Source organism: Pyrgilauda ruficollis, unplaced genomic scaffold, assembly GCF_017590135.1.
Source record: "Pyrgilauda ruficollis isolate IOZ18807 unplaced genomic scaffold, ASM1759013v1 scaffold12, whole genome shotgun sequence".
In the NCBI taxonomy this organism is placed as follows: domain Eukaryota; kingdom Metazoa; phylum Chordata; class Aves; order Passeriformes; family Passeridae; genus Pyrgilauda; species Pyrgilauda ruficollis.
The window spans coordinates 2,947,885-3,019,973 of NW_024510321.1; the positions used below are offsets into that span (position 1 = coordinate 2,947,885).

Here is a 72,089-nt window from a genome sequence, read left to right on the forward strand (position 1 = left end):
GGAATGTCATGATTTATATCCATGTAATGGTTAAAGGTGCAATCAGGGAGCATAGTGGAGGCATTAGTTCTTCAGTTAAATATAGATATAGATAGATATAAATACAGATATAGATATAAATAGAGATAATATAAATATATAAATATATACACAGCCCTACTTTTTGTTTCCAGAGAGGAAGGAAACAAGAAATGCCTGCAGCTGATGGAAATCCAGAGACTGGCTTCCATGGTCAAGGGAAATCCTGCTGGGATACAGAGGCCATCAGTGAGTGGGAAGTAAATCTCACCTTGAGCTGCAGTCAGAGAGCAGCTGTCAAGTAAAAAAAGGGAGTGTTAAGGAAATTAACTGGAGAAGACAGCAATGGTCACCTAGCCAGGTGTGCTAATGGGATCCACTCTCCATGGAATGCATGATCCAGGACCTTTCCCATACAGTCCCTACAGTCCTCTTTCACCAATCATTTTATTTTAGTGAGAGCCATAAAAAGTTCAGTGTGATATTTCAGCACTGAGACCCCTTTTTTAGTCCTTGAGCACATTTTCCCCCTTACATCACAGGTAATTTTTAGCTCCCAGTCAGTTTTGGTAGGTCAGAAAGTGGCCTCCTACCCAAGCTCTTTCTTCCCTCACCTTCACTGCATTCATCATCCCAGTTAGGCCTGGCCAACTCACTCATTTCCTACCACTAATCTATTTTACCAAAGGCTTTATGAGTTCCCTCCATGTTGAAGAATGCAGTTGTTTATTCTCCTTTTGGACATCAGGCATTTATCTTGAGCAGTTGTTTGTCCATAATCTGTCCTCCACAGCCATGCACACGCCATCCTCGCTGCGCCTTTGATGCTGGGCTGTGTTGTAATGCCCAAAGGAGAAATAAATTACACTGGGGATGATGAATTACAGCTGTTTTCAGAATTCCTCCTCTCCAGGCATTGTTTCAGTGCAGAGCTCTTGAGGGATGTCAGCATTTCCCCCGGGACCCCCAGCGATCATCGCGTCCAACTCCAACACCACAAAAGCAACTCAAGCAGCCCTCTTTGTGTCCATATGGCAAAACCCTTTTATCTCTGCAACAGAAAGGTCTCATCCACGTTGCCTGTGGGCCCTTGTCCACACTGGCTTTCCAAACCATGTGTAAAAGTTGCTATGAGGAGCATGGGCTGGTGCAAACCAGCGTTATGCCAGTGTGTTAACAGTTTTCTGTCCAGGAAAAGCAGAATATCTGAGTTGGTGCTCTAGCACTGCTTAGTTAATTGGAGCTTTGGAATTGTTTCAATAATTAGTGATCTAGTACTCTTTAATTACTGTACAGCCTTTTGTCCTCATTCACAGAGAATCAGGATTAAATATTTTGATGACAGAAGCATTGTCTAGGTGAGTAGAATATTTTAGGAGGGATAGGAAGCATAAGGGGGTTGTGGGGGATAGGAAGGGTCTTGGGGAAAGATTCCAGGACTGTATAAGCAAATGAGGATATTTGGGTGGACTTGATGAGATCCAGTGTGAGTCATTGAGCACAGAAATGACAACGAAATCATCTTTCAGGGAGGCCTTAAAGCACAAACTGAATTCCAGACATAAATATATATATATATATATATATATATAATTTTATTTAATTTAATGTTTAAAATGTTTATTAGATTTAAAATTGCTCTCATGAAACACAGACACTTAATCCATATTTATTGCTGTTTCACAAGGTGATGTCTGATGGAGAGGGCAATGGGCTGAGTAACACCCCAGTTCAGCACACCCTGGGCACACACATTCGTGAGAAATGCCACCTGATCAATTTATTGGGCAGCTGAGGTTCAGAAATGCTGCCTGATAAATTTATAGGGCAGCTGAGGTGCAGGGAAGTTCTAATGCACACAGACACTGCTCTGAGAGTGATTTTTTAAACAAGTTTGAGGGACAGACTGTCGAAGGCACATGGAACACGAGAGTGTCTGACTCGATGCAGTTACAAGATCAAGGCATTTTTAGTTCAAACAAGTAAAAGGGGAAGGGATAAACAGAACACAGGGACACAGGTCTGGCAGACAAGGGATGAACAGGGTGGGGATGAAGAACAAAAGTGTCTAAACCAGCAGTGATGGGCCAGTAAGGAACTAACTACAGGCAGAGCTTTGGAGGGAGCTAATTGGGAAGGTGCAACTGATTAAAAGAGTTAAAAAGAAGGTGAACTTGAGGATTTGGGGTACTCAAGGGAGCTATGCAGGACAAGTGGTTGGACTTGGGGATCTTAGAGATCTTTTCCAACCTTAATGATTCCGGGAATCTGTGACTTGGAGGCAAGGAGAGATCACCCAGCAGGTATGAGGGTCTGGGGGTTCCAGCAGCTGGGCAGGAGAAATCCCAGGTTCTGGGGGTTGCTGGATGTGTCAGGCATTATATAATGTTCTTAACAGGACCTGCTGCATATGGCAGAGTTACTGGTTCCATTTAAAGCCTTTCTGCACCATCTGGGGAGGTGATGGATTCAGGACTGCTTTGGCATATGTTCTACTCAGAGAGTAAAGCAGTGCCTAAGGCTCAGGGAGTGGGGAGATGAATAACAACTAACGCCCCACTTTTTCATCAGCAGCATCTGACAACACCCAGTGTACTTTTGCTAATTGTTTGAGTTGAATTCTGGCCTTGGAACTGTGTTTTAAGTATCACACAGACTTGGGTCACTGTGAAAATAATTGGAATGTTTTCTTTGCAAAAAAAGAGCAGCTTAGAGCACCTTCCAGCCCCTAAAGGAGCTACAAGTGAGCTGGAGAGGGACTTCTGACAAGGGCATGGAGTGTTGGGACAAGGGGAAATGGCTTCAAACTGACAGAGGGGAGGTTAGGATTAGATATTTAGGAAGAAATTCTTCCCTGTGAGGGTGGTGAGGCAGTGGCACAGCTGTGCACCTGAATTCCTACAGACAGAATCTCATAAAAATGAATTTATGTATTAAATATAAAATCTAGATATTAAATCTTTATATTAGGGGAACATATTATTGGCAAACTAGATGGAATAGATGAATCAAACATTCTTATCATTAAAACCCCACAAAAGATTTCAGCTTTTCTGAGACAAGAAGATACAAAAAGAAAACCATCTCCCCTGGTACAGGCAATGATACAATTTTCAGGAATAACATTTTACAGCTGGGTGCTGTATGAAGAATTAGGATGGTTAGACTCTTAATTATCCAAAACACTGCTCATCAAATCAAGGTCAAAGGGCTCCTTTAGGCAGCAAAACTTGCTACCTGCTTTAATATGTTTAATGATCGATGATTAATTTTGAGCATTCATAAAGCTCCATTGAAGTCATTAACTGTTCATTTGCAGCTCGTAATGAAATGTTTTGTTGGTTCAGACCAAGGTGCTCAGTTAGTTGTAATTTCACACTGTTATTTCTCAATATCGATTTGATTACATTGAAAATTCTAAGGAGAGGAGCAAAACATCAATAATTCAAATTATTTAAGCACCACACAGTACTGAGAGAAAAGTCTTGAGAAATAATGTCTTATTTATTTACTTCTAAAAGCAGAGTAGCTTGATCTTGCTCCAAATTCTGGAGAACCTTCAGTGTATAACTCAATCTCCCATTTCAGTATTGAAGTAACCATTGCACTAGAAAGCAGTTTATTGAAATCCACAGTTTTCATAACCCTTAAGAATTATGGGTGTGATTTTTCTACAAGCAAATAAATTGTAAGCTTTAGGAAAATTAGTCTGTGGAACATTATAAACAGTCCTAACTCCACTGAAATTAAAGGAAAAGTTTAGTATTTATGACATCAGAATCTCGCCCACTGTGCTTACTGGAAAAGCTCACTTTAAGTAAAGAGGAAAAAGTACAAGATAAACAGCTTACATTCTGTCTCTGAGTCCTTACTCAACATGGAAAAAGCAGTAAAAACATTAATGCATAGTATTTCAATATGCTTATTAATTTAATTTCTGTGCTTTTTGTTTAAAGGGAAAAAGCAAATGTTATTCACTGTGAATTAAAAAAGGTGGAAAAGCAAATCAGGAGCTTATGTGCAATGTGTAAAAGGAATGTGCATTAAAAGATCTAAAGACTATTTTAACTAATTTTTAAAAAAATTTCTACAAGTAGACTGAGAGCTTTTTCAACATCTCCTCTGTCTGTAGTAGCCATTACATAATATTCCTGTAATGTCTTTAGATGATATGAGCCCTCTTGCAAACAAGGACAAAACTCCTTTAATCACTTTTCTGCTGCTCTTACACCCTGTTGCCCCTCTTCCTTCTATTTATCTCAATTACAACAACATTAAATTCTCACTGGCATTTCCCAGTTTCTCAAATAGTGACTAATATAAAGCAAAATGCATTTTTTTGTCTATAAATCCTGACTTCCCCACGTGTAAACAGGGTGGTTACTCATTTACTTTTCTAATTATCTCATAAATCACACCTTGCCCCAGACTAGAAATTCATCACCTTAAAATGCTACAACCTGCTCTGTAGCAGATGCCATCCTAATCTTGCAGTATGGAGATTCTTACAAGTTCTGCAATTTCATTTTTTCTTAATGAAAAGATGTTTTTTTAAAAAAAGAATGTCTAGAAATTAATATTCTGTATCTAAGTGGGTTGTCAGTATGTACATTTGTGCTTTTCCTGAGTGTGTATTCATGCACTCAAGACTAACAAATTTTTATCTCAGTTGTATGCTCAGGGAATAGCATCAAGGCACCTTTCTCTTCCCTCCTTTCTTCTTTCTGACATCACATTTGCTGGTGTAAAAAAGAAAGGCACAATGTTGCCGTCATATTTTCTGAAAAACCTCTTTGTCCAGGATTCTTCTCCTGGGAAGCTGAGAGGCCTCAGAGAAAAAGGAAAACAATAATTATCTGATTTGCTTCTCCTGTGTTTTGCTGCTTTAGAATGTGTTTGGGCATTGTTTACCACCAGGTGATTGTTTCATTGGCTTCATGTGAATTGTTTTGACTCAATGGCCAATTACAGCCAAGCTATGTCAAGGCTCTGGAAAGAGACACGAGTTTTCATTAGTATCTTTTAGCCTTCTGTAGGTATCTTTTCTGTATTCTTTAGTATAGTTTAGTTTAGTATTCTTTAATATAATCTAGATCATAAAATAATAAATTAGCCTTCTTAGAACATGGAGTCAGATTAATCATTCTTTCCTGCCATGGGGCACCTCACAAATACAAGAGCACACACTCTGCCATACCTGTTCTTCTCAACATCAGAATTTCTGGAAAAAAAATCCAAACCAACTTGTGGCCTCAAAGCAATGGGTGGATGCAGGAATATACACACAAAAACGTATCTGAGACAACAGGATTTCAGCCAATAACAGGAAGATCAACATAAAGAGCAGAAAAAGGCTGAGTGCTTCCACGTGTGGATGTGGCTCAGTTGTCTCTGGCTGGAGTAGTTTAGCTGCAGTTTCTCTCTGTTTGCAGTGCCACATTTCCAGCCAAACCAACAAGAGCCCCTGAGAAGACTGCAGCTGAAGAACACGTGTACCTGGATGCACAGCAAAGTTATTTTTGCCTGAGAATCATGATTTCCCTTGCTGGGAATTCACAGAATGACCAGGTTGGAAGAGACCTTAAAGATCATCGAGTCCAACCCAGCCCCAACACCTCAACTGAACCCTGGCACCCAGTGCCACACCCAGGCTTTGTTAAACACACCCAGGGATGGGGACTGCACCACCTCCCCGGGCAGCCATTCCACAACTTTATCACTGCAGGTCCCCAGCTGGGTAATAATTAGCATTAACTCCATCATTCCAGAAGGCTGATCAATCACTTTATTACACTATACTTATTAAGAAACACATCGCCCTTACCAACAGTCACGACACAGGGGTACCCAATTGGTCCTTCAATCTAATGGGTTTGTGTTCCCAGCCCCTCTCCAGCCTCGTTGCCCCCTCTGGATGTGCTTGAGGAGGGAAGTTGCAGAGGTGCTCTCATCCAGCAGGAAAACCAACATCAGCACATTAAACAGGGATGGCAGAGCCAGGGATGGCAGGCCTGGCCTGAAACAAGTACAGGAACGTCTGGAAGAAAGGACAGGGCTCTTGGACTCACTAGGTACTTCCAAATCTGAAGATCCTTGGCCAGTCTAGGACCATTGAATCCCTGCTGGCAAACCCCACTTGGCAAGGGGCGTGTGTGCACCAGTGAGTGCTGCAGCCCTGCCCTCCCAGCCCTGGGCACTCAGCTGTCTGTGCTCAGGGCCAGCTCTGGTCCAGTGGAGCTGAGAGCTTGGATCAGACTGCTCTGGAAACTGCTCCGTTGGAGGAAATGCTAAATGAGAAGGAAAAGCACCTGAGGAACCTCATGTGGGGCTGTACCCTGGGAGAGCTGCTCTGGTCCTTGCACTTGGTCCTGCTTGAGCTGTGTTGTTTAGGGTGCAGATCCCCATCCCTTCTTCCCCCTTTCCCCCATTTCATGGCCAGCACTTTAATTCAGCACTTCCACTGGTGTCTTTGGAACTTGTGGAAAATGAGTTCCTTGCTGTTAAAGTGGATGGTAAGTGCTTGCTGGCAAAGGAGATGAGAACCTTGCAGTATCTATCTGTTGATGTCACAGCAGTGGGATTACCTGTTACTGTGTGGGGTTGATGGATTTTGTCTATGTAGGCGCTTGGGATATTCCCAAACATGACAAACTTTGAACTTTCAGATCACTGAAAGGGATGAGCCTTCCAACCAGGCAGAGAGGCAAACCTGACTGTTAACTAGAGCAGCAAAGATACATGAAAGGCATCCTGATAGATCCTTTCTCCATGTTTGCCATGGAGAAGTAAAAGCCCAGGACTTGGTACAAAGAGGGATATTCATGCTGATGAACTGATGAAGTGCGCAGGAGAGCTGGTGCACTGACCAGCTCCATGCTCAGCATTTTCAAGATCACCAATCCCAAACCAAATGTTTCATCCAGAGGTTTAGCTGGCTCCAAGGGAACTTTTCCACACATATCTTCAGAGTCAGATCTCTTTCTACACCGAAAACTAAACTGCACCAGAGCCCAAGGCTTGACATTTCCTTCTGCTGCCTCTTGTGAAACTGTTTGCACAGTTCCTGGTGTGGTTTTGCCCCATGTCAGCCACCACAGTCCCAGACAATGCTTGGTCACATTTTAGAGCATAATATGGGCCAGGAATGATTCCAGTGGGCAACTGGGCTGCCCACACTCTTGTTTAGAGATAAAAGTTTAACCACAGGGACGTGAGATGTGTGTTGCCAGCTGGACTCAGGAATAAATAATGTGTGCCACCCATTTGGTTACTAATAGACTTATAATTATTTATTCATCAGCTGAAACCCTGTTCAGATGCCTCCTTTGTAAGCCTGATGCTGATGCAAAGTGTTGCAATTAATCTTTTCACCCTCAAGTGTGTGATGAGCAATATCACGTTTTTAAAAAATCTGGATGCTGCAAAGCAGTTGAGCAACAGTTCTCTACTCATGGTCATGGTTCTGCCCCATGGTAAACAACATAATTCAATCTGACTGAGGCCAGAAGACAGTAAACCAATATCCTAATGAGGATTTTCAATGGCAAACTTTAATAACAGTGTTTGAATTACTGTGTTCAAGTTCCTTAAACCCTTAGTGGTTTCCCAGCTCCTCTATTCTTTAATAGTAGCAAACAGCTATGAGGAACTCTGCCCTTGAAATATTTTCAGATGGGTTTTGGTGTTTTAGGGTAAGTTGTTCACCTGCAGCAGTGGCAAGTACTGATTGGGATCTCCTTCCTGCCCTGAGAAATCCAAGGAAAAGGATTGCAGTACTGAACTGTGCAACTCCAGGGTAGGATGCTGAACACTTATGGTTCTGGGGTAACAGAGCTGACAGCTTTGCACTGAACATGTGCTGATGCACAAAGGTGGGAATGGAAAGGAAAGAGAAAATTGCTTTGACACCTGAAACACAAACTCAAAATGCCTGTTTTGGTGTTAAAGGCCATGCCAAGGTCCTCAAGCACAAAGCACAGGGTACTGTCAGTACTGCCAGGTTCATGCTGTTCTTGAAGAGCTCACAGTGACTGAAGCAAAGAGAACATTGCGAGTTTAAAGGAGCTGAGGACACAGTGGCACATTGTTCTCTCCCTGGAGAATAACAGGAGATAACTCCTTGGAAGTGGTGAACCAAATTAGTCCTTTTCAAAGGGCCAGAACTTGCTCCAAGCACTGAAAAAGGATTGGACAAATTAGTTCTGCACTTGAGAGTTAAATGAAAAGGCACAGGAAAACTTCAGGATAACAGCCAACCTTCCTTATAGACAGCCCTGCACGTACAAATGTTGGATTTGATAGAGACAAAGCTTGGGAATGGAGCCTTATCCCAAACAATGGAAGGAGTGGTGAAGTTCACCAGAGCAGAAAAATCACTTCCAGAAGTTATAAACAGTCTGTCAGAGAAGCTGTGGTCCTGTTCCACATGAAGAGCCAAAGCCCCAGAGGATCTGGGCAAATCTGAAGCACACTGTTCATAGCTCTCTGTCCTTTCCAGCTTCCTCAAATTATCCCAGAGCTTGATTAGATTGTCCATGAGGCTATTTGGAAAAAGCAGAGGCTGACCAATCTTCTCAACATGAAGTTTCCATATAAAGTTTCTATATAAAGCACCGTGAAAGAGAAAAGTTATTTTACAAAAAAGTGAATTTGGAAATATTTGCAGTAAGCATAGGTCTGCACATAAATTTATATACAATAAGTGCATGGTTTTCTTTCAGATATCTAACTAACTTTTTTACAATATCTTGATGAATGTACAGGTTTTCTCATACATATGCCATCCTTCACATGCCATTTATAGCTTCACAGTTCTTACAATTTTACAGATCATGTGCTTGCCAGTTCTGATGCACAGATTAATGGAAAATCAAGCACTTAGAAAAGAGACAAATCAGGCACTAAGCATATAAACTCTGCCAAGGAAGAAGTCAGCCTTGGAGGAAAATTAGTTTGTTTACTTTTCCCCAAGTACCACAACTCTTCCATCGAATCATGACAGCTTAAGTACCTTGTTTCTGATTATATGCTTAGACAAGGAGTGCTTCTGCAATTAATGAAGTACTTCTGTCAGGCACTAAATAAATTTAAACTCTGTCAATGGCATGTGTTGCTGGAAAGCTCCCAATCCAAATCTCTCCCTGGGACACAGATGCCTGCATTTCTCCAAACTTCTCCCTTGAATCTCCAAGCTGATGCTCCCACTCTCACCCTGAAATCGCAGCATAGCCCTGAGCTCTGCTAAGTGCACAAAGCCCCCTTTGTTGAGCTAAGGGATTTTATGGGTCATTCCAGGTGCTAACTGAGCTGTTTAACACCATCCACAAAGAGACACCTGCACGGCTGTGATGATGACAAACAAAACCCAGCTCGGTGTTAATAAAGAACAGCGTTTCCTTTAACCACTGGAAGGAGCAATCCCTTGGAGCAGCTGGGGAGGAGAATTTATTTATCAGAGGATCTTTAGGGCACTGGCTCGTGGCTCTCCATTTCCAGGTACTGACACAGCTCACAAGTGATGATCAGCTGTGCCAGGGGTGATGTTACAGGCACGGCTGAGCTGCTCCAACAGCTTGTTGCTGCAAAAAAGGAGTGATTTGTTATCACTCTATTCCTGGCAGCAGATCCCTCACTTGCCTTGAGCTCTGGAACCTGAACTCTCAGGAAGTGAAAGGATTTGATTCACTAAGCCAGGGAAAATGTATTCCTATTTTTGCTGGTTGTTTTAGAAAGCTGAATCAGGTGCAGAATTAGAGGCAGGTGAGAACCTGTGAGAGAATTAAGGCTGGAGGAGGAGCAGGACCTCCCCCATTGCAGCACAGCAAGTTCTTGAGGGGCTTTTTGGTTGGACATCAATGTTTACAGAAGTCAAAAAGATGTACATCTAGATAATGAACATTTTACTGTGCTTTTCATCCAGTGCTGCCAGTCCCATGCAGGATAAAAGATCTGTGCCATCCACTCTCACACAAATCCCAGCCTGCAGGGAGCTACCCCGGGCAAACACGAGGAAATCACTAAAGATGAGAACAGATTCCAGTTACAATCTGGGTTACAAACTGAGCCTTAGAGCCATCACACAAACTGCACAGAGGTGTAGCTCTGAAAATCCCAAATCCACAAACATTCCCTCACATGCCTTACCAGCAGTAGAGTCCTTTGAAGTAGTTATCGCCAGATTCCAAAATTTATTTTTTCTTCAACATTCCGAAGATTAAAAAAAAAAAATTAAATTCTTTTCTAGTTTTATAAAGGTTACTACTTCTCAGAAAATTTAATATTTCCAGGGCTGAAAAGTTACCTAAAAATTATATGGCATTAAAGCACATTTTATCACTACCTTACAATAACTCAGATTATATCAGATCTGGAAAAACTTAAATATTGACTTAAATCGTGCAGGCTTAATTTTGTTTTGTTCTGTGTCTGTAACTAATCAGATAGAGCAATACTTCTTTTCTCTTGGGAAAAGAGGAAGGTTTTTAAAAGAAATAATGGCAGAGCTACAGAGCCAAGAGGAATTTAAATGCTGCTGACATCTCCAGCTCCTAGAAGTGGAAAACTCTTCCAAAACTGTCAAATCTATTAATTCTCCATGTCACACTACAGAAATGCCTGTGAAATCCTGGATTTTACCCAGAAGGGGAAAATTTTTTAGGTGAAAGAAAGAAGAAGAAACTCTTCTTAGCTCTGTTAAGAAAACAGAGTTTTTATCTTTTAGTAAGTTTTTTTTTTTTTTTTTTTTTGTTTTTAAACTTGGAGTATAAATCTGACTAAAATCACAATCTTCAAGCTTATTTAATGTTATATATTTATGATTTCTATACAACATTCTGCTAAAGGGTTATTGCCTGTTCATATTTCTGTTTCTTAAACATGAGATCTCTCCTCATCTAGAATACAAAAACTTGTGAAAAGGAAAGGAGATGACCAAATAAAAAGCCCTACACATGCATTGCATGCGTACACATGCATTAAACATGCATTACACATGCATTAAACAATATTCCAAATTTGTTTACTTTAAATTCTATCAGAATAGATAATAAATGAACTAATATTACCATCCCAAAAAGTGTGTAGGACATTTCCCCTTTTTAGGAAGAGTTCCAAACCCATCTCAGGTGTCACACTGTAATGGATGGGTGGATCAGTGTCACCACTTTGGTGGCAATGACCTGCAAAACCCAAACGTTTCTTCTCTTTTTAGATGTGTGTCTTGAGTGAATATATTTTCTATCCTACAGAGACAGTATTTAGGGGATGCAGATCTCTCATTTTCATAATTTTATTTCTTTACTCATTTTCTATGACTTTCTCTGCAAAAAAATTAGTGATGCCAACCAATCTCATGGAGCAATTTCCTGCTTGGTGCTTTTATGGAAAAACAGTGTGCTGATGTGTAGACTGGAGAAACAGTTATTGCATCTTGACAATCAATCACCCAAATTAAAAATAAGGCAACTTCATTATTGTCTGAGAAAATAAGAAGTAATTAAAAATGAAGTATTTAGATAACAATTGTAATAGTATCAAGAGCCTCTTATTTTCTCTCTACTGAGTTCTATCATAAAAGACAGAAACAGAGCAGATCGATTTTTTTCCAAAACAATTTCAATCTAGTTTTATAATTAAATCAAAGATAGATTTCCCCATTAGCACAACTATTGCAGTATCAGAGTAATTATGAATAATCAGCCAAGGGTATTTTTTACTGATTTTCCTTGTGCATCATTAATTATCTGAAGTGACAGGCCTAACATAATTTCTATCATGAATAAACAAGTAGAGGAAACACAGAGGAAGTCAAGTACAAATAACAAGGAGATGGCCTCTCTTTGAAAATCAGAGCAATCCTGCAAAATGTTAATGGCTGTTCTATTTAAATGAAGCTGCAAGACATTAAAGCTTGTGATGTGTTGCATATCATTAATTCTCAGTAAAAGTGTAGATGGAATTCATACTTAATTCAATGCAATTTTCTGCCAGTTAATGGCCCTGAGAATCAAACATTCACAAATGTAAATGGGAGTTTTCCAAACCAATACTTTATGGGCTTTAAGAACTGGCTTTTACTGTGAGTAGAAAACTATACCAGAGCAATTTTCCCTTTTCTTGAGTGTGACCTGATTTTTATATTTGTAATATGATGCTCTCTTCTGATGATTTATTGTATTACATGTGAAGTTTAAAATATTTTTCAATTTTATACATTTTATTTAATGGATAAATAAATATGAAAATTGCTACTGTGGCTGAATTTCCTTTTTAAGTTCTTGTTCCTTTTTGGCTGTTATTCCATTTCAATGCCAGAAATACCATTTAAGAATGCCCTCATGATAATTCCATGGTTTTGAAAAAATTAGGCAATATTTCCTTTTTTATATTTTTGAGACACCAAAAGAACAATTTCTCTCACCTTGTATAGTGAGATGCTGATTGATATTTTTAAAAATACTTTCTTTACTATCTGTTGGAGTAGAGATTGATGCATCTTTACAGCTTTCAGCAGCTTGTACTCAGTCCTGGTGCTGATGATGCTGGACATTAATCGGCGGTGCCAAATTCTGGTGGAAAAAAAAAACGGTCCTGGCTGCTTTGAAAAGTCAAGGTTTTGTGTCCTCTGCTGTGTCTCAAAAACCTGCAGCAATGATGAAAAGTGCAAGAAAATGAAGCAACGACCACAACAATTCCTGAAAGTTTTTCAGAGCAGTTTCACTTGTGTCTGTGTGAAGGGAAGGGCGCTTTGAAATCTCCTTTTCCTGGTCCAAACCAGAGCACTCAGTTCAACAACTGGAAACTTCACTCCCAAAGCTCTGAGGTGACTTCTCCCACAATCCCAGTTATCCCAGTGTGCTGATGGCTGCATTACTGACTGCTGCCAACCCAGCTGAGCAGCTCCTGCATCCATCTGAAATGCTGGAACATTTCCAGGGGCTCTGTTTGCTCAGGAAATACCTTTGCCTACCAACTCAGGCAGCTCTGATAGCACCAGGACAGGGGTACAGTAAAGGAGACTAAAGAATAAGCTGGGGAGTCTCTGCAAGGCTTTGCCATAAGAAAAATCAGATGTTAAACTCATATAATGCTCTGTAAATCTGTAATGAATTTAGCTGCACTGCATTTGGAAGAACCACAACTTCCTTTACCATCTACATCTTATTTCTATGAAATGGAAATTCTCTTTTGTGAATACAGGAGGGAGCTTGAAACACACCAGAACAACAAAATCCACAAAACTGGACATGGCTGAGCCCTTGCCTCTGCCTGGCAACTCTTAAATGTAGAATTATCTTTCTTTATGCTTCTCCAAGGTTAAAAGATTCAATGCTTTACAAATTCTGAAGAGGTGATATTGTTAACGAGGTGATATTGTTAACAAGGTGATGATGATTTAAATTCTTTATGTATGATGCATATATGAAAATGTTGTCTAATCACTGTTAGAATTCCCATTTATGAGCATCCTGTGCGTGCCTTCCAAGAGGTATAAATAAGTATCATTGAAGATCATGACAGATTTATTAATATTTGCCTGTGAAGTGGATAATTCCATCAGATACATAATTGCTCAGGACAAAATTCACTTGTTCACATGATAAAGGTCCTGCAAATCATCTGCACAAGTGGAAGGTGAAATGAATCTCCTTAAGAAAATTCAGTTTAAACTGGTTTGCTCTACAAAGTGCTCTTCCTTTTAATTTTGAATAATGACTTTCTGTAAACATTAGTGTCCTCTGTAATGTTGAGTTCTTATTCCTACGTATTTTGACCACAACATTGTTTAGGGTCAACTTATTTCATAATCCTAAAATTTATTATAGGTGTATTGCTGCATAAATATTTTGCATTGATAATGAAGAACTAATATTCTATTAATATTTTTCATCATTCTTAACTAATGAAACTCATTCACAGAATTTTCTCTGTATTGCAAGCTTACTTCTGAAGCTCACTGATTTTAGTATATATTTGAAAATATTTGAAAACATGAATCCTTTGAGATTTTGAATGTTATTCGTTTATAATTTCTCATGAGTTCTACAGTAAAACAGTTCTGAAAGAAGCCAAAATCTTTCTACTACACAATCCTTCAGCCATACTGAAAAATTACTTGTACAATGGGCTTGAGAAATCTTTAATAACAGCTACAGTCAAGAATTGCCTGTTTTTCTTCACTGACTGAAAAAAGAAACCTACAACTAGCTCAGCTGCAGCTTTTTACACTGTATGTACAGATCTAAATGTAGAGCAGTCAGCACACATCTCACATTTACACAGGAACCTTTAGAAAAGATTGATATTGCAGGCAAGCTGTAAGTGCTAAGCACACAAAGAGCTTTGGAAAATAAGCATTTGAAGTGTGCAGGATCTGCCAGCTCTGTGTGACATTGTTTTAGTTCCATTGCCATGAATGATAAATGACATTTCTTTCAAAATTCAGTATCTGCAAAAGCAAAGACCTGATGCAGATATCATTGTGTGGAAATGCCACAACACTGAAGTATTTGTAGTGGCTTAAAGCCCTGTAACAACAACAATATATTTCTGGGTTCCTGCCAGTTGTTATGGATTTAACCTTGCATTATCAATTACCTGGTTTTTCATGGACTGATTTTATTATAAAAGGAAACTCATCCGTGGACAAACTGTTTTGGAGGATGCCTAAAATATTAATCTTATCTATTTATTACCAATAATACAATCCTATATTCACTGTCTAATACACAATTAACAGAATAAAATTTTAAAAAGTTGAATTTCAAAAAGTGTTTGCTAAGAAATTTGACAACAACTTTCACCCACCAGTTAGAGATTTACCCGTTTTTATGACATGAATGTGCCACCTTTGTTCAGTGTCACATGGGACCAAAAAGTCTCCTTTGCCTGCTTTCAGAACTCTTTTAGACGCAAAAAATTGAGCAGACTGTTTCCTGTACAAGACAACCAATGAGAAAATAATAATTACACACACACACAAACAAACAAACAAAAAAAAAAAAAAAAAAAAAAAAAAAAAAAAAAAGGGAAAAAAACACCCCCCAAAAAAAAAAAAAAAAAAAAAAAAAAAAAAAAAAAAAAAAAAAAAAAAAAAAAAAAAAAAAAAAAAAAAAAAAAGGGGAAAAAAAACCCCCCCAAAAAAACCAACAAAGAAACCACAGGGAGAAGAGGCCGAAAATCTTAAATTCCTTATACCTTTTTGTCACTAGGTCAGGATTTGCCTCTTAGTGGAACACTCACTAAGACCTGTTCAGAGAGTGCTTTAATTCCAGCTTCCTTGCCTCTGGCATATAATTACATCAAAGTAATTCTAAACTTACAACCAAATGTAAGTAGACACGATGAAACAGTGTTACCCCCAACCATTATTTTATTTTCCCCCATAGAAACAAATAAACTTTCTTCCCTGTCTGAAAAAGTTTTGGAATAATATAGAAATATTTACTAAAAAAAAAAAAAAAAATCCCAGATTTCATAGTAAACAAGAAATGTAATCTAGATAATTACAAACTAAGGTACAGTATGCATTAGATTTTGCATATTAACACTTATTTGTATTGGGCTAAAAGTCTAATGATCTCATTTTACTTTTTAAGTAGTGAGGCCTTCTGCCTTGCTATGGGTGAGATACCATTGATGCACTCCCTCTCAAGATCCAGGAGACATTTTCAGCCTTCTGTCAAGTCCTTCATTATTTTTATCTATTAGCTATAAAAACATTCTTGTATAATATAATTAATTAGTCCCCACATTCTTCCTGTTTCTTTGATTTCCCAGCTCTAAGCCAGCCTCAAAATCTAAAAACTGAAATATTCAAATTCCAAGACTAAACCAAAAATGTGCTAAATGTGTACAATTTTTTAAAAGTGATGAAACAGCAACAACACTCAAACAAACAAAGAAAATCCTCCTAATGCTTGAAACACACATGCAGGGCTTTCCAGATTCTGGTGCTGAAAGCAAAATTGTTCATAATTTTCCAGATTGCAAAGTAAAGCAGTAAGTTTTCTCCTTTAGGAAGTATATTTTAAAAAAATTAAATATTTTTTGCAAAAAAAGTCACACCAAATATACAACATATATATTCACACACATATTAAATATATTATATATATATATAATTCTCCACTGACAGATCTTTGTTTTCCTAAATTTCTTATTTCTAATTGAATAACTTTCTTCTCTAGTGTCTGAAACACTCTTGTGCTGATGTTCCAGAAACACCCATGCAGCCATTTAAAATAAATCCTTAGTGCAGCACAATCATCCTCGACAGAGCCACATGAAAATAAAACTTGATTTCTCTCTGTGAGAAGACACAATGTGTCACTAGAAATCCTGCTATGCCATGCTGCTCTTTAATAATTTATTGGAGGCTCTGGGCCCTGGCTAAGCTGACAAATTTAATATGGAAGTGCTGTTCAAGTGTTGAATAAACATGAGCTAAACTATTTTTCCAAACAAACAAAACTGCTGCAAAAGAGTGCCACGGGGCAGATTAGGTTCTTTTCACTAATTTTTTGACAGCAGCACTATTTTTGGTGCTAGTTTCTTTAGTAAATTAGATAAAATACTATTTAAAATATGCCTACATTTACCAAATCACCCCTAGATTTCTTTTGTTCTACAGCTCCTCATTTAACCTGCAGAGGTGGATGAAACACTGGACTAATGGATCATCAAATTTCAGACTGCTGGAACTTGTGACAAGCAAAATCTAAAAGCAGAAGTTAGGAAAAAAAAAAAAAAAAGACCACCATATCTAATTTTTTACACCTTTTGTCATCTCAGTGTGTATCTCTCTTTCCAGGCTTTTAGATTACGAGGAAAACCAGTGTTTGGGTTTTTTGATAATGCTTTGAATGATCTTTCAGTGATCATTCACTCTCACAATCTATTTATCTTTTAGCCACTCATTGATATAAACATAACTCAAAGTATTGCTGCTTAGTTTCCTTAAAAAAACTTTGGTAAAGCTTTGATGAGGGAGTTTTTGAAATCCAAGCTGGCAGACTGTTCCTTTCTGTGTATTTCCAGATGTGTGAGACTGGGTATTCCTTTATCAGAGCCATGTTGGCTCTTACCAAGAATATAATACTCAAGTACCCACTTAAAATATTAATTATTGGAGTTTCTCTTATGTTATTAAGGCTTGCAGACCTCCCCTTCAGATCTCTGCCAGAATTCCTGGTGTCTTAGGTTGGAAATGGATGAGGATCCCTGCTCCAGCAGAAGCACAGCTGGCACTGCAGGAGGGCTGAGCCCCCATGGGATGGGACTGTGCCACCACCCTGACCCACAGGGCTCAGCTCCTGCTCTCACTCTGGAAGCGTTGTTTTGTATCACTGAATTTTCAAAAAATGTATTTTCTTCCCTAATAAAGAACTGTTATTCCTGCTCCCATGTCTTTGCCCGAGAACCCCTTAATTTCAAAATTGCAATAATTCAGAGGGAGAAGGTTTACATTTTCCATTTCAGGGGAGGCTCCTGCCTTCCTCAGCAGACACCTGGCTTTGCAAACCAAGACACCTTGTTAAAAATTTGGATGTTTAGCACTTCCCAGTCCCCTGCAGCCCTTGTAGCAAGCAGTACAAAACACCTGCTTGCGGTGTGCCAGCTCATTCCCCTGCTCCTCCAGAAAGATGGGATAAGTACTACCTATTCCTGAAAATTTCCTGCTTATTTTCTCTCTTCATGGACTCTTTCACCTCCACCTTAAACACAAGACAATGCAAAGAAAGGCTGGGAATGGGAACCTCTTCACTGCCTTCTGTGATAAACACAAATGCAAAGAGTTCCTCTAGATTTTTTTTTTTTTTTATTATGGTCTTTTATCTCCTAAATACTAATTTAGAGAATTCCTCTAGATTTTTTTTTTTTAATGGTCTTTTATCTCCTAATTTAATGCTGGAATCAGACTCCCTCCTCTGGCACCTACTTTTGGTAAGTCTGAAGAAATATTTCTCATTTCTGTTTGTAAAAATGCAATTACATGGCCAACACTGCAGCTCCTCATTGGCTCACCTGTTACAAAAGACACTCTGGAAAAAAGCAGTTTAATACAAAATACTGTCATGATATAAGGCTCCCAAATATACACAGCATAAAAATCCCAAAGATAAACATTTGGCTTTTTTTTTTTTTTTTCTGAATACTTTTATTTCCCATCTGCTCAATGAATGTGATGCACAGATCTGCAGTCACAGCTTAGAGACAACTCCAGGGAAATGTTACTTAAAAAGGCCCCTGAGAATATCCTGTGCATTCTTTGGATAAATATGAACCAAAGTGTGTGGATTTTCAAGCATAAATAGCTCCTGAAGTGACAGGGAATGTAAGAATTTCACTTGGAAGCAAAGGCACAGAATGGAAAAAGTAGCTTTTTTTTATTATTTATCTTTTTTTTTTTTTTTCTGTTTTTATGTATCAGACTTGAACCACAGAGATTATGTGGATGGGTTCTTTGAAAAATGAGATCTTGGAGGTGACAGCAGTACTAGCAAGGAGTTTTAATGAAATTAGTACTTTTATACTGAAATGAAAATGTTCATGCAGGAAATACAACTAACATTTTAACAATATTAACAAAATAACACTTCCAATTAATTCTGCTGCTTTGAAATTTTTCAGAACGTTTCCATTCATGAGTTAAAGGCAGAATCAGAAGGATCCATCCTAAGTAGAACACAGTGGGGCAGACATGAAATTTCAGGGGGATGGAAACACCAGAACCTCTTAGAAACAGAAATACCACAGCCTACCACTCGTAAAACAGCAACATTGCACTATTGATTTAATAGCAATAATTAATGCTGAAAGTTGTCTCAGCTGGTAGAAACGCTGTTCTTGAGCACAATTCTCTGCTGATGGAGTGGAATAGAAACACAATATCGGTAAAAAAAATAGCAATAACATTTTTTTTTATTATACTAACGGGGATGATTTTTAAAGGCTGTTAGAACGGGAACAGTAGTGGGCGAGTTTGGGGTTTTTTCACAGTCTTAAGCCGTGCCAGGGGAGGTTTAGGTTGGACATCAGGAGGAATTTCTTCCCACAAAGGGTTGGTCACACACTGGAAGGGGCTGCCCAGGGAGGCGGTGGAGCCGCCGTGCCTGGAGGTTCTTGAGGGAAGATTGAAGTGCCATGGGCTGTCCCCACGGTGGTGGTCGTTGATAGGTTGGATTCAGTGACCTCAGAGCTTTTTCCCAACCTAAAAAATTCCGTCATTCCGCGATTTTGTGATTCTGGGAGTCCAGCACTGGCCCCGGCCCTCAGTTCTGGCCCCGCCCCTCAGCACAGACCCCGCCCCTCAGCAATAGCCACGCCCCTCAGCAATAGCCACGCCCCCTCTCCGCCCCCCGCAGCAACGCCTCGCTTCTCCCGCCCCGCCCCCGTCGCTAGGGGGCGTTCCCCTCCCGTCACGCGCCAGGTCGCTCAGTCGAGCCACGCTCCCGCATCGCTCCGCCGTGTCCCGGCGCTGCGCTCGGCGCTCGGTTGCTCGGGCCTGCGGGAGAGGCGTGAGGGCGATGCTCGGGGCCGCGGCCGCCTGAGGGCCGGCTCCGCTCGGGTCCCGGCGCGGTGGTGCCGGTGCGGCCGCCATGGGGCTGGGCTCCAGCTCCGAGGGCCCCGGCGGCGGCGCCGAGGGCTTCCACGTGCACGGGGTGAGGCGGCCGCGGGGAGACGCAGGGAGGGAGGTCGGGAGGGCCGCGAGGGGCGGCGGGCGCCGGGGCGGCTCCGGCGGGGTCGCGCTGCCGTTCCCCGCCCGTGCTGGCCGGGTGGGCCCGGCTCGCAGCTGGCGGCTCTTCCCGGAGCTGCCACGCCGGCAGGGGCGGGGCGGGGCGGCCGCGCCGCTCCCGGTACCTGCGGGTGCCCGACCCGGCGAGCTCGGGGCCGCGACCTGGCGGGACTTGGGTGCCGAAGAGCCTGGGGGAGCCCGTGCGGCTGCTCTCGGGGAGCTTCAAGTAGTTCGAGAGTAGAACAGCGCTTCTTCCTTCCCTGTTCCCCTCCTTTTCTCCCGGCTCCCCTCCATCTCTCCTCTCTGCTCTTCTCTTCTCTCTCCCTATTCGCCTCTTCCCTCCTTTCCCTGCTCCCTTCCCTGTGGATCTCCACACACCCTGTTAGGGCGTTAATTCCCCCTCCAGAGGTGTTTCCCCCGTGGCTGCCTCTCCCAGATGCAAGTCTGCTGTAACTCTCTCTTTAGCAGGTTGTCTGCACGTACAGTGGTGTAAATGCATATCTGAAAGTTTAAGAATGGGCAGACAGCAGCTGTTTGCATGAGTTATCGTTTCTTTTAGTGGTATTTTCCCTCCCTGGAATAAGAATGGGAGCGTTGCTGCCACGTGCTGTTTCCACTTCATCTGCATTCTGTGTTTCTCAGCATCAGTGTAAGCTGCCTGTTTGCTTTTGATGCAGTTCAGGGCTGTGATCAAAGTTAATGCTTTGATTCCAGCTGTGGTTACAGTGCTCAGTCTTGACTGCTTAAAAATAAAGCATGATTTTTGTTCTTATTTTTTGCTTTAGAAGCTTTTACTGAAGTAACTATGCTATTAAATATATTTTATAACTTTTATAGACAGTTCTGCCAGCGAAAGCCTCAATACCAGTACAACTTTATCTATTAAAAAATAGAGTAAAAAGTAAAAATATGTGTCTAGCATTTTGGTAACACCAGACCAAATATAAGACGTAGCAGTTTTAACTTTCCTAGCAATGAACTTCCCAGTTTAGATGATGCCTGGGTTTTAATTTTGTGCTTAAATTGTGAGGTGGCCCTCAGGAGTCAGATATATCTCAGGTTAAGGGCTGCTGAGGTAACAAAAAGTGAAGTCAAGAGCAAACTCAGTAGGTTTGCAGTGATTCCTTAACACCATCTTGCTTTGTCAGTGCACCTTGAAGTGGGTGGATTTAATGTAATTTCAAACTTGGTGGGGTTTTTCCTGGTATGAATGTGTTTTATGAGTATTCTCTCTAGTGATGGCATCTCTTCTATGACAGCTTTGGTTCTAATGAAACTGAGATGTCCTAACTCTTCTTAGGAATCTTTTGTAAGTGGTGGCAGTTTTCTTGACCACAACTTGTGGGCAGGTGTGTGCTTGTGTAAATATTCCTGTTCCAATGGGCTGGAAATGTGGGAACCCAGCTGTCACTTGTGTTCATGGAAAAATGGCTCTGGTGCCAGTGGAGACTCTCACTGTGCTCAGGTTGTTAGAACCATAGGAGAAAATCCTGCAGCAGCACGTTGAAAACCAAGCCTTTCTCCAAAGTGTTCAGTATTTAATAATTGCAGGCTGTGCACTCTGAATCGCAACATTTGTGTCTTGTATGGGGTTCAAAACCTGCTTTTTACAGCTTGATTTGGATATCTGTTCATAGTTACATAAAAGTAAGAGCCTGATTATGCACTGCTGCTTGAGAGTGGTCATTTGGTGCCTTATCTCTGGCTCACCTCAAAAGTAAATATTGAATCAAGTGTAAAGATTAACACTTTCACTTATGTAACTGGAGGTCAGTGTAGAATAACAATAAAATCTGTGTTCTGCAGGTTCAGGAGAACTCCCCAGCCCAACAAGGAGGACTGGAGCCTTTCTTTGATTTCATCATTGCCATAGGACACACGAGGCTTGTAAGTCTCAGATGATTTCAGTTGTTTTCCACCCTACATGAACTGTGGGCACTGTAGTCATGATGAAAAGCAAAACCATAAACTGTCACAAGCAGAGAAACTTTTCACATTGGACATTAAAAGTAAAGTAAAACTTGCAGGGGTTCAGTCTCTTTGGCTAGATCCAAGTTTGAAGGAAAGGTTTTGTTTATGCCTTTACCTTAACTTCTTAGCAGGTTAACACAATGTTTTTGTTATTGCTCATTTGTAATGTTTTCTACCACAAGGTGAATGCTGAACTGGTGAGTCAGTAGTCAGAGCTCAACATTTGTTTAAACAAACTTGTTTCAACATTTGATAAAACGTGGAAAAGAATCATTGTGTCTGCTTATACTTCTGAGGCCAAGAACACAGTTCCTGTGTGTTATGAGAGAAGAGCTGAGTTTTGGTTTGATGGGGTTTTTTTGGGTTTTGATTGGGGTTTTGTTAGTTTACTTAAAAGGCTCAGAGCTTTGCCTTGTATGCTCCACTCTAACCACATTCAAGCTGAAATAATGAAGTTTGTCTTTTGTTTTATGAGAGGAGATGTCTTTTTTGGAAGTGATCATTATAAGGGCAGGTTTTGGGGGTAGACCATTTAATCTTCTGATGTGACAAAAATGAAGCTATTCTTTCCCAGTCAGTGTGCAGTGACTTTGAAGGGCTGCTGAAGAGGGATGGGGCTCAGAGACACGAAGTGAAATGTTGCTGCTCTGTGTAGATTACAGTTGGCATCTGATACTGCTGGTATTATTAATAGCAGCTGTGAAGGACAGGAATGCCAGTGATGAAATGGCCTAACAGGAAGTATTTATGTAAAGGGATGTGTGTTGACAGTACTGACTGCCTTCTAGTAAAAGAAAATTGAATTGGATATTGCTGGGATTGTTTGTGAGCCACAGAGCCTAAACTTTGATAGTTTTGGTTCTTTGTATTCAAATTCTGCCACAGATGTTACAGGTGCAACTGGAAATAATGTTAATCTTGCATCTGCTTTACAGAACAAGGAAAACAATATGTTGAAAGACCTGCTGAAGGCAAATGCTGAGAAAGCAGTGAAGCTGGAGGTGTACAACATCAAAACAATGAAAATCCGAGAGGTGGAGGTGATCCCCAGTAACATGTGGGGAGGACAAGGCCTCCTTGGAGCCAGCGTGAGGTTCTGCAGCTTCCAGGGAGCCAATGAGCACGTCTGGCACGTTCTGGTGAGCAGCAGCTCTGGCTGGCTCGTTACTGTCTGTGTAGCCTTGTTTTACTGTGTGATGTTTAGCAGAAATGTGAAGTACAGTGATGCAGCCACACAGAGGAAGGGAACACAGTCCTGAAGGTTTGTCTGAGCTATCTGAGTAGGGACAAGGAGTGGGTGGCTGTCAGGGCTCCCAGTGACAAAAATAACTCCATCCCAACCAGACCAAACAGTATAGCTGGGAAGGGTTTTTTTCCTTTTATGCTGAAGAATCAATGGCAAAAGTAAAAGGATTCTGGCCTGACTGCTGTCTCTCTAAAGCTGGCTAAACTTCACTGAAGTAATATTAATGTTACAAAAAGCGCCACAAATTTATTTTAAAATTAAGAGGAAGAGATGAAAGAGTAGAACTGAACAGAAAATAATGTTTATCTTTCTGGTTGTTTAAGCAAATGCAATTTCTCAGCATCTTCAGAAGATGTAATTTTAAATTGGTAAGATTTTCTTACTCATTACATTCTACATCTTTCTTACCCAGCATGTTTTACAGGATGGCACAGGTAGATGTAGACTATTCGAGAACTGATTTTTTATCCCATTAACAAATTGTTCTTTCCTTCCTTGCTCTGGGAGTTAGTTCTTTTTGATCCTGGGAGTTTATCCTGCTGGGGGTGCAGATGACTCGTGTCATTCTTTCACAGGACGTGGAGCCTTCCTCTCCTGCGGCTCTGGCTGGGCTGCAGCCGTACACTGACTACGTTGTGGGATCTGATCAGATTCTGCAGGAGGTAGGGTGCACGTTCCTTCCAGCAGGCACCGATTGTCTTTGTGCCTGCCAAGTGTTTATTGTAGGATTTGGGTTTTGTATAAATCTCATCAAGCACATGGCGGGTGGCATTGAGGGATTTTGGAGGGTTGATGTTTATGACAGAAGCTTTATTGTTGAGGTAAACATCTTTCTTTTAATCTGACAATAAAAGAAATTTGCCACTAAAGATCAAACTACATTGGTGATTTTTCTCTCTCTGGGTCTTTAATATCTCACACCAAGTAAATAACTATGTAAAATGTTGACTTGCACATATGGATTTATTAACTACTACCTTCTATCTTTTTTTTTCCTAGTCAGAGGATTTCTTTTCCCTGATTGAATCCCACGAGGGGAAGCCGCTGAAGCTGATGGTTTATAACACTGAGGCAGATTCCATCCGAGAGGTAGTTGTGACTCCCAATGGAGCTTGGGGTGGAGAAGGAAGGTACTGATCTCTCTTGATGACAGGTTTTATACTTGCTGTAAATGAGCTCCTGTTAGGAGTATTACTGCTATCAGTTATTGGTGTTTCCAAGTTAAGCCTTGTTTCCTCACACTTGTCACCCAAAACTGTTAATCTTTATGTTAAAAAAAATCAGCTTAGAATTAAGAACTGGGCACATTCAGAATCTAATCCTGCTCAATTTGAATCAAATGGCAGAGCTCCTGTCTTGAGTTCCCCATTAGCAGGTTCATTATCTGCATTCTCATAGTCAAAACATTCAGCTAAAGCAAGAACAAAATTTACATCAGGTCAGATTAAATATTTTGTAAAGATATAAAATAATTCACTGAAAGCTAAGCTGTCAGCATTTCTCAAAGTTGATTGCAGAGTGTTCCTTGAGTACTCTTAATTCTTGCAGGTAGGTATTTCCTGGTATAGATAGAAGACACAAACTATTCTTGTTTTAAAAAGTCAAAATTTAAAATACTAGCTTTGTTAAGAGCATCTTTTTTGTGTCTTGATTTTTTTTCTCATGTACAGTTTAGGATGTGGTATTGGATATGGTTATTTGCACAGAATTCCAACACAGTCCATGACATCAAAGAAAAAGCCAGAAAACAAATCACCTTCACCCTCACCAGAGGCTGGAACTCCTCTGCCATCCACTAATGGTTACACAGAGGTAGGAAAAAAATAGATTCCAATCTCTGCCACATTCTCTGGAGTTTCAAAATTTTCTGCTGTTTGGGACAGTGGTAATACAGAATGTTTGAGACCAGTATTCGATTTTTCTGAATGAAATGGAGCTGGGTGAAGGGAAGGGGAGAGCTGATGCTGCTGAGCAGGTGCAATATCACCAGTGTCAGCTGATAGAAATTCTTGCCAGGTATTTTTTCCCTGCTTTCAAGTCTTGCATCGTACAGCTGTGCCAGTCAATGAGGATCATGTTGGAACACCTACTTCACTAGGAGAAAGATACACCTCCAAGAACCAAGTTCAGAGAACAGACTGGCTTTAAAAGGCTGAGCTGGAATATGTCCTAAGTGGTGTTTGTCTTTCAGTTTCAGCATCACAGCTTCTCTCTGAACTGGTGCATGTGGAGACAGGCAGCATGCTGTCATGGGAGGTTTGGCTACAGGTAAAGCTTTTGATGTAAAACAATGTTTTTACTTCTTGCTGTCTTATTCCAGACTCCATTGTTGGCACCTACATCTCAGAATGACAGCTCTGAAACAGTTATGAACTTGGATCATTCCACAGAGCAGGAAATGAGTGGTTACTCACCAGAAAGTTCCCTTTCTCCTCCTCCCCCTCTCCAGAGAGTTATGGATCCAGGTATGTTTTCTTGGGTGCTTTTTTTCACCAATTCTTTAGAGTACATCTAAATAAACTAATATGGTTTAAACAAGCTAGAGGCTTAAATTCAGAACTGTGAGCACTGGTGGTGCTTTCCCTTGAGGGTTTTTACTTTCCTGGATTTCAGAGCTGTAGAATTTGGGTACCAGGGAAGTTAAATTCATTTGCATTTAGTAGGAAGGGGGTTTCACTGACTTCAGTCTGGATAGGACATGTCTTTTTCAATCTAGAATTTTGTGTTGCATCTAACTAATACTTGCTTTCTCCTTCAGGATTTCTGGATATGTCTGGAATTTCAGTTTCTGAGTTCACAAGCTTAACAGAAACGTCCAGCCTGCCCCCATCTGCCTCCTTCAACGTGCCAGCAGCAGGGGCTTCTGTAGGCTCTGAAACAATGCCAAATAGTGAAGCCTCTGCTTATTTTGGTAAGTGCAGTCAAGATTTCCTTTGGGTCTTATTTCTGGAATGGCACCAACTCACGTTCACTTAACATCATCACAGTTTTTAGAAATAGGCAAATTTTAATACAAAGCAGCAAGAATGGCAAAAATGGGATGGAAAAAGTAGCAGAAATCAGGTTTAGAAATGGAAAAATCTAATGTTCTTTTCCTTAAGTTTATAGCATGTAGGTCTCTTTCTTGAAATGAAAATGCTGAGGCACTGTCTGTTAGCCTGATATGTTCTGTTTTTTTTACAAACTCTCTCAATTTCCCAGAAAATGCCTCAGCTTTGGACCCTGACGGTTTAACCCCGTATCATGAAGGATCAGGCAAGCAGCCCACACTGGATGACCTCCTGCCTTCAATTCCATCTTTACCTTCTCTTGATCTTCCTCATGACATTTCTTCAAAACCAACACTAGGAACTGATGCTGATAACCAGGAGTCCAAGCTGCTTGTGAACAGCATTGAGAGCTCATTAACCACTGCTCCAGAGACACCAGAGCACAAAGCAGCAAGTGAGCAGAAAGGAGAAGCAGCTGCACAAGATCCTGAGTGAAATGGACCCTGCTGCTGTTTACAGACTGCTGAATGCTGCAGTGCTACAGCTTGGAATATTTTTCTGATCTTGAAAGAATTACAGTTACTCTATTTTGTTAGTGTAGACAATACTAGAAAAGAAATCACATGAAGTACATATCCTGTTGTCTTTTCCAATCACTGTTTAATGGATTGATCTATGCTCAGAATTTGAATGCTGTCCAAAATCACCCAATCAATAGAGAAATTGATGCAGAAACAAGTTGGACACTGGCAGAAAGTCAAGTTCTGGAATTCACATTTGCCTAGAAGTGCTCCTGAATGTATTTACAAAGGCACTGTGCCTGAACAGTGAGACTTAGTGATGACTTTTATCAATATGTTTGATGGCATTAAAAAAATATTTATAGTTTTAAATTGTTAGAAAGCTTTTCTAATGGTACATCTTGGTTAGACTGTTCTTGTGACTTGCAAGGCATTTCTTACACTAAGATACTTTTACTTACTGCTCTAGTACTCTTACTAGACTCTTATTTTTCTTGGTTTAATTCCCTTCTCTGCAACAGTCCTTTATGTACATTCTTTATCCCTACTTGGGCAGGAGAGAAATACAATGGGGTTTGAAATTGCAGCCTCAGATGGGACAAAGCCATGGTGGTGGGTCCTGTCATTCACTTCTGCTCTTGAGTGGACCAGGTGCTGGCCTTGCAGTTAAATAAACAGTGAGGGGGGAGGGAACGATGGTGGTTACTTGAAATAAACTGAAGATGAATTTAAAGTAGGGGTGATGAATCTTTTTGGTGAAGATTGAATGTCTTGGCTCATGTAGAGACCAAGAAATAGCTTGCCTTCACTTGTGCTTTTCTATTTACTCATTACTATTTTTATACAAATTAAGTATAAAACAGGGCTTTTGTGCAGCACCAGCAATTAGTTTTTGTAGCTTTTTTTTTTGCTTGCATTTGTCTCCAAATCACTTCTGAATGTAATGGAAAGCATGATAAACAACGGAAGACATGGATGGTTTTATAATCCTCAGGGCAGTGATTTATCATGGAATTTCAAAGCTGCTGATAGGCAGTAATAGAGATACTGCAGTGCAAACCCTTGGTAAATGAAGAGAATGGGGTACAAGGTTATAAACTAAAGTACAATTAGCACAATATTGCCTGATTTCCTTTGCCCTGGCTCCTGCTCTGTTTCTGCACTAAGTGACAGCTGACTGGGCTGAAATCTGGTACTGATGCAGTGGGGGACTCAGGGTCCCACAGGTTTGCCTGTGAAGCTCAGCTTCAGCCAAAGGGTGCAGGCAAAGTCACAGCACATGAGGGCTTCAGAGTCCACCCTGGCAAAGAAATCTGTCCTTGATCTGTTGTTAGTCTGAAATACTGCAAGTACAGTAGTTCTGAAGAGGATTGTCAAAGCACCTGTTGCTTTAAAGAATGTATTGAACTCTAACTAAAGGCAGTAGAATTGACAGTGGATTCTAGTCTGCTAAAGGGTCTGTTAATTGTGGGCCTGTTTTATTTCCTATGTTGCTGAAATCAATTTCCTATTTTGTTCCCCCAGCTGACTGTTACAAGGGAGAACAGCCAAACACTAAAACTAAATGTAATTTAAACTATTCCTAGGTTTGTTAGGTCTTGGAGCCTGATGCCTGAAGACACCTAGGTAGTGTTTTATTCATGTTGTTTATTTAAGACTGTTTCTAGTCCTTTACCTTTCTCAAAAATGGCCATGAGAGGGTAATTTAAGTGACTCTGTACCACAAACACCTTTTAGAAATCTTAAGAGCAGGGAATGTCAAAACTCATGTTAGATTTCAAATGTCACCATAATAAATGGGTTAAATTTACTTCAGTCTGTGTCCAGCCTGTGTGTTATGTTAACTGGCTCTGGGAAGGGGTTTGGAAAGCCAAGTAGTTAAACCTTGAGCCAGAGAATGTTGTGTTCTCCAAACCTGAAACCTGATCATTCAAGTGTTAAATGAGGTGAAGAGTTGGACCTCCTCATCAAATTTCTTTTCTTACCAACTTGGATCTCCCTCACAGCTGCAGCCCAGCAAGTGGAGAGTACTCCTGTTTGTGGGTGCAAAGTGAGAAAAGTGACTGGAACTTCAGTTTCAAAATAAAACCTAAAAAGAGTGAGAGAAGCACCTGAGGGTGGGATTCAGAGCCAATACCAAACAGCCACTCAGCCTGCTGCTGTCCCAAACATGTTTCCAGGTAAGCAGCAGCTGGATGTGACCTTTCTCCACTCTAAACCTGAGAGCAGCAGCTCTGCAGACACAAGCAGGATTATCTGGGCAGCATCAGAAGGGTAGAACAAAGGCAGGAGGAGGAGAAGGAGGTCACCTCAGATGTTAGAACAGCAGGGTGATTTGTATGGCCAGACACAAGAGGATGAGCTGCCAGACCTGAGCTGCTCCCTAGAATTACCAGTTGAGCCTGAGGACACAGGTCTGGCAGATGTTCAATCCACAGAGGCTCCCAGCAGCTCAAGCATTAGAGTGAGGATTGGGCAAAGCCCATCTCCACCGAGCCCTGCTCCTGCCAATGCCACAGCAGCCAGGGCTGCTGGGGCTGAGCCAGGAGAGCCCTCTGAGCCACGGCACCTCCTCCCACCTGGCTGCTCAAACCTCAGCTCAACAAAGGCCACAGAAAAGGTGGCCAAGCCCTGCCCCAACCAAGGGTAGCTTGTTCCATGGGAACTTTCTATACAGCATAACCCTGTACTAGGAATGATGGTAAACCCCCAAGATCATGATAAGGAAATAGAGATAAACATGCAAATCTCATTATTATCATCAATATGGATACTGAACTAATTCTGGCTGAACTTGAATGAATGAATGTGGATGTATTTATTGTCTTTAAGTTAAGCACCTACTAGCAGAGCTATTTTAACACCAGATTCAGGCAGTGATGATTTAATTTTCCCTCTTAAACTTCCACAGCAGGCCTGACAATCTAATGAAGTGCCTGCTGTACTGCTCTAGGTTCTGAGCAGAGGCTGCTCAGCCACACTTGGCTGCAGAAATGCTGCAGGAAAATGGATCTCTGCTGAGCAGAGATCACACCACTCACGCACACTGGTGGGCTCATGTACTTCCACATGCATTCTCCATCTTCCCCCAAAACTGGGCAAGTATTTTCACCTCCAAGCAGTAACACAAGAACAGGCTCTTAAGAGAAAGCAGCTACAGGTCACTCAGTGCATTGATTAGCATGTTCCATTTCCTGGCCACTGCCCACACAACCTTCTTGGCTTTTGCCTTAATGAAACACTTAACTGGCATTGCTTCTGCTGTAGCAAAATTTCAACTGTTTGCTCAAAGTTACATTTCTAAGCTACAATATGTAATTAATATGTCATTATTACATACATATTACATGTGTAATATATAATTAAACATTCAGAGTCCCCTGAAAAAGACATTTAGAATAATGTCACAATATCCTCAGAGAGATCAGACATGTCCCACCCAGGCTCTAGTCAGCACCTCTGCTCTGCATGGTGTTTGCACAGCTCTGCACAGAAAAACCTCCACTGCAGTACAGGGAACTCTTTCAATCAACCACTTTCCTGTTAAGTGTGTGTGTGTGCTCCCAACAGCTCTGTTATCCAGCTGGGAGGTGACTCTACCTGGCTCTGTTCAGGAGCCAGCACCACATGCACAGTGCAAGATCATGTGCTTAAAGATTGATTCTAAATGTCAAATTCAATAAATTTCTAGGGATAAAGTTTGAATCAAACAGGACCTCTGTGAAAGGAAAAATCTTACCTTGGTGTGATGTCTCTATACCAGTAACTGCCCTGCCAGTCCTTGGCTGCCCCTCTCCTAGGGAATACCTGCACAATCCAACTAATAAATCCCAAGGCCAAGAGGTAGAATTACACTAAGGTCCCTTCCAACCCAAACCATTTATTATTCTGTAATAAAGCTCATCCAGTTCCAATCCCCTGCCATGGGCAGGGACACCTTACACTAGAACAGGATGCTCAGAGCCCCATCTAGCCTGGCCTAGAACACTTCCAGGGAAGGGGAGTCCACCACCTTTCTGCCTAGAGCTTATTTTGAATATTCAGTGTTTCTTAAAGTTACTGGTAAATCCTTCAAGCAGTTCTCCTCATCCTAAAATGATACTTACACTTCAGCTACAAGTTCTGAGCCAAGCTCTCCTGTTCTCAGCCCCATCCCATCTAAAGAGAATAAAAAATTACCTGTCACACAAAATTTAAATGTTTTTCTGGAAGACAGGCTGCACTACTAAACATCAGATTTACAACTCCTTCCCATTATGAACTTTAAGTAACTTTGCCAGAATCATGGAGAAGGCTGCAGATTTGCTAATCTTAAACTCTCTGCTCACAATGTTCCCAGGGGATGTGACTCTCATATTAACTCAATGCTCTCCTCCTTCTGCCTTCAGGACTCTTACAGAAAGCACAACTCCAGAAAAGGTGACAGAATTTAAAAGGTAGTAGCAAAAAACTCCTTCTCTCACTTTATACACCATGTAAGTCAGAGCTGGGAATGTGGGAGCACACCTGGGCACTGAATTACTGTGTGCTCAGAGAGAGCAGCTCAGCTGACAATTCCCACGGCAAAAGCTCTGAGCATTCTGTCCTGGCATTTTCAACATCAGGAAACCCAGCTTGGTTTCCCATGTGCATCTTACAACCTTTCCACACCCAGACAGCTCAGAAGCAACTGGCACAAGTCACTTGTTACCACAAAATACTTTCATGGTACAAAAGCAGCACTGCCCATGTGACGCTCTCCCCTCAACAGGACTCAAAGCTCACATCTGAAGGTCTGCTCACCTCAGAAATTCTTACATCCAACCACATTACAAGATTATCTTCACAGGATTCTGCTAAGGCATTGCCATTTCTTCAGCCATTGCATTACTCAAGTCTTCAAAGCACTCTGAAGCCCTTTGTTAAATTCAAGCTCCAAAATTGCACAATTTATCTAGTACACAAAACAACTTGAAAATATTTTAACTAAAGCCTTTTATTCTATACAACTGAAACATCATTTACCCTTCTGGCATTGCAGACTCTTCCATTAATCTTTCCTGTTACTGTGTTTCGGGATGGTTAGAAAGAAAAAACAGAAGGAGAGTTACAACCTTGGGCTGATTTCAAACAAAAAATTACTGTGAGCAACTCCAATGTATACAATAGGACAGGAAGACAACCAGGAAACAAAACATAACCCAAACAGTGCCTATTGGAACAGACAAAGACCCTTGCTAGTAATAAATACAAGTCAGGACAGATTACCAATAAAAGTTACAGTTCTGTTTAACCATTTAATTCACAAACAGCACTAAAAATGTGCAGTTAAAGCACAATTGTGTCAAACGAAGCATACACAGAAGTGGGGATAGAAAACTGAACCTGATTCTCAAAAGATGGGAAAAGACATGCTAGCTGAATTTTGAACCATGGTTTTGTCTAAGCAATGAACTTGTTTTGCTGGGTTTAAAGTGCAGAAGGGAATGACTATTTTGACTATATTTTGACTATTTTTTCAAATAAAACATGATGAAAAATACTTTACTTTTTGTCTGACCAATACAATCCCAGTAATATAATTTATTGGGACTTTTCTTAGGCCTCAACCTACATCTTGATCACAAGATACAGGAAGGGCTAGAGCATGTGTCTCCTGAAGAAACTCCAATAATATACTGCCCCTTGAAGGCACTTGTGCTTCTGCTTCAGACAAGAGTAATTTTTAAACCATTTCTCTACAAGGATTTCTAATTTGCTCTGGCTACAAATGGTTTTCTGGGATATCCCCACATTTTCCTCACAAAAAGCTGAAAGGCCCTTACCCTCCCTCCCCCCAATAAGTTAAACTTCTATAAAAGATTACCATGAGCCTAGGACAGTCACAGATTTTTAGAAATAGCAGTGAAAACAAGATCTGCATAAATCTCTAACAAAAGAACAATTGCATATAAAACCTCAGAAAAGAAGAATCAGTATTTTTATGCCATGAATATGAAATCTGCTGAGAAGTTTTTTAAGTTTAACATTAAACACATGAATTTATAATCAGAATGGTTTGAAGTTTTAACAAGATGTCAACATACTTTTGGAGCACAGTTACCAAAAATTAGACTGGTGTGTCTTTAGAACGCCTAGGACACAGTGCAGGAAAAAGTTATATATATTTAGAAAAAAAAATCTCTAAGTTGCTGCAAAGCACGTTCACTCTATTATGATGCACAGCATCACTGGACTCACATTGCTCTGATATCTTTCTAGTGTTCTTTTCTTGCATGTCAACAGCTCTCTAAAGCAATTAAAACAATTCTCATGTTAATCCTTGGTTTGCAATTCAATGGGCCCATTGATTCAAGTATTCAATAACTATTTTCTGGTGTCTTCTTTTCCAAATTTCTTTTAGTGGTAGAAATGCTTGAGTAACCTGTGAGAAATCATTGCTGGAACTTTATGAATGGAATGTACTAAAGATACCTTGTGTGCAGTTCTTAATTACATTGTGAGCAGTGACTAATATGGCCAAACCTGTCTGATACCGAGCATGAGCAGATGAGGGGATTATGTTCTGGAAAAAAACCAAAAGCAAAAAGGAGGAAGCAAAAGTCTGCACTGGGTTATCATCCACTCTCTGTACACCTCACACAACACAAACCACTCAGGGACCTCCCATCTCATTGACTGAGACTAGGACAGACTTAAACTAAAGTCATATAGATTTTTTTTTTTCCTCTATATTACAGGTCTATTAGTCACTTCCATTAAATGTTTACTTCCTGTCCATACTGAGGCATTAGAAGTCTCATCTACCTTAGGGGTTCAGGGCTGCTCTAGAACTACTCTTGGAACCAGCACAGCAAGGTCAAGTCAGTAGTGACCGCTCCGGGTCCGCGCTGCCCTCACGTCGATTTCTGGCGGTAGTGAAGCGTCAGGTCCCCGCCACTCTTCCAGATGAAGTGCTTTACAGTTCGAAGGTCCATGTTGGGGTCCAAAACCTACACAGCAAAAAGGCAGCTTTTAATCCACAAGTCTGCCAGGCTGGCAGATATTTAAAAAAACCCAAAAAATTTAAAACAACCAAACCGAAAACTGATACCAAGAGGAGCCATGCAAAGGCTCAGATTTTTCAATTGGCAACTGAGCCTGATGCATTACTGAAGGATTTTAGCAGAGTAGCATGTAACTTCAGGTTACGACCACCTCCTCAGTGGTGGAGCCTCATCTCCATTACACTTATTAGGCAATTAATGGTTTTGGACCGATTTTGAAAACTGCCAAAAAGCAGAACTCAAAACATTCCAGAAATGCTAAAAATACAACTCTGTGGAATTGTATTAAGCTCATTTGTTGACTATGAAAGGCCCCATGCCAGACCAAATTAAACAGGCTGATGAAGGAATTTTCATAATAAACCTATCTGCAACTGTCAGAAACTTCTGTCAGCACTAAGTTAACAACATCAAAACATTTACTTAGTTTTAAAGGTAACAGGTAATCTACAGTATAGTTGAAGCTCAGAAATGAAAAATTCACAACCAATTCACTGCTAGAGCCTGGTTTTGATCACAGGGAACTTACCTGGTCCTGGCACAGAAGTTCAATCTTCTCCTCTGCTAGCACAGCAATGTCCTCCTCCTTTTCTTGTTCTCCTGCTTTTTCATTGTTGGAGGAGCTCGTTGTCTGAGACTCATTGTCCAAATTGATGATTTTCTCATAGACGTGTTCCATCACCTTCCTCACCTGAAGCATGTCACTGGCTGACAGCCGGTCTCTGCAGGAGTTAGAGAAGTTTATCAGGAAAACACTTGAGAAAGAAACTGCATTTCTTATCTTCACAACACCTTCCTTAGCTGTAGCAAACTATGCAACTACTAGTAGACAATATAGATCATCTCTATATTGTCTAGTAGTAAATTATCAGGATCATCCAGAAAGCCATGATCATAACAGCAATTTATCCAAAGAGTCACACAGCAAAAAACTCAGAAAATAAGCTGAGACATTCAAAAGACTAGATAAAAATCTACATTGATTTCTAACCAACTCAGCTCCCAGTTACAGCTCATGTGACTGGCAAACTAGTTTGCATTCCCTACTTGTCCCTTTTCCTTTCAAAAAGCAATTATTCATCTCTGTTGGCAACAGGAAACAAAGCTGTGGTTCTGAATAGAGTAACAATCTATAAATTCATCTCCTTTCTGATTAAACACCAAAAAAGACAAAGTCCCATTTCACTAGTTAGTTCTTAGACATTTCTTAGCATAAACTTGTACTACAACTGCCTGTTGAACCCAAATCCACAGTTCTTTTAAGTATTCTGATATAACTTGTTGCTTCAGAGCAATGCTGCTAAATGACTAAGAGCTTCTACAAATTCAAGCACAAAAATTCTCTGGAAAAATCAGTGAATTGCTTTGATGTTTTTGGGGGTTTTTTATTTTTTTTCCTGCAAGTTGGACATTCAATGTTGATAGTCATATTTGCATTACTTACTTTTTTAGAGTTTTTGCCCCTGATGATGAATGAGGTTGGAGGTAGAAGGGAATCTTATTGAACTTGGGCATATTTTTCTAGAAGAAAACAAGTTTCAGAAGTGTTAATTTCAGATGAACCATTATCAGCTCCTATTTGCAGCAGCTGCTATGTGAAGTATATTCAGCTCCTAATTATCAAAACTCATGAGAGATTCCTAATCAGCATTCCCACCACAGCCAACTTCCAAATTACTCATACTCCTGAGACACTTCAATTTACATGATGCACAGATCATCTAGCTTTTGAATATAAATTATCATTTATTTCAAAGGCAATTAGATAGTATCAAAAGACAGCAGCAATATGAAGTGTGTTCTCTATTCCTGAGTTCCTCACTAGGAAAGGATATCAATTATGCACAGGACTTTGAATTCTTTATCTAAGACAGTCTGTCAAAAGAAATTGAGCAAGAAGTACTTTAACTAGACACATCAAAAAATGATGCATCTCAAAGGGTCTTGATTACAGACCTTTAAACCACTTATGTTAAATACAAACACAGCAAAAATTTAAAATGTCATTCCAGATACTGTGAAGTTAATTGTAATATATCTTAAAAAAACTAAAGAGCCAAACTTATACACCCAATACTCACATCCACAGTGATGTCAATTACCCATTGTGGCACTGTTTCATTAAGAAGCATGGATTCAGTTTCACCACCTGAATCCCGACATAACAACCTGAGACACAAAGAAATAACCTTTACTGTAATAACAATTATTGCCAACTGCATTAAAAAGCTTTCAGGAGAGCTTTTAATGAACAGGAAGCTGAACTCTGTTAGGATTATGAACTTACTGGGAAAAAGATTACCTATTTTCTGTAAAGAGCAGAAGGAGCTCTAGGAAGACAGATCCCAGAAACAGAGAGTAGGATCTCAGGAGACTACAGCTTTGACACAGAAAATATATAAAAGTGCTTTGCTCTGGATTGTGTTATGTTTGTGTTGAAATACAGAACTGTCAGGAGAAGGTGCAAGGCACCTGGCATAAAGCAATTCTCTCCTTGAGAAAAATGAGCTTTGCATGTAAAGTATCTGCTAAGCCCTCACTTGAAGGAAAGAATAAAACCAGTTTTAGGAAATGTGCCCATGCAATGATGCAAAAAAGCCACATCTCATTTTATAAATTGCAATGAGGTATTTTGTCAGAGTCCTGCAAGCCACCTTTTTGGTCCCATAAACATGGCTTGCTCCTTTCAGTGGGGTCTCTCCAGTGTACTCTTGGGGAGCAGCTGCATAAGAGGGAAGATCCACCAGAACAGAATGCAGGCAAATATTAAGCCCCAAGTACAACATAAATACATGGCTACTGTAGGAGAAAGCCAATTTTCCCAGCTGAAAATGGTTTCCTGTTTCACTGACCAAAAGTTACAGCATTTTGGGGCCTTTTCAGCCTGGGAAACAAAACAAACAAATCAAACATGCCCCACACCTTAAATTTAAAATCCACTATGTCAGTAAATATCAAACAATTCAGAGTGTTTGCAAGCTCAGCACCTGTTTTGCAGCACTATTAAAGTGCCTCTGATGTATCACATATCACAGTTGGGTTCTTCAATGTAGCATGAGAAGACATAGAAGGGTAACCATACACACATTGCAATACAGAACCTGTATGGCAGGGATTGGGACCTTCTCCTGGATTTATCAACTAATTCTGGGAGCAGAAGCCAATTCTCTAGTGAGTAGCAGCTCTTGAGTAATTCATTCTCAGAGGTCAGCACAACACACAAGAGTCTGAAGTAGCACAATTTCATTCTAAAACCGTTTAATTTATCAGTTTGCAGAAAGAGGGCACCCAGAAATATCACGCACAACTAAGGACTATACACAACTCCTACTGCTTTAAAACCCCACACTTGGCTATGCTCAAACTCACACGCTCGGTTGGACAAATAATCATCAACAGCTGCTTATTTTGCCTTTCAAGGGCATGTCTTAAATGCACAGAACAGATCCAAAGAACATTTCTGATAACATTCCTTCTAGCACTACGAAAGGGATTGTTCATCCACTGAACTTGTATTTTTAAGTTTTTATACCTGAACAAAGTGCGTCCTCCAGCCTCACCAAAAATAACTGGTGTATGTGGTGGCACTTGGAAGTATCCATTTCCTTTCTGGACTCTGTTCTCCTGCTCCCCATTCACTGTTGGAAAAAACACATAACAGCAGTGAGACTGCACTAGGCCTTCAAACTGGGCACACATTCCACCTACAGCAGATACATTTTGTAAATTAATAAGATCATAAGCCTCATGAAAACCAAGAAAATCCCCATTTCCAAGATACAGCAAGTATATAAAAAACCACTGGAGAGTAACAAGATCAATAGAGGTTTGTGGAAGGCCTATTTCAAAAGCCTGTGAAAAAAGGAAAATAAAGCCCAGGAGTCAAAACTCAATTATGAGTTTTATTCCCCATTTCTTTTGTCAAACTGAACAATACTAAAACTAGAAATCAACTAAATAGACTCTGCTGAGACAAGACTATTCTTCCCTCTAGAGTGACAGTACAGAACTCTGAAGGGATGCTTGCACTGCTCTTCTGCCTGGATTTGCTAGATGTCAAAACAACGTACCAGGAAAGCTCAGACTCACTGTGACTTGAGCTTCCCGTTTTATAAATTCAATTTATTATAGCTAATTACAGCAGTATGGTCTTCAAAGGCTGAAGAACTTGATTCCATATAGCATAAGATTAAAGAAAAATCAGCATTATTTATACACCTCTTGAACAGTGCAGCTTCTAATCAGTAGGTGTCTTGAAACAATCTAGAAGAATTTGGATGCCTGACTTGCACTTGGGAAAAATCATCTCCATTACACTGTAGCACCTCATTACTGTGTTTGAGGAGATGTTGAATTCAAGCAACGTTAAGAAATTTAAATGGCACAGACTGATGAGATTAATGATTGCTCAGCTTTCTAACCAGAAACATATGTAGGCAAAGAAAGGTCAGAAATTGTAGCAAACAAAGAAATAAAAAAAGAAAATCTATATTGGAAGGGGTAAACATGATACTAGAGTTACAGCAAGTGAAAAATCCTGTAGTTTGAAACATTTTTTCATAACACTTCTCTGAACAATTGAAAGAAACAACACTGCACATAATTTGTGTTTATTTAAATTTGTATCTCTACAAAAATGCCAGTGTCCAACAGGTACATTTCACCTTCTCAAGTCACTGCTCAGTGCCAGTCTCCTAATTTTTTACTCTTGGAAGGGCAATGAAAACATTCTGTTGGGAATACTCCAACATTTCACTAATCCACAACTCTACACAGGAATAAGGAGTGTAGTATCAATAATCCAACAGCACGAAAGCCTCTGAGTGACACTTCTCAAACCTTGTCTGGCTCTAAGCTGTAAAATGCCAATACACAACAGTCTGAGAATCAGCAGCTGGATCCAGAAAAGTCTGCCAAGAGCTCTAAACCTCCTTGGAGGCCAGTTTTCAAAGAAGAAAGCAACTAATTCTTGGCACAGTCTTGTCACAAAGCAGTGAGATATGCTGAATGTACAGTTTTCTTAATTGCATCATCTAGCTATAGAAAGTAATTTCTTAATCACCAAAAATGAGACTTCAGTTAACTCTGACCTGGGTTGAATTGATTTCCCACTCAGGAGTTAGACTCTCTTCTTTGCCAAATTCAGCCTCTACTTTACATTTCACATGGCTTTCATCTAAGGCCTGATTAGCCTTAGCATTATTACCTTAAACACCACTTTAAGGAGTTTCCTATAGAACTACTTCATGCATTATTACACTGAATGTATTTGTTCCAATAAAGCTTTTATTTTGTTCATAATACCTAGAAGAAAACTGGAAGTATGTCAAGAGAATACTTGCTAATGTTGGATAACTGAATTATTGCTATTTGCTGTCATTATCTACTGCTTCTTTTCCAAGTCAAGCCTCAGTTTGCCAGTAATTGTTTTTCATCATTATTTTTCATCATGTTTCTGTAACTTCAGAATATTCAGAATCATTTATTCACCTACTTTTTTTTACAGGCAGACCTAAGATTTTTGCTGATACTTTTGGAAGTACAACACACTTCCTGATGTAAAGCAAATGTAGAAGTTCTAGAAAACATGAAGTCTATAATGCACAGAGGGACAGGTGTAAGACAACAAATATATCTGTTTAAGAAACACATAAACAAACAATACATGGACAAGTAATAAAAAAGGAAAATATTAAAATACTAACCATGGTTTATCTCATTTTCTTCTTCATCCATTGGATTGATATGTGTTCTAGGCCAATACTCCAGAAGTGCTTGCAGCAGAAGCCCTCCAAGGTTTACTGTCAACACACAGTGAGGCAGAACTTCAATCACACAAAAAACCTTGGGCAATGTAATATTGTCCATTTGATCCACAGCTGAAAATTCCCCACAAGTTTGAGCAGGTCTGTTCCCAAAGCAAACTATTTATGGGCACAGAAATCTGCTTGTCACAATCTGAGAGCTGCATGTTACAATCATTCAGGAAAAGCTGATTTTAGAATCCCTGCTGTTGGATCACTCTTGTGCTTTAGCATTCTCTACATTAGGTTATAATTACTTATTCACTTTTTCATCTTAAAGGTTTAAAACAAAATTAAATGTAAACCCTGAACATGACTGTTTCAGAAAAAAAAAAGGAAATACTTTCTTTGGAGAATATGCTACAGAATTTAGTACTAAGAAAATAAGCCTCAAAATCCAACCAGACACTGACATAGGTGGCACTGGAATACTTCAAAACATATATACTGGAATTTACTCTGATTTCTTTGTTAAAATAAAACACTACTATTAGTTAAAACTTACATTTTGGATCAGAACCATCAGGACTGCTAAATCCAGCATCTTTTGCTGAAACCCAGGCTGCAAAGCAGTCACTTTCATCCAAAGTAATTGTCAACATCTGTTGGCAAAAGACCATGATGAATGTAATAGTTATTTGGGATTAACTAAGTCCATAAATTTCTACATAATAAATTCTACATTCTAAATTTGCTCCTACAAATAAAAGAATTTCTGAAAGCATGACAGAACACTTTGTTTACCAAGCTGTATTAATTCATAATTGGTATTGGTGGACTATACCACAAGCAAAATTTAATTAAAAAATCTGTTATTCAGATTATTAAGAAGAGGAAAAATTTGCTGTTTTACTTGAAAATTAATTTAATCCATCAGATAAGCAATGAACGTTCTTCTGAAGTTAACAAACTAAACCTTTTTTGAACAAACAATATATGAAAAAATGTGAAATATGACATTAAAGCAACAGATGTAGGAGTTGTATCTCACCCCGGTTTTCAAGTCCACTGAGAACCAGTTTGGCACATAAACCATTTTAAATCTCTTCTTAATTTCTTCTTCAAAATCTACTTTCCCAAGGTCTTCAACTTTACATGCCTGCTCACCAAAAGAAACGTACAAGTAGAGTCATATCAACACCTCACTTTTCCTTGATTTTCAAACACACTTGGAATGATTGTGACTTAGGATCTCTCCCTGAGCACTGCAGTCCAAAAACATCCAAGTTAAAGGTTAAATCTTTTATAAAAAGTCAAACAGTGATTTATTTGGGAAGTAATTTTTATTCTTCATTTATCTCTGAGGTAGTGGCATCAAGCCAGTAGAGAAGTCTGGAAATATTATTTCAGATTGATAGAAAATATCTTCCCTACACAGAGTATACTGCTGTCTTCTAATACCCCCTTATCATTTCTCTCCCCATCAGTACCAATATTTCAGTACTCCATCAAACACCAGTATTTCCAGCACATCAAGCAACAAATTCAGTTCAACTACTGCAATAGGAACAGCATTGAGTGAATTTCTGTGCAGATGCTTTATTTCTGGTTTTTTCATACTTTTACTTTAAAAGTCCTTTAAGTAATTCTGTTAAAATCCAAATTATTATAATCCACTTGCAGAGTCATTCTGAAATACTTGTTTTAGGCAAACACTAAGGACTGCAACCTTGGAATTTATTCCCTCAAAATCCAGGAAAAGTTACAGGAAGCAAACACTGAAGAGTGCAGCTTCAGGAAAACCTCCCTCAATTCTTCCAGCATTCTCAATAAAGTCTCAGCTTTCAAGTGCAGGGAGCAACACTCTGACCTGACAAAGCATCTCACCTCTACAGTGAGTATTTATTTAAACATATATCAAGTGACACTTCTCACAGCCTTACTAAGGAAAAAAAACCTGAATGAAAGTAAAAATTACCATTAGCATTTGACTTTGGCCCTGAGATCTAACACTGCACACTTAAATACAGACTGAAATAAAGAAAACTCTTCCAAAAATAATCTAGATAATTTTTAGTATAAATCTGTATTCTCCAACTTAATTTATTTTTCGCTTCATTCAACAACTCAGTAAGTTGGCTGAGCATGCTTTACCTCATTACTGATCTTGGCTGCTGCACTCCATAGCTCAAGAAGAAAATATTTAGAATTTAAACAGGCTTTTGCCAGAGAAGAATTTGCTGACCATCTCACTGATGTGGGATTTGAGTCCTCTCTCTCTGCACTCTTTCCCCTCTCCTCTGAGCAATCATTGGGTAAACCAACACAAAGAAATGTCACACCAAGTCTCCCCAGGCAACACCAGGCAAGAGCCAGGCTTCCTTCTGTTCATTTTCCTGCCTTCCTGACTTAACAGCAAACACAATCCCTCCTTACAACAAAACCCCATCAAAACACACATTACTATTTCCTGGAAAAAATTCAAGGGTCTGAACATCAGGAGAATGCAGATGTCAATACTGGATGGAATTCAGATGAATGCAGATATCAACCTCACATCAGGGAAAGCTACAGAAAAGCTCACAAATGTCCCCTCCTTTTTCTAAAGGCAAACCTTGCATGATATCCTGAGACACAAAGATGATTGACTTTCTACCACAGAAATCTCAAACATTAAAAATTTATATATAAGAAAGTGGCACAAAATAATTAATCAACCAACAGTAGAAAATCTGAAATTATATCCTTACCTTCAAGACATCCCAGTATGCCACATTATTATTTGTGTCTTTGGTTAATATGTGCCTCTTGTCATTAAGAATGTGGCACTGAATAATACTAGCACCCCCTGGGAAACAAACAAGAATTAAGGTTACTACTGTCATTATTTTTTTCTAATATCACATTAAATTGAATTGCAGGACATATGCTGCTCTTTGGTTTCACTTTTTTGTGTAAACCTTGGATACCACCAAGGTTTAAACATGATTTTAACTATAACCAACAGTGGATAGACAATAATCACATTGTTCTGGTTGAAATCATAGTATCAAGTTTTTAAAAAACTGATTCAATCTTAAAGCTCTATCACTTGTGCTAAAGATAACAGATTTTACAAGGTCCTCTGCAAAACAGCTGCTTACCTTTTATAACTTGGTCAGGCTGTGTACACAGGGGTGGTATGGGATTGGTACAATCATTATCATAATCTCCTGATGCTCTAAAATTATGGATTCCCTTCAAAGTCTAAAGAAATAAAGAAATGACACATTCATAATTATCTATAAACTTTGCTTTTATTTGTAACAACTGCCAGTTCATGCTGCTATTTAGATGTTAACTATCCAGTTCCAAGGAATAGAATTTCTTAAACTTTGCTTTTATTTGTAACAACTGCCAGTTCATGCTGCTATTTAGATGTTAGATGTTAACCATCCAGTTCCAAGGAACAGAATTTCGAAATGCATCATAAATAGAGCAAAGACAGTAATTCAAAGCTTCACACATTTTGAGCAATTTAATATTAGTATTTTATGATTTGTTCTAAGGAAAGCTTACAAATCACAGCACATCCCAGTCAAATTGAAAGCAACAGCCCAACAGTTCTGACACCAAGACTGCAAATCCCATGACTACTCAATTGTATTCACAGACTGTAAAATGTACCACTTACCCATTTATTCACAGAGGATTTAGTTGTTGCTACCCAAAGTGCTGGAGGAGGATCAGCTGATCTATCCAGTTCCATCTAAATAATGAAACAAAATTTCAGTCATGCTTAACTTTGTTTCCCTTTGATAATTACCCACTCCTATAATTGCAAGCATCTCAGAAACAGCACTAATTTCAGTTTGCTGTAGAAACACAAAGTTTAAATGAAAAGTAGCTAAGATGAAACTTCTGAAAATTCACAGGAATTGTTACAAATATTCAACAAATGACTTCTAGACATGGGCAATAATAGATGCAGTGTGTATTAGCACAGTAGTTAGAATTACTTCCAGCATGATGCAATCTTGCCTAATGGACAGTTTCCTAAGTACACTATTTTCCCAATTACTTTGTATTCAGACACTTCCTATGGTTAATATGAAAATGTATGAAGTTCTATACCAATGAAAAAGCAGAATTCTATACATTTGGCTCTGACATTACATTTCTCAGATCACTCTAGCCAAGATTAGTAGCTCCTCCTGACCTCTGTACAGCTGACCAGCACGTTCTTTTTCCATTTTGAACTGAAATCTCACATCCTGACTTTTCCAGAACTAAATTAACATACCCAGGATTTTATCTTAACACTCTAAGCTAGAATTCACTCCCAAGGAAACCCAGGCTGCTCATATCTATTAATATATGTTTCAATTGCACACTCCTTATACACCTGCAGGTTCCAAAGTCATGTCATTAGAGACAGCAAAAACATTCAAAAAACAGCCTCTTTGAAAGAGTCAGACTTGTGCATACAAATATCATGTTTAGGTGTTCAAAAAAACCCACAAACAACTTTACTCCTGGTTCCCATGAGTATGTAACAGATTCTAAAACAGTCCTGTGCACATATGCTGCTGCTAAGAAAAATCCACTTTTGCACAAAACCCTGGCAATGCCAGCTCAGTTTCTTAAAACTGTACTAGAGCCTGATAAACCCAACTTATTGCATGTGAAGCATTTTCAATTTCAGTAATATTCAAATCTGCACATTTTCAGTAGCTGCCAGGCATCCATCTTCTTCACGCAATTAAACCTTAAGTGTAATTTAGGAGACAGAGCCAATCTGCTGAAGGTGTGGTACCGCAAACACTTGTTAGCCAAATGTGAATTCTTCAATTTATACCTCAAGCCACCGTTTCCTGAGAAAACATGCAATTATCTTTGTATACTGTGAGGGTGACAGAACCCTGGCACAAATCGTGGATTCTCCATTCTTGGAGATACTCAAAACCCATCTTGACGTGGTTCCAAGTTCCAGTGCTCTTGAGCAAGGAAGAGGGTGGACCAGATGATCTTCAGACATCACTCCTAACCTCAGACATTGTACGATTCTCTGAATTAAACTCAATTACCTTAAGAACTGGTGCTTTTTCTTCACAGATCAGCACCCGGATATCCGGATTTCGTAGATCTGTGCAATAAATCTTCCTGTCTCTTCCTCCTGAATAAACATGAGTGAAGGCTTCATTGACCTGCAGAGCCCAAACACCCTCATCGTGGACTCGGTACGTGGCTATGCACCTCTGCTGCCCAAGGGACCACAGGCGGATCGTCCCGTCAGAGCTGCCTGAAAGACACTGAGCAACGACCAGCACGCTTCAATCAAACAGCTACTGAAGCATTTCAAAATATTTTTCCCCATAAATATTTGATTATTTATATATTTATATTTTTCTTCTAAAATGGTGCTAAACAGGTACCAACTCTAGTCATGATTTCCAGTATTTTATGTAAACCCACTGCACACCTAGATGAACATGTAATTAAAGTTTGCACCCATCAGCTTCCCTCCCTTAACCACTAAATATCTGTAATCTATGACATTAAATAATTACATTGAAATGGATTGAAATTTCTGCTCTCTGTAAACTGCCTTTGTCTCAGGTTAAAGCACATACCTGGGTGCCATCTCTGTTCAACAACAAAGCTTTGACATTGTCTGTGTGCCCTTTGAGTTTCATTAGTTTTGCACAAGTCCTTGGATCCCACACCCTTAGAACCTATGGAAACAGACAGTGAAAGATAAATGACATTAACACCATTCTTCCCACCAAGGTGCTACCTCCGCAGAAAGAAATTAAGCCTTTCCAAATGAATCAATCCTTATTGCAAACATGTGGACATTCATCACTGAAAATATATGTTTGAACAAGACAGATATAGTTATATCTCATGCAGCTCTAAAAATCAGATGTGATCTTCTCCTGATTTTAATTTAATTTGCTCTAGCTTTTTCTGTCTTAAAGAAATTAAAGAATGGAAGTGACTGGAAACAGGACAGTGTGACATGGGCATAAAATGTGCTTCTGAGAATCCTCTCAGATGCTTCATTGGTGTATCCTCTTTTCTGTTTTACATTGTCTTGGAAATAAAATTCTCTGAAGGTTAGATTAGGCAAAAGAAACCAACTCAGAGACTTAAGCCTCTTTTACCTTCCTTAACAAAGAGCAGGGGCTGTCTCTTGGGAACACTTGAGCTTCATTAGCTCACTTCATTTGCCACCTCCTGCAGGGATTTTGCAAATTGCTGGCACCTTCTCTCCTACCTGCAGCAACTGCTTCAGTTTTGATAATCATCTGAGTCATGTGCCCTCAAAATCAGAGCTCTTGCGGGGAAATGTAATGATCCCTGACAAAGAGGGTTACACAAGATGATCTGATTGTCTCCCCTATGTATTAAAGCTCTATGGATACATCACATCTTCAGACTGAGGCAGGATTTGTATCCTACACTTGCACTCCCACTTAAGAGAAGTGTCTGCCCTCACTATTGAAAACACAAAAGCTGCTACAGACATGACATTGAAAATGAATAAAATTGTCTCTTTATACTGAAATCAAACTGAAGTGAAATGAACCCCAAATTTCGCTTACCTTTTCAGTGGACCCTGATACAATAACTGTTCCCATTTGATTCATTGCAAGGCTGTAGATTGAGTCTTTGTTCCCACTCAGGGAAGAAGCTATTTCAAAATAAAATTCACATTTTAATGCTGTTATTTGAAAAACATACTTATTGACTCAAAACTGGTATTTCAATACTCCTTGACCCATATATAGAGTTGCTTTAAGAAAGACTATAGTCAGCATAGTGCTGGGAAAACCCCATTCCAATTCTTAATCTACTACTGCATAAAAACAAAGTAACCCCTCAGATTTATGGTGATTACAATTTTAGTGACCATTGGCACCACAGTTCTGTGCCAGGGCCATCAACCTACTCTTGCTCAACTGTGTAATTGGAATATGACACTTCTTTGTGATCTTGTAAAACACAGCATTTGGATTTAAATGCAGAGATTTTTTTTCCAAGCCGAATAACAGTAAAATTCTACATTTTGTATTAAAGGCTCTTCTAGTTCAGCAGAAATGCAGAGAAGTTACATTGCAGCACTGAAATGTGTTATTTGAGCAGGGATGCTACCTCTGCACTTGTGAAGACCATATGGCAGCTCCTTAGCATCACACCTACCATCAGAGCTGAGGAATTCTATACCAACCAGCCTAACCCTCTTTCAGAGATTAAAGTACCAGTCCCTCAACTCAGAAAAGCACAGACACAGCAAATGAAAATCATCTATTTGGAGAGCACAATCAGGCATTTCATCAAGCCTCAAATCCATACCATTAGTATGCCAAGAAAGCTGAGAACAGCAACAAACTGCATGGCCAGGAAAAATGTGAAACTTCACACAATGATTTATTTGTATGATGGAGCTAAGTTTCCAACACAGGATTTGTAACCTAATATTAGAATTTAATATCACATTTTGTCACAAAGGAGAAACCTGTGTCAGGGGGGTTTAGGCTGGAAATCATGAAGAGGTTCTTCCCTCAGAGGGTGGTGGGACACTGAACAGGCTCCCCAGGGCAGTGTCACAATCCCAAGGCTGACAGAGCCCCCAGGACCATTTGGACAACACTCTCAGGCACAGGGTGACATTTTTGGCATTGTCCCATGTAGGGCCAGGAACTGGACTCAATGATCCTTGAGAGTCCTTCACAATTCAGGATATTCTGTAACCCTATTATAGAATTATGCAGCTTTACTTCAGAGTCCTCTTAGCCACTGGTTATAGCATCCAAATGTAAACTGTCAAATGAAATCTATTATTGGGAGCTAAAATAAAGTGAGAGTTTTCCACTGTCCCTAGGGAACAGCTAAAAGCAAAATACAGAACTGAAAACTCTTGAAGGTCGGCACACTGCTCAACAATCACAACAATTTAGGAAAGGATAATTTAGGAAAGGAAGCTGGATAGCAGGAATAGGAGAATCTTAAATGTACAGAAGCAGAATTTATGCCAGAACAACAACAAAGCTCAACTCCACTCCCTTCTGGAAGGGACTACCTCTCAAAAGATAAATCTCTTCCTTTAATTTGAATTACATCTCTGCTGACTGAGAGACTCTTTAAAAACAGACTTCCTCTTGATGCTGGTTTGTGTACACTGCTTCCAGGTAATCAGATAGAAAACTAATGCACAGACACAATATTCATTTGTACCCTGAAAAATCCATACTGCTTGAAAGGACTCAGGAAAACAGATTCTGTGAGGACATATGTTGTGTTCTTTCCAACAGAAAAGAGTTACTGGGAGCACTAAAATGAAAGAAAAAACTCCTCTGCTCCCTCTTCCTCCCACTTACGAAGTATTTGTATTCCTACTCCAGAAATGCAAATTTCTCCCTGTCACCTTAAAGGAAATGTCTCCACTTCCATTTGATCTTGGGTTCAAAACAAGCACCAGCTCCTCAGTACTCCCCATCTCCCATTTCTGATTCACTTCAACCATTTAGGTTCTGTATCGCTGTTACAATGCACAAGAAATGTTTTTATGTTTCTTTATTATCACACAACTGAGTTTTCCTGTGAGCTCACAAATAAATTTTTCCTTCAAAAACACTTTGTTGAGGTAGGAGACAGCAAAATTTACAGTGATCAGCAAAGTTTGGCTATAAAATAATTCTACTTCCACTGGAAAAAAAGGAAGAAATAGAAGAATTTTTTATTTCTGGGAAATACGAAGTAAATCTCTTTAGTCACGTGCTATCCCAATAGAATTCTGCAGCACAACACAGCTCTCTAAAGCTATGTCTCCTCCAAAGGCTACTCAGACATGTCAGCACAAGGCTATGCTTGAATTAAAAAGTTCTTTAGACAACAAATGCAAAACTGACAGTTCTGCCCAGCAGATGCACCTCTGGCTTTAGAAGATACCAAATCTATAATATTAAACACACCTTTTGAAATCAGCCCAATACAGTAAATAAAAGCCCCCACACCAACTGCCTCTTAATCACAGAATCACATATTCCTGAAATGTCTTAGGAATGTGTGTCAATTCCAAGGTTTAGTTTTGCAGATTTTCCTTGAGTCATTACTAACCCATGACTGAGGAAGCAATAGGCTTATTTAGAAAATTAACATGTGGCAGTGTGCGAAATGGTTCTGTTCTTTCCCAGTGCTATTGTTTAAATATCCATTAAACTAACTAAAAAATGAAAGATCAATCATTGGGAACATAACTTTTCCAACCTACCTAACAAGCAGCAATGTACACTGTGATCACACTAGACTTTTTCTCAAAAAATCAACTGTAAAACAGCCAATACAAACCAGGATGCCACAACCCAGATCTATGTTATTCACTTAAATCCAACTGAACCTAAAGACTGGTGTGACACTTGCCAGAAGTGCAATTTAACCAACTCTACCCTGAGCATTTAAAAAAAGGCAGTGTTAGAATTGCTGTATAAAGGAAAGGTCTCACAATTTATGTAATGCCTTTCTGGGAGAGAGGAGCAGGACAGGTGACTTCATAAAAGATGAGGGTGACATTGAGAATTAACCCTGATGAGTAGAATCTCCAGTTTCTCCTTGCCTTCCAATCTCTGGTCAGTCAGATCTCACCAGTCTGTTATCCTTATCAGTGATAAGGATAAGAAGTGCAATTTAACCAACTCTACCCTGAGCATTTAAAAAAAGGCAGTGTTAGAATTGCTGTATAAAGGAAAGGTCTCACAATTTATGTAATGCCTTTCTGGGAGAGAAAAGCAGGACAGGTGACTTCCTAAAAGATGAGGGTGACATTGAGAATTAACCCTGATGAGTAGAATCTCCAGTTTCTCCTTGCCTTCCAATCTCTGGTCAGTCAGATCTCACCAGTCTGTTATCCTTATATGTAATCAGTGCTTTGTGTTACTCTGTGTGCTTTTTAGTCTAGTTTATCTAGTAACTATTCTTCTGACAGATTTGACAAATGCATCAAATCCTGCTTTAGAAGCTGTACTTCCTTTTTTTCAGCATCTATACAAACAAAAAACCAACCCCAAAGCACAGAAAATGTAGGAACAAACAAGCTAACAGAACATTTCGATAAGGGGCTGGTTGAGAGGTTAAAATCTTCTCAAGTTAAAGTTCTGTCAAGTTTCAGAGAAACCAGTATGTCACAGTTCAGGAGAAAGAGTTCAAAAGAGACTTGTCCTCTATTCTAAATGCCATGACTGTTGGCTGCTCTAGATTGCCAGCTATTACACAACACAACACATGGACTGAATGCATACAAACTCCCCCTTCAAATTTCTTGTCCATTTTTTATGTACAGATAGAAAAAGGCACCCATAGTTTTAAACTGACCTCACAGATTATGCTACTCAATAAAATGCATTTAATTTGTCTCCCCTCTCCAGGTACCTACTTGTGACAGTATTATTTGAGGCAGTCAGTGCTGTGAGAGTATTTACATCCCAGAGGAATATCTGTCTGTCCAGCCCAGCAGATGCTACCAGCTCCTTATCTTTTGCATATGCTAAGGCTTTCACATAGTCCTACAATAAAAGAAATGGAACAATATGAATCAATATTACCCTTTTGAAGTCTACATCTTAATAATTTTAAGAAGGGCACTGATCACACACAGTATTTACAGATAATGTTTTTCACCTTATGCGTCCTTAGTGTTGACATGCAAAATCCCTTATGTGCATTCCACACTTTAACAGTAGTATCTGAAGAAGCAGATATCACTAAATTGGAAAGAATAAAGACTAAATTTTAATGGCTTATATATTACTTCAGAGCATATTTGTACTACTCTAATTTGTTTTTCAAAAGAGATGAAAACAATTAATATAACATTTCAATTTTCATTAAAACAGCTGCTTACACTATTTACCAAAATTAAAATATACATCACAAATTAATTTTACATGCTAAGAAAAGATGCAAAATAATTAAAGCAGCAGATAATTTACTTGTATGCAGTTTCTGAATACTGCAGTTCTGAAACTTTTAAGTACTTACATGTTTTGCCATTGCAGCAGAGCACAATGTCATTTACCCAATCTGTGTGATGTTCCATAGAAGCTATATAAGGGTCTTGCTGCAAATTAAGAAAAAATAAGCTCATCACCAATGGAGAAGATTGTGACTACCAAATCCTTCTTTAACCTGCATATGGATTCAAAGTTGCCTAGTGCAGAGTTGTTTGAAATCACTCTCCCAGAACCCTTTTTGTGAGAGCTACACAGTTACGTACAATTATTGTATTTGCAGAGATCCCCGTGGCAGGGAGGAATGATGCATTTGACTCCATGTCCTCAGAAGGCTAATTTATTACTTTATAATACTATATTATATTAAAGAATACTATACTAAATTATACTAAAGAATACAGAAAGCACACTTACTGAATGCTAAAAAGACACAGCTTGGCACTGATTGGCCAAAGAGTGAAAACAACTCACACCAGAATGCAATGAAACAATCACCTGTGGGTAAACAATCTCCAAACACATTCCAGACGAGCACAACACAGGAGAAGCAGATAAGAATTTCCTTTTCTCTGAGGCATCTCAGCTTCCCAGGAGAAAAATCCTGGGCTAAGGGATTTTTCAGAGAGTGTGAATGCCACATAAAATACCACAGTACAAGCAAGAGAAAAAGGATTCTGTGATCACAATAATTGGCAGCTGTTAAAAAACAGCATCAGGTATAACCCTGTAGGCAGCTTACTAGCAGGATAACTTGGAAAAAAGTAGGTTTAGAGCCAGGAAGGCTGTTGTGACTGACCTTGTGCTGATTGACACTCCATATCCTTATGATGGAGTCCCGCCCTGCTGTGAAGAGTCTGTTTAATGCTGGGTCCAGCTGAAGTGCATTTACCCCATTCCGGTTGTACTTTTCCACTTCATCTCTAATCACATAGGAAACCTAAAACACATTTGCACAAATCCAATTATGGTATGAAGATATTGACATGGCCATAAAATCTGAACATCTAATTTCATCTTTGTAAGGCTCTAGAGTAGAAAATATGAAGAGTTTTACAAGCATTGTTTTGTCAGTTTGAGAGTTATCAGCACCACCAAAGTCATTTTTGTCCCCAAAAATGGGGAAGAGTCACAGAGAAGATTCAGCAGTGATAGAACTGGAGCCCAGAAGATTCTTTTAATCATTGCAACTTCAGCTGAGTTAGACACAGAGAATCCTCAGATCAATTCCCTGCTGTGTGTGCACATTCTGGGTGATCTCTGATAACACACTGAGTCTGTGTGTCACTTCCCGAGTGAGTTCCACAGTTTCCATAGCTGCAATGCCAGTACTTTCAGCCTCACAAAGGGGAGGATATGTTCACCATGGCTTACAAAGTACTGAAAGACTGCAGATTCAAATTCAACAAGTGTCACTATTATTTTTAAACCAATTTTTTAAGAACTACCTACCTACCAATATAATAAGAAACTCAAACTCTTAGTGCTCTTTCAGATAAATTATTCCATTAGTTTCTTTCCTTCCATGTTTGACAGTATTGTGTGTAAAGGTTATTTCATGTATTTGTTCAGAAAAACTAAGAGGAAATTTCAGGAGAACCTGAAAAGCCACAGCAGTCGCCATTATTAGTGTTCAGTAAATACAATTCTAAGACACTGCAGTTTCTTCAGAGCTACTGCACTCACTTTCCTGATCCATGGATTTACACACTACTCTGAGGAAAGCCCTCAAAAAAAAAGCTCAAAGCTGAGGGAAAATGAGGGGAAGATGCTAGATATGCATCTTCCCAGATTCTATAAAATATAATCAGAACAAGGTAAAATTTCATGCTTGGTGCAATCAAACCTGCTCAAAACAGGAATCTTCTGGATACACAAGCACCCGTGTTTTGAAAATACTTATAAGGAACAGTCTTGGTCTAGAGATCTGAAAGCAATTTTTCACCCCAGTAACTGTGTTAAAGTAGTATAAAGAAAATGTTTTCCAGATCAGGTCTCAGTGACACAAAATAAATCCAACAAATTAAGATGCTCAGTGGTCCTTATCACAGAAGAAGTATTCTATGGAAGTATATTTACAGCTCAGATTCTGTACCATGAGAGCTGCAAGGTCCATTTGTGAACGTGGGAAACACCTCCATCAAATTACCCCATCCTCAGGCAGCAGAGCCAGAGCACTGATGCTTCCAGAAAACACATGTCCAGTGCTATTCTCTGGTTGAGAAATGGCTGCAGCAGCTCTACAGACCAACACCGAAGGATCACAATTAAGAGTCTCTTGAAGCTTTCTGTCTCAACATTCCCAATTATCATTCCACAAGTCCTTCACTACACTTATTAATGTGATGTACATAAAACACAATTGTATATGTACAATACACATACATAAGTGTATTATTATATTCCAAATGCTCTTAAAGACCTTCTGTCAGCCACTCTCAGCCCTTTTACTACCACAGCTCTTCCTCCCAGTTTTAGATAGTGTTGGAAATGAGGACACATTCAGCTTCTCTCACCCATTCCAGACTCATCCTTAACATTCCCACTATCCATGCTCAAGTTTCCACCTACACACAGCTCCAGAGACGCTGCTGAAAGGAGACACCATCAACCACGCAGAAGTGTCATGTTAAAGCACTTCAAGCACTCGAGGTATTATTTCCTTGTGAGATGCAGGGAGTAAGATGTATGTGCCACTCCTTACCTGGGCTTAGTCATATCATGGCTGTATTGCTGAAAGACCCACACAGCTTATGTGTACAAAAGTCAAGGTTTAACATGATTCAAACACAAGGCAAAGGGATGCCCATCAAATTCACGTCGCTGTCAAATTCTCTGAATAAAACCAATGAAAACACTCAGTTAAAAAGACTGAATGTGAGCACAAACCTAGAGATCAGTAGATCAAATTGAATGTTATTCATTAGAGAGAAAAATATTTTCCTGACACAGTATTAGGCTCAAGATCAGCAGGGCATTTCACCTCTTGTTTTCCCAAATGCCACCAGGATATTCTTTGAGAAATCCTCAATTTTCGGATTTGTTCCTCCTCTGTCAGTCACCTCCCATATTTGTTATATTTTCAGGTATAATTTAAGAGCTCTTCATTCCACTCATAAGTTAGAATGTCAAACTACATTAGTCACCTAAGCATGATAACGCTGATTCTTTTTGCACATAATGATGTTACTTCTTTTTAGTTTAAAGGAAATCAAGAAAAACACAGCCATAAATATTTAAAAGTGCAAAAAAAATCCCCAAATGATGGCTTACTTTAGTAAATAAGGTACTTTTCATATATGATTAAAACTTTCACAGGACTTTGGAAATTGAGTCATATTTCTACATTAATCTTGATGAAATTAAAGTCAGCTCAACCAAATGCTGTTTTTTCCTCACAAAAAGACATGATCAGAGGAGACTGACAAACATTTCTCATTATCACCAGTACTGAAATAGTCAAAGTTAATTTGCCCTTCATTGCCTTTAATGACTTCCACATATTAATTCAGTCAAACATCTCTTGGCAAGTATTGTTTTTATTTTAAAAGAACTGGGATAAAGAGAGGGGTTATATTGTTCCAGTGTTATTGTTCTCTGGTAGATCTGAACTGGATCTCAGCAGAAGTTGAACAGGAAAGCCAACATCATCCTTCTTTCTCCCTGTGACAAACTTGAGAAAACAACTCTGCTGTAACAACTGAGTCAAACAAGATTAAAACCTTGTGTTCCTCTTTTTGGTATAAATACAGGAGATCTTTGTTGTAAAAAAAAAAAATATGGCAAAACAACAAAAAGAGCTTGATACAAGATTTCCCATCAGCGACTGCTACTGTGCACAGAATTCAACCAGCTACTTTTGTCTCCCCTCAGAATTTTAGGAAGTGTTATTTACTGTCCACAGAAGGAATAGTATACTTGTCCTGATAAACTATCTTAAAAATTGAAGGAGTAGCAGTAAGAAGAAAAAGAAATCCTTATTTTATTAGGTAATGATAGCTTCCTCCATGTGACGTGGAAAAACCATGACAGATATTTTTCAATCATAAAAGTAACTCTAGTCCAAATTAAACATGTACTCCTTAATTTTTTAAAATTTCTAATACTACAAGAACAAACAAAATTAAAATGAGAGAAGAATTATTCTGTGGTGAGCAACTTGATGGGACACAACACCAACACTTCAAATGAGCACTGCAATTTGAGCAGCTGGCTAAGGACAAAGAAAACCATCTGTCCTGAAAACAGTATGAGCTGAAAAGGACTACAGCAAAAAATGGATTCTCCAACTCGTTTTGGAAATCTGATGATATCCAAGTAACTGTCAGCTGTTTACACTGAAAATACCTAATAAATTTATTTACTCAGCCAAAATAAAAAATATTGACTGGTCCACTCCTGCTAACCAGGGATTGGGGCTGGAATAAACATCTTGTATATTAACAAAACTAGAACAAGACACAGCACATGTGGCTGAACTAAAAACAACCCCATGAGACATTTGTTGCACATCACACAGAACCCTCTGGAAAGGGAGGTATAACACCAGAAGCATCCAGGCTTGTACTTAAATGCATTTATTCCATATTAACATGGAGGGGAAAATTAAGGGCTCCACAAAATCTTTTTAAAGGCAGTTGAAATGCATGCAGAACTTAAAATGTATCAATAAAAGCAACAGCAAGTTGGCTAAAAGAGATGAAATTTGTGTAAGAGTGGTGGACATGCAGCCAAGTCCACAAAACCAAAACATTCACTAATAAGAACAGAGGAAGGTTGCTGATAACCCACAGGTGGTTCTCCATTTTGTTCTTATTTGGGGGGAAAAAAGTGAGAAAGTGCTTTTTTGTTTGGTTGGGTTTTTGAGTGACATTTAGCATAGACTTAAGAAATATTAGAAGATTTAATAAGCACACAAAACAAATACAAAAACAAAATACATTTTCAAGCCTGCATGTACACAAACATATCTAAACAACATAAATGCAGTGAAGTTCTGGTTGAGAAGAAACTGCTGTGATAAAATTCACCTCTGCTCCTGAAGCACACAGATCTATCACTGAAGATAAAGCACTGGGTTCTGTCTGGAAAGGGGTGTGGAGACCCCCAGAAGTGAGGGCTCCGAGACCTCAGTGCCATTTGCTCCATGCAGGACAGGCTGGAGCACATCCCTGCTGTGCCCTTTCCAGCAGAGCACAGAGCCAGGGTAAAGCACAGCCACAAAAATTGGGATATAGATGAGCATGGCTTTACTGCCACATGGGCTGGGAGGAGCAGGGCTTGTGGCATGAGAAGTATTTTACTAACAACCAAAGCTTTGCCATGGACACTGCTGCAGCTTTTATAAGCTCCCAGAATGAGTAAGAATCTTGCACAGCAGCAGTGGAACAGCACAAACATCCACTCTTTATAAAGAGTTTATGGGCTTCAGGAGCCTAAATGGATCAGGAGTAATTATTTTAATGACTACCTAAGAGCTCCAGACATAAAGCTACTGCCCACAGATACATTTTGGCACACAAAGCCAAATGAATTTCTTGCAGGACTTACAAGTGTTTCCTGCATGGATAAGTGTATCAGCTGACGTGGGATCACGTTACCCTTGTTACATTACATGCATTATAACAGGCTTTATCTTCACAGATGGGTAAAATGTGCTTTTAAAACATCCCACCAAACCACATGGAGGAAATAGTAACCAGCTGAGCTCTGAGAACACTCATTCCTTGTTTCTAAGTGAGCAATTAAAAACAAAACAAAAAAAGAAAGTTTCTCAAAATCATGGGAGGGTTCTATGAGATCTGAATTGCACCAAGAATGAGATAAGCAGCAGTGAAATACCAAGGAAAAAACATCAACATTGCTTTACTATCTTTTGGGATATGTATCCCTAAAACATGGCTTTTAATTAAGAAGATTATTTGAATTTTTATCTAGGCTCCAGAATAAAAGTAATGGAAGGAATTAAGAAGCTCGTTTTATCCTTTTACAATGGAATCAACATACTGGCTATTTGTTTGCTTAAGCATTATATCTGTAATAAATATATTTGTAATGATAATTCTTACATTTATTATATACAAAATATAAAAATAACATATCACATCTAGTAAGCTGCAAAAATTAGTGCACAAATATGACAAAATCAGTTCAAAAAGATCACAATGGTTTGGGTTGGACGGGACCTTCAAGACTATTTCATTCCAACCAGTGCCACAGGCAGAGACACCTTCCACTAGACCAAGTGCTCAAACCCCCATCCAGCCTGGCCTTGAACACTCCCAGGGATGGAGAATGAGATTTTCTTATTCTGTACAAGACTTAATGATAAAAAGTGCTTAAAATTCATCCAATCATATTATAAGGATGCTGATCCTTATATGGCAAAATTCTCACATGTTGTTTTGAGTTTGGGGGTAAATTTATTCTGGCCAGGGAGGAAGTTTGGGAGAGCAGCTACAATGCAACCCCTGCAGGGCAGCTCCTTCAAAGCACCTGCTGGGAAAGCTTCACCTTGACTTGACTGCCAGGACAACATCTGAAAGCTGCAGCACACGGCCAACAGCAGTGTCTGACACACCCCTGCATCCTCCCTGCTTCCCAAATCAGTGTCTGACACACCCCTGCATCCTCACTGCCCCCCCCAAATCAGTGTCTGACACACCCCTGCATCCTCCCTGCTTCCCAAATCAGGGTCTGACACACCCCTGCAGCCTCCCTCCCTTCCCAAATCACTCAACCTCACTCCTGCAGCCTTCTGAAAGGCAGGGCTAAGCTTCACAAACACCTGCCACTGGACACTTCAAACGCCTGACTCCCATTTAAAGAATTTAAATTCTTTTCTTTTTCTATAGAACTTATTTTGAGGCCTAAAACTCTGATTAAACCATTAGAAACTAAAATTATATGCAGAAGCACCCTAAACTGACTATTTTGGATGGCTTTGCTTACCAGTAGAACAGGTGCATCCAAGCTAATAATAGTTCTGATTTCCATAAACTTCAACCAGCTCTTCTGCCATGTAAGGAATCAAGTTCCTTCATGCCTGAGAGGTGTCTTTTGTAAAACCCTCTTCTCCCATCCTCAAAGGTTTGGAACAAATTTCTCCAACTCTGTGTCTCTGTCAAAAACTATCTATAGATGCACCCTAAATGCTCAGCCATTGGGAATTAAAATAAATCATGAGTGGTTTTATTTTTTCATTTGCAGCAGATGGATAAAACAGCCACTTAAAACTCCTTTACTGGAACAAAGTCCTGCCACTAACCAAGCAGGTGAAACAATAAGTCAAGAAAAAAAATCCAGTTTCTAGTCAAGCTTTATAAATGTTTACTTCTTTTCTTTTTCTATGCATAGAACTTATTTTGAGGCCTAAAACTCTGATTAAACCATTAGAAGCTAAAAATTATATGCAGAAGCACCCTAAACTGACTATTTTGGATGGCTTTGCTTACCAGTAGAACAGGTGCATCCAAGCTAATAATAGTTCTGATTTCCATAAACTTCAACCAGCTCTTCTGCCATGTAAGGAATCAAGTTCCTTCATGCCTGAGAGGTGTCTTTTGTAAAACCCTCTTCTCCCATCCTCAAAGGTTTGGAACAAATTTCTCCAACTCTGTGTCTCTGTCAAAAACTATCTATAGATGCACCCTAAATGCTCAGCCATTGGGAATTAAAATAAATCATGAGTGGTTTTATTTTTTCATTTGCAGCTTAAAACTCCTTTACTCGAACAAAGTGCTGCCACTAACCAAGCAGGTGAAAAAATAAGAGTGAAGAAAAAAATCCAGCTTCTAGTCAAGCTTTATAAATGTTTATCATGGAATGGTTCAGGTTGGAAGGGACCTTCACAGATGCTCTCATTCCACCCTCTGCAATGGGCAGGGACACCTCCCACAATGCCAGGCTGCTCCAAGCCCCATCCAGCCTGGTCTTGAACACTTCCAGGGCTGGGAAGCTTCTCTGGGAAACACAACCAGTCTGGCTCTAAACTCACAGTGCACTGCTGAGACACAGAGCAGCGTCATGTACATCAAGTGTCATCAGTACATGAGGTGAAAAAATACCACACAGCACAATGAGAACAGACAAAACACCAAAAAACAGCACAAAATCACCCGTAAAAACCAACTTTTGAGCTAAGCAATGCTTGGAGAACAAAAAGTAGTAGTGACAAAAGGAAACATTGAGCTCTTTGAGCATGCTGCTGTCAGGGAAATAGTTCATAAATAGGAGTGCATCAAACAAATATCAAGGTATAATAAAATCCCCCTCCTTAGGGGTGTAACCTGCAAAAACTTGTTCACAGCAGAGGCATTCCTTATATTTTAAAGCATATCCAATTTTTTTCTGTCAAGACAAGGGAATTCTTTATATAGAATTGAAAGAGTGCTTCCCTTAACCACAGAAAACACTAAATGCTCTGTAAGATGCCCATTTCCTCTGTGTGATAAATGATGTGTCCAAAAGCCAAACCCACCTCTGTTTTTAAAGCTCCTAATGCTATTTCAAGCCTAATTAATATTTCATTTGATCCCACTGGATAGGTACAGCTGAAACTGGCACTTGCCACTAGGCAGCTTTGCACATTGATAAAGCATTAAATCTTTTTCCATAGTGAAAGCTGTAAAAACATCCAAAAGGCAGGCAGTATCACAAACAAGAAGAAAAGCATTGAGAGCCATAAAATAAAACCATTTCTATTACTTTAAATGTTAAAAAGTCTTGACTTTTTATACACACTTTGGTAACTCCAGAGTTACCAAGGCTACCACAATCCACTTGTAGGGACATGTGAGCCCAAACCACAGGGTTTAATTCTTCCTCAAGTGTGTTGAGAAAGTCTACACCCACCTGACTGCCTGTGCCATGGTTTTCCTTCAACAAAGCTGCCTGGAGGTGGCAAGGAACACTTCTGAAATTTGAGAAGAAAAAACCCTGCTCCTCGCTCACGTGTGCAAAGGCACAGAGTGTTTTACAGAAACTAAGCAGAAATACGATGCAAAGCAGATCACAGAACCATGGAATGGTTTGGGTAAGAAGGGACCTTGAACATCATCCAGTTCCAACCCCTGCCCAGGGCAGGGACAGCTTCCTCTGGACCAGGTTGCTCAGAGCCCCGTCCAACCCGGGCTTGAAATCAATTCCAGAGATGGAGCATCCACAGCTTCACTGGGAAAATTATTTCAGTGTCTCACCACGCTCGCAGCAAAGAATATCTTCCCAATATCTAATCTAAACCTGCTCTGGCACCGGACACAGCCGAGACAGGAACCTGCAGCTCTGTCGCTGCTGGGAATTCCCGTTCCACCACAGCGGGTCCGGGGGCACCGTTCCCCCGGTCTCAGCTTCCCTCCCGCCGTGCTCCGCCGCTTTCGATGTGAGCTGCTCCAGCTCTGCCTCCGGCGGGCTGCAGAACCCGATCCCGTTCGGCAGCGGGAGCAGCTCACTCCCCCCCGCTGCCTCAGGCGGCCGCTCGCCCCCGCCACGGCGGCCAGCGGAGCTGGGAGAGACCCCGGGGGCGTGCGGCGCTGCCTCCCCTCAGCGCAGCGCGGCTGTGGGGGATCAGGCGACTGCGCTGCCATAGAAACCCCCAAAGGCTGACACCCTGCAGCCGCTGGCGTGGCCCGCGAGGCTCCGGGCCCCACCATGAGCCGTGCCGGCCCCGCCGCGCCCTCACCTGCACTTTCCGCCGCCCCGCCGTGTTCTGCCGGTGATGCGCCGCCATCTTGCATGTTGACACTGTGGCGTCATGTCCGACCGGAAGTACCGGCCCCTCACCCTGCCCGCGCGAGGCTTTTATACTGGAGCGGCACGGGTGGGCGTGGTCAAAGGGGCGCGGCCAATGGGGGCGTGCCCATCGTCCCCGCCCTCACGGGGTGCCCGCCATGTTGCCGCCTCATGAGGCGCCGCCTCAGCCCGGCCCCGGGGCGGGTCACGTCTGTCCTGTTCCCGGTCCTGCTGCTCTTGCTTCTTTCCTGTCTGCTTTCTGGTGCTCCTGTGGTGTGTTTGTCCCGCTTTGCTTCGTCTCGAGTGGCGGTGAAAGGCATATGTTGAAATAAAGGGCCCACTCGAATAAACAAAATCATTGGTTTTAGCTGCCAATAATAATCAGACAGTTCTGTACTTCATTAATAATAACCAGAGATTTCTCTGTGTGGGATATTCTTGTCGATTAAGAGGTAGGGATGTTGGTTAGAGCATGGTGCTGATCAATCGCCATGGGTTTGTGGGTCTCTGCCGACTCAGAATATTTTGTATCTCCTTCTGTATCTTCTGGGTGAGGAGCTGTATGAAGTTGTGTGCAAGACTATTCTCAGCATACCATTTTTTTAGACCAGCTACTTCTTTGTGGTAGATCAGTAAAGGTGCTAATAGTTAATCAGTGAAAGAAGAACGCTGTGAGAGATGAAATGTAAGGGGTTAGGGAGGAAATTATGCATTCGGGTATTCCTATTCTTCAATGCTGGCTGCAAGGCTAAGTAGAAGATAAGGGAATTTATTACTTCTGCTGATTGAAACTTTGCTTATTTTTATACAGATGAGTTTTTCTAGCAGTGAAGAATGTATGTCCTCATTGTAATGTCCTCATCGCAGTTGCAAGTGGAGTATGTGGTTTTTGAAATGAGATCTGCCTTGGCCAAAATCCTTCCTTCACTGCAGTATTTCACAGAATCATGGAATGGTTTGGGTTGGAAAAGACCTCGTCCAGTACCATCCCAGGTTGCTCCAAGCCCCATCCAGCCTGACCTTGGACAATTCCAGGGATAGCCACAGCTTCTCTGGGCACCCTGTGCCAGGGCCCTCCCACCCTCACAGGGAAGAATTTATTTCTAATGACTGAACTAGAATCCAGTATTTACTGGTTAGATTAAGCAAATTTAAGACAAAATTAATGCTGCAATAGTAATTTATCTCCTTTAATCCAGCAGCAACAGTTGCTGCTGATTACAGACACACCACTTCCAGAGAACCACTGCCAGCACTGGGCTCATTGTACATTGTTATGTGAATGTATTTTTGTGGCTTTTACAGCAGATTTTGGACATGATGGAGTCTAAAACTGTGGAGTTTTTTACTCAAATGCCTTGCTTATGCAGACATAGAATATGATATCTCAGGAGATTTTAGTCACACAAAACATTTAAATTGTATTTTAGATCACCAAGTTTCACATCCCATAAAGCACAGCCTAAATACAGTATTTTCAAACAGTTGCATCTGAGTCATGCCAGAAATTATATATAACCTACAACACTTTTGGTTTCAAGCTATGTAGAATCTACCATTCCTTTGGGTAATTTTCCATGATTATCTGACCTTAAAATGCATGTCTTTATATCTTGAATTTGTGTAGCTCTTGTCCCAAGTAGAGAACCTATTACAACTTGTCCTGGAGGATTTGAGAGGCCTTTTTTTATACAAAATATTTTCTGCTTGTTGTTGTATAGTTATATCTTTTAAAAATGGGTTTGGGAGTGATGTCCTAAAACCAGTTAGTTCATTTATCCCAAAACAGCATCAACTCCACTGATGTAATTCCTGGAGATATCTGTTTAGTCCCTAGTTGCAACAGATGGTGATTCCAATACCTTCATCTGCATATTCTATTCCTTCACTGTTCTCACTGCCAAAAAAGGGTTTTCTTGTGCTTCATCTGAATTTCCTGAGCTGCAGTCTCATCCTGTTACTGCTTGGCTCACTCCTCATGGACATGAAGATGAGTTTGTTCCACATTTCTTAACTATTTGTCATGCTGTCGTGTTTCCTTCCATCTTCTCTCCACTGGACAAAATCATGCTTCTCAGGCTCCAAATTATTCTTACAGTGTATTTCTAAAATCTTTTAACATTTTAGTTCTGTGACTGTCAAGCCTTATGAGAGAGAATGCAGCAGCACACAGAGGAAGCTGGGGAATTCCACAACATTCTAGAAATCACTGTTATTAAGGAAATATAATCTCTCCACTCTTACTTACGTTACTTGCTCTTCATTACAATGTTTATTCACTCAGTGCTTACATTCTGGGCATTTCCATTCTTCCTTCTCTCCTTATCTCAACATCCTGGCTTCACTCCTGAGACCTGTTTGGCTCTTCACCACTTCCTTTTTGACTCAGCAGCAGTTTGCTCACTGCAGTGTTCTGAGAAATTCACAATCTAGCTTAAGAAGATCAGATTTTCATGGAAATTGAAAAATAATCCCTAGACTCATATAAACATCATATTCTTTCTCTTCCAAAACCTAAAGCAAACTGTTAATGTTATAGACCAGCACATCTTACCACTTTCCTACTAGGAAATGACACAAACATGATGAAAGGCTGGAAGGTTTCCTGCATAACAAAAAAAATCATTACCCACCATGTTTTTAATGTAATATTGCCTTTAGTTCAGGTTTGGTAAAAATACACACAGAAACCAGAAAATTATCACTATTATGATATTCATATTTTTAGCTGCCCTCAGTAAATGTGATCTTTGTTGGACCAGGCACTCTCCAGAGATCTCCTCTGACCACAGTGGTTCTGTGATACACAGGCATCACTGTACATTTTTTTCACCTTAAATTTAATGGCCCGACAAGTTGAACAAACACTGCATTATATGCACTAATAGCAGCCATAATATACTTAAAGTTCCTTGATGCACCAAAAAAAAAAAAAAAAAGGAAACCCCGTTTTTAAATTGCATAGAAATGTAAAAAGCAAACTTCTCTGTCTATAAACAAAGTCAATTTCAAACCAAATGTACAAAAGATGCTGACTGCTCTTAAAGACACAGTATTAAATGAATAATCCATTGGTGATTATGGATAATGAAGTTATGGTTGGGGTTTATGAGTTAAATTAGTGCTTCATTTTATCAAAGAATAGCACAAAATCATCATCAGAATTTCCTTTAACCTACCTTTAACACAAGACTAGAAGTCACTTAAGTGTATGCATGAAAATGACTGTGTTATGAGAAGTAATCTGCTTCTTAATGGACTAATGTATAGTGAAATGTAGTCAGGCACTTTGCTCACTATTTACTTACAGGGAAAACTTCACTTTGCCTCATTCTTTTCCAACCCAGAATCCAATAAATCTCCATACTTTGTGCATGACAGCATCTGAAACTCTTTGGCAATTACCATTAGCCTGAACGCAGCGCACGTCTAAACTGAAAAAAAACAAGCCTTCATTTTATATTAAAAAAACCCAAAAAACAATAAGCATATTTCAGATTTATCTTAGGAAATACCTTAAATCATAATCTTCCCACTGCTGTGACAAAAATGCTTCCCAGAGTGAGTAACAATCAGGTTCATGACACCTGAATGTACGTAATTCTAAGGAACCTGATGGGATACATCCCAAAGACTGAGGGGCTTGTCTGTAGTTGCCAAGCCTCTCTCTAAGTATTTGAAAACTCTGGGCATACAGGGGAAGTCCCAGGTAACTGGGAAAAGGGAAACATTTTTGCCCATCTTTAAAGAGGGTGGAAAGGAGGCTGCTGGAACTCCCCTCCTGTCAGCCTTCCCTCTGTGCCTGGGGAGGTCACAGAACAGATCCTCCTGGAAGCTGCAATGAGGCACACAGAGGACAGGGAGGTGACTCAAGACAGCCAGCACGGCTTCACCAAAGGCAAGTCCTGCCTGACCAACCCAGTGGCTTCCTGTGATGGAGTGACCAAGGGAAAGGTTCTGGATGTAATTTCTATAAAGTCCTTGACATGGTCCTCACAACATCTTTCTCTCTGTTATGCCTCAGATTTTAGCTTTTTTATTTTTCAGATTCTCTACTGCTTTAGTGTGTAGTTCTGAGCCTCATATATGGGGATGGTGAGCTCTCTGCACAGAGTAGGGAGACAAAACAATTCCTTCTCTAGCGGGGACCAAGGACAAATGATCCAAATCTCAGCCCAAGAGCACAAACAGCGTGGGCTGAATAGAGAAAAACAAGAAGGATGGGACTGCATGGGCTAAAGCTGGAATTGGACAATGAACTGCAATCTGCACATGGAACAGAACTTATAAAAGTGAGACATCCTGTGACTGGTGGTCCATTTTGTGACCATTTTGGTTCATCTTGAGTGTAGCCCTGGCTGGGCTCTTGCACTGCCCAAGGTGGATCCATGGAGGCCTTCTAATAAATCCCTGCTTTATTCTTTAGCTCCATCCAGCCTCTGTTCTAGGTCAGCCTTCACAAGGCATCATCTGAACTGGAGAGAAGTGGGTGAAGTGTTTGGTGAATAAGGAATTGTGGTTTCACCCCAGCCAACAGCCAAAGCCCCTCAGAGCCACTCGTTCGCTCCCCTACCAGTGGGATCAGGGAGAGAATCAGAAGGCAAAATCTGGAAAACTCTAGGGTTGAGTTAAAGACAGTCTAACAGGGAAAGCAAAAGCCATGCACACAAGCAAGGAAAACCAAAGCATTTAATTCCCTGCTTCCCATGGTTGGGCAATTGTTAAGCCATCTCCAAGAGAGAGGAGCCCCATCATGTGGAACAGTGACTTGGGAAGACAAATGCTAACACTGTGAATGTTCCCCCTTCCTCCTTCTTCCCTCCGCTTTTTCCTGAGCATGATGTCACATGGGCTGGAGTATTCCTTCAGTCATTTTGGGTCACCTGTCCTGGCTGTGTCTCCTCACAATCTCCCGTGCACCCCCAGCCTCTTTGGCCAGTGTGGCAGCAGGAAAAGCAGGCTCTATGCACAGCAATCACAAAAACATCTCCACATTAGTTTTTTTTACGAGTTGCATTCTTGACATGTTGGAGTTTAAACTTTAATCATCAGGGAGGTACAGTAAGAAATAGGTGTGAAACCAAATATCTCAACCTTTGCTGGGCTCTTGGCATTTCTCATTTCATGGTTGTGTTTGGAGGCCCATGCCATGGAAGGGGAGACTTCATAAACTGTGTTAACGAGACTGCATCAGAAATGCTGGAAACCTTTCAGAGGTTGTAACAGCAGTATTTTGCTCTTAGCATCTGACTCTGGAGAAATGTAAAATGTTTCAAAAATACTAATACTGTTTTTCAGACCACTAAGAAGAAACAGATGGAATAACTTGAACTTAAGGCACTGAGATCATTTTCAGGCTTCTTCAGTGTACATTAGGTCATTAGGCAGAAAGCTATTTTGTGTAACAATGCCTTTAATGTGTGCTTACCATAAAAGCTATTTCCTGTTGTTCTGTAAAGTCAATTAGCTATTTACCAAATACCAAATTTCATGTCTGTCAATTTCTTATTTCATTGTGCAGCATGAAAAAAGGGAAATGGCAATCATGCAAATTATTGTCTTGATAAATACAGCATGTCCTTTACACTCTTAAATTATTTTCTAAGAAAGATTGAGTTGAACATTTTGTTTATCTCACAGATAATTTGCCAAATCCCCTCCTTTTTTCTGGACTTGTGCCTTTGGAGATTTTGTATATTACTTTCTCTGTGTATTGTTTTGGTTTTACTGTGTATGTAATATTTAGTTATTCTGTGTTCAAGTGTAACAAAGCAGATGTATTTCTGTATTTTCCCACCCCCTTTTGTTTTTTTCTGATGTCCCCTCTTACTTTTGCTCTTGTTTCAGGGTTTCAGGGTTGTGATGTTTTATAAGACATTCCAGGAATCTCCTCTACGTCTTGAAATTAGTCACCCCTGAAATTAAAGGGAATCCTGAAGCTTCTGGCCAGCAGCTGAATTAGTTCAGCCCACGAAGGATGCATTTGAGTTTGCATTGTAATAAATGTGTGTGCATTACTTAGAGATCACTCGTAATGTGGTATTTCAGAGGTTATAGTGCTTCCCAAATTGTGGGCACTGCATTCCCTGTGTGCCAGTTTTGGCTACGGACAGGAAGGAGGATTGCAAATTCTCTGAAGCTGCAGCCAGAGTAAACAGAAATCTCTGCAGATAATTTTCATTGCAAGTCTCTCCAATGCACTCTCTCTTTCATATTCCTTGAATTACCAAGGAGTATGAAATTTTATCGCTGAGCAGTGAAGGACCTTTTAAATATAAATTTGTAAGAAATATAATTTATGAGCTGTTAGCATCAGAGTTAGCAACTGTTACACTTGATGCCTAAAGAGGCATCAAACGATACCTAGAACAGAGGCTAGACAGAGTTAAAGGAATAAAGTAGAGATTTATTAAAAGGCCTTCAAAGGCTACACCTTGGGCAGTACACGAGCCAGGCCATGGCTCTACCTAAGATGGACCCAAGATGGACTCTGAGTCATAAATTTTTACACTTTTATAAGTTTTGGTCCATTTCCATATTGGGGTTAATTGTCCAATTACAGCTTCAGGTTATGCAGTCCCATCCTCCCAGTTTGCTCTCCTCAATTCACTGTTGTTTATAGCTTTTGGGCCTGAAGCTGCAGTGGTGTCCTTGGTTCTGGGGCTGGAAAAGGATTGTTTTGTCTGACTAAACTGTGAAGAGGACTTGCTAGCACTTTATATGAAATTCAGAGTTATATACTAATGCAGTACAGAATGTGGAAAATATTAAAGCTAAAACTTAAGGTGTCACACTGCTCAAGATCTGTGTTATAATGAATTATTGCCCTACGAAAATCTGCTGTGAATTCCTTGTGTACGTAAAGCAAGGTGGGGATGCAAAAACAAAGGTCTACTGACACTATCAGACACCAATGATTTTGAGTATTTGAGAAGGCCACAGATGCTTACAAGCTGTTTCCATAGAGAATGATCTATGCAGTTAAATACTGGTGCCATTTTATTGGTCTGCATTTGACTATTTTGAACTTCAACTTGAAGAGCCATCCTGTATAAAAGCTCTCATTCATCTGCAAGTCTTTATGATTTTCTGTTGAGAAATTCTTTCTGTCATGCAATCACTTGTTCAGGTTTACCACATTTAAACAGTTCCTCCTCTTTAATGCAACTTTCTGATTTTTACCTCTAAAGTTACTTGGGAAGCTTTTTTCCTTGGATTTTTAAGGAGACAAAAATAACATCTGATTTTTGTTAATAAAAGCTTTTTGCTGTGATTATGATTTGTGTTTATTTTCATTATGCCCAAAAGAGACAACCTCTGTTCCTGTGGTGGATCTGTCTTTAACAAAACTCAAAACCTGCCTGTGCTCCCTCTTGATTTCCATTCCCTGCTCTCCAGAGTCTGAGATTTTGCTTTCAGGAGACTGTTTTGGTGTCTGTGTTCACACCTCTTTGCTGTTATGTGCACAGCTGAAATTTTTGTGTTTTGTGGGGTTTTCTGTGTGAAAGGTGATTTGCATTTGCTGATTCTAATGGAGATCAGTGGCATCGTTGTGTTTGTCTCAGACTCACTTGTGGTTGGTGCTGGCTAATGGACAGTGAACCATAACTATAAACTCTGTAATTAACAGTTGTGATTTGCCTCTGTGTGAATCTTGACCTAAATTAAAACACTCAAATTGATACTTTATATCAAATTCAATAGCATTCTTTGTCAGTGGATGACATGATCTAGTTATGGATTGTATGGTTTTGTTTTGCAGGAGCCGTTTCTTGAAAATATGAAATATCTTTCTCACCCTCAAGTAATTTTCCTTCCAACTGTTATGGTCAAAGTTACTGGATGTTTTTAACTGGTAAGTAAAGGAATGTTGATTTCTCAATTAAATTTTTGGTAAATGTATTTATTTTGTCTCTGTAAAACACTTTACTCAAACTTTCTGTGCTCGTATGAATCATACAAAGAGACTATTGGAGAGGTCAGTGCACAGATTTGAGGATTGGATTTACAGATACATCAACTGATGGTAATGACTTGTTTGTTTGAAATTCTTGTTCCATTCCCTCTTGTATCCATCTGGAATCTTGTGTCCAGCTTGTCATTTTAGCCAGTTTGAGATGCAGCATCTTAATAGTACAGGTGTGTCTTGGAGAATAATGTTGTGAGAAAGAGATTTTTGATGATCTTAATTTCAGGTGTCCCACAGCAGGGGTTCCATGGTTGGCAAGTGGCTGAGGGAAAGTCTCAGTCACACAGGAAAAGGATGGAGGTAGCTGGATGGAACCTGAGGATGAGAGGGTCATGCAGTGTGCATGAAATCTTGAAAATCTTTCATGACTGCATTTCTGATCCATAATTTAAAGCAGCAACTAATGTTTAGAGTTATGGCACAGTTACAAGACACATTTAATTATGCAAAAATCTGTTTTTTTCAGCTCTTGACATCTGTACACTCTTAGTCATTAAGCTAATGGTGGTGTGCTAATGCTACCAACAAGAAATATTTGTCTTGTGCTCTGGCAATAAAAAGGAAAAAGAAAAGTGCTGTACTTTGCAGTTAATGGAGAAAACAGATCCACGTCAAGAGCATGGTGAATAAATTAACAGTAATTTCTGTAATGAATTTAATTTTAGTAACTTATATAACAAACATTATCCTTTTCTTGTTAAACGTCAGCTTTTATATTTCCTCAATTTTCCTCCTCCTATTTCCACAGGAATAATGAATGAAAAAGGGAAGAAGAGAGTGTTGTTATTCTGAGGCTGGTTTTCTGCCCCCTTCCCGCTGTAAGAAACTGTCTTCCTAATGGGAGAAAGGAAATTTTCCAATGTAGCACAAGAGAAGTAACTTGTCTGAGTGTTCTGTGGTTAGCTGGAAGTCCTAAGCTGCTGCAGATAAAAAAAATCTTGTTCTCTGAGCTCTTGCTTTTTGGATTTTAAACATTACAGTGTCCAGAAGGAGTGCAATTCTTTTTTTTTTTCTGTGTTGAGGTCTGTGTTGATCCCCTGTGCCCCATTTTTCACAGGGACAGATGGATGGAGAAGATACAGCAGAATAAATACATGCAGGTAGGGATCTTTATTGCATTTAGTGGTATTAGCTGGTACAGCATTGTAAATGTAGCAGCTATAGTGCCTTTATAGAGTGATGCTTGAGTGATCTTTCAAATTCTGCTCTCTTAATTGAACTTGTCTTGAGAACATAATCTTGCTTTCTAGAAAAATAACTTACACTGGATCTTAAAATGTCCTTTTTGCTGCTTGCACCACAGAACACTTAGAGTTTTATTTCTTTTAAAACCATCTGCAGTTGTACCTAGCCAGAAAAATGTTTAATCACTGTTTGTTTCTTTGTGTGCATTAGTGCTGCCTGGCTTTTAAGGACAGCATAGTTCCTTCAGTAGAATTCTTCCAGCAAAACCCAGAGTAACTCTCTTATCATCAGGAAAGATGATAGGAAAGATTTATATTCTACTTAATAAAGAAGAAAAGAAATTTCAGACAGTAATGGGTTCTGTTGATGTAATTAAGAGAAATAACTGTACTTAGCATTAGGGCTTACCATGAATGTGGGTGTGTGTTACTGTCCAGTACCTGTTGCTTGCAGGCTTTATACATCACTTTTTAAAAAATAAGTAATTTCAGATATGAGGATAAATGCTGTGATTTTCATTTTGCTCAAACAAGATTTGTATGTTTTATTGGAGGTTATGACATGATATTGAATGTATTTTGGGCTCTGGTCTTGTGTATGACAGTATGTTTGAATTTCAGATTTGCATAAGATATAATGAACATACATCAGAGCCTGGGAATAATAAAAAGCATAAATTAATGAATGAAAAATTGCAATATATACTCTAATTTCTAACAAAAAGCTTTTAATGAAAGGCAAATTTTGTGCCAATATTTAATGCATGTCTGCATGGTTAAAAGCTTGGAAGGAAATGTGAAATAGGAAACCTTTTGCTTTCTTACCATTTTACAGATATATTTTATATTTCTTGAACGCAAAAAAATCTTTGCTTTTAATAAATGTAGCTATGATTTCAGCAGAAATAAAATAATTGATTAATATTTAGGTGATTATTCTTCAAAAGTATCACCCAAGCACTTTTCCCTTTCTTACAGCATTATCAGTGAGAGCACAAAATTTCCTTTACTGTTTTCAGAAATGCAAGCAAGCTCCTCCCTCCATCCCTCCCACAGGCCTCCCACTACAAAGAAAACTTTCTGCATGGGAGCTGGCTCAGGAGAAATGATGTTGTTGGGAATGGAAAGGTGAAGGTGACAAAACCAAGACTCTGTCTCTTTTGAGATAACAACCAGCCAGCTTTACCTTCAGAAATCTGTGTGAAGGCTTTTGTATTTTGAAAGGGATATTGTAAGTATTTTGGTTTTGCTAAATATTTGTATACTAGAGAAAACTCAGTTGCTGATTATCTTAATTTAATTCTATGTCTGTTTGAACAAAATATTTGGGGGTATATGTATACAAGTGTGTCTGTATATAAATAAAATATGTGCAGATGTGTTTCCAAGTATTAGATGTGGTTTAATTTTAGGTACAGGGAGCATCTATGTAAGAAAATCTGTCATTAATGTAAAACCACTACATTGCTATAAACATGTAGCTCTTCCTATAATTTACATGTGTCAATGAAACATTTTACTGAACATTGATATACTTGTCATTTTAATTACTGTTTTGTTATATCACCTCATGCAGAATATTCCTCAATTTTGCTTTAGTATTATCTAATCTTAGTTATACTGAACTTGACATACTAAAATTTCTTTACTACACAAGTCTGGAATGTTTCTCTAACAAAAATACTGGTGAGTGATTTTTTTCAGGATGTTTTAGTAATGCACAGTCTAGCCCATTGCATACATTTCTGAATTTGGAGGTAATGAGTGAGTATATAAATTATATTGTATTATATTATATTATATTGATATTGTGAATAACTTTGTCTATTACATGCGTTAAAAAATCAAACCAAACATCACCAAATAAAAACCAAACAAACCCCCCAAAAAACAAAACAAAACAAAAAAAAAAAAACACTGAAAAACTGCTCTGGTAGGAAAACAAACTCCCAGAAAACTGCTACTGGTTTATCCAACCCATCCAAACACAAACTCTTCCTTGAGACAAGTGAGAAGTGGAGAATGGGGGACAAAGTGCTGGATGGAAGAAATGGCCTTTTATTTTAGAAACAGCAGTAGTCCTCTAAAATGTCCAAGTTGGATTTTACTAAGGACTAAAATCTGTTAGATCTGTTCACCATCACTGGCAGTTAAATAGAAGAAAATGGTGATCAGAAACAGAAATATTTTCTGCTTATTGAAACTGAGTAGGTGATAGCAGAAGCTTTTGGCAAGGTACAGAACAGAAAACAGGGAATTCCTGTCCTGTTTCATAAGGTGTTGCTGTGAGCTGCTTTCTTTTTTTTTTTTTTTTCTTGTTTCAGGTGAAGAGGTGAACACATCTTTATTCTTTATTCCCGTGTGAAAGACTATAATAAATGCACACTAAAACCAAACTACAGTTAGTTTACCCTTTATTTTTTTCCAGATCCAAGTGCTCACAGGAAATATTCAGCTGGTGGCCCTTGACAAGGGAATTGGTTACAATCCATGCTAAAACTAGATTGAAACACAAATAAGGACATTTTTATATTTACGTTCCTACTAGTATTCCTATTTTGAGAAACATCTCGTAAATGCCCCTTACTAACTTTTATAGTATTTTACTGAGCAATTTTATCAGTTTCAATTCTACTTTTGTGGATTGTTGATATCTTATGGTCAATAGTTTAATGGCTGTATTTAAAAGGAGCTCTGTGCTTTTAGGCAGCTGAATAGAGTTCTGAAATTCGTACAAATGGAGCCAAAGCAAGGAGTTGTATGTAAGGCTTGAATTTGTATTTTGCTTTTCAATCCAAAAGTCTGAATTTGTTATTTATCGTCTCTACTGATTAGGCAGTACCCCAGCAAGTATTTTGTAATTCATGTCTCTGAAACATTGTATTAATAGACTCATTTTTGGCATTGCTCTGCTATTCTAGAAAAGCCCTTTATCTTAAGAAATTTTAGTAGCAAATTGTTTTCTAGTA

The 72,089-nt window shown here is 39.5% G+C and overlaps 2 protein-coding genes across 3 annotated transcripts; one reads left to right on the forward strand and one right to left on the reverse strand.

Annotated features, from left to right (window-relative positions):
• Positions 1 to 19,402: 19,402 nt before the first annotated feature.
• On the forward strand, positions 19,403 to 28,291 carry GORASP1 (golgi reassembly stacking protein 1). Its single transcript, XM_041486609.1, has 9 exons — positions 19,403 to 19,679; positions 21,560 to 21,640; positions 22,660 to 22,863; positions 23,546 to 23,632; positions 23,970 to 24,100; positions 24,641 to 24,782; positions 25,291 to 25,435; positions 25,729 to 25,881; positions 26,172 to 28,291. Exons 1-9 carry the CDS (start codon positions 19,617 to 19,619, stop codon positions 26,453 to 26,455), a joined length of 1,290 nt encoding a protein of 429 aa, XP_041342543.1. The 5' UTR covers positions 19,403 to 19,616; the 3' UTR covers positions 26,456 to 28,291.
• Positions 28,292 to 31,440: 3,149 nt separating this feature from the next.
• On the reverse strand, positions 31,441 to 60,004 carry WDR48 (WD repeat domain 48). 2 transcript variants are annotated; one of them, XM_041486589.1, is made up of 19 exons: positions 59,918 to 60,004; positions 51,038 to 51,178; positions 50,270 to 50,348; positions 49,910 to 49,992; positions 49,665 to 49,794; positions 45,838 to 45,926; positions 44,863 to 44,964; positions 44,317 to 44,541; positions 42,924 to 42,998; positions 42,394 to 42,496; positions 42,001 to 42,098; positions 40,302 to 40,409; positions 39,816 to 39,912; positions 39,212 to 39,307; positions 37,039 to 37,144; positions 35,588 to 35,675; positions 34,951 to 35,027; positions 34,036 to 34,228; positions 31,441 to 33,452 (listed from the first exon to the last, which is right to left on the reverse strand). In XM_041486589.1, the coding sequence occupies exons 1-19, from the start codon at positions 59,963 to 59,965 to the stop codon at positions 33,357 to 33,359; spliced, it is 2,034 nt and encodes a 677-aa protein (XP_041342523.1). In that variant the 5' UTR covers positions 59,966 to 60,004; the 3' UTR covers positions 31,441 to 33,356. The 2 variants fall into 2 exon arrangements, with proteins under 2 accessions (XP_041342523.1, XP_041342533.1); XM_041486599.1 differs by lacking the exons at positions 49,910 to 49,992; positions 59,918 to 60,004 and having other exon boundaries at positions 51,038 to 51,098.
• Between the last annotated feature and the right edge of the window lie 12,085 nt (positions 60,005 to 72,089).

Bases quoted from the DNA above. Each gene is read 5' to 3' on its own strand.
- GORASP1 (XM_041486609.1), top strand. From the start codon at position 19,617: ATGGGGCTGGGCTCCAGCTCCGAGGGCCCCGGCGGCGGCGCCGAGGGC. The intron at 25,436-25,728 runs GTATGTTTTCTT...TTTCTCCTTCAG, and splicing joins CCAGAGAGTTATGGATCCAG to GATTTCTGGATATGTCTGGA. The intron at 25,882-26,171 runs GTAAGTGCAGTC...TCAATTTCCCAG, and splicing joins TGAAGCCTCTGCTTATTTTG to AAAATGCCTCAGCTTTGGAC.
- WDR48 (XM_041486589.1), bottom strand. From the start codon at position 59,965: ATGGCGGCGCATCACCGGCAGAACACGGCGGGGCGGCGGAAAGTGCAG. The intron at 44,542-44,862 runs GTATGTGCTTTA...GTCGTTGCTCAG, and splicing joins TGAACAGAGATGGCACCCAG to TGTCTTTCAGGCAGCTCTGA. The intron at 39,913-40,301 runs GTGAGATACAAC...TTTTGCCAACAG, and splicing joins CAGTGGACTTGAAAACCGGG to ATGTTGACAATTACTTTGGA.